Source organism: Anopheles marshallii, chromosome 3 (genome assembly GCF_943734725.1).
Source record: "Anopheles marshallii chromosome 3, idAnoMarsDA_429_01, whole genome shotgun sequence".
Classification (NCBI taxonomy): domain Eukaryota; kingdom Metazoa; phylum Arthropoda; class Insecta; order Diptera; family Culicidae; genus Anopheles; species Anopheles marshallii.
The window spans coordinates 47,288,180-47,360,268 of NC_071327.1; the positions used below are offsets into that span (position 1 = coordinate 47,288,180).

The 72,089-nt window shown below is 42.3% G+C and overlaps 2 protein-coding genes across 2 annotated transcripts; both read right to left on the reverse strand.

The window, feature by feature from the left end:
* Positions 1 to 1,058: 1,058 nt before the first annotated feature.
* On the reverse strand, positions 1,059 to 59,282 carry LOC128713966 (uncharacterized). Its single transcript, XM_053808841.1, has 6 exons — positions 57,335 to 59,282; positions 56,853 to 56,988; positions 54,773 to 54,886; positions 54,041 to 54,134; positions 53,571 to 53,700; positions 1,059 to 1,165 (listed from the first exon to the last, which is right to left on the reverse strand). The coding sequence occupies exons 1-6, from the start codon at positions 59,280 to 59,282 to the stop codon at positions 1,059 to 1,061; spliced, it is 2,529 nt and encodes an 842-aa protein (XP_053664816.1).
* Positions 9,428 to 11,212, reverse strand: LOC128713967 (uncharacterized). Its single transcript, XM_053808842.1, has one exon. The coding sequence runs from the start codon at positions 11,210 to 11,212 to the stop codon at positions 9,428 to 9,430; it is 1,785 nt and encodes a 594-aa protein (XP_053664817.1).
* Positions 59,283 to 72,089: the final 12,807 nt, after the last annotated feature.

Below are 72,089 nucleotides of genomic sequence, written 5' to 3' on the forward strand. Positions count from 1 at the left end.
TGTTCGCGCAAATTTCGGGGAACCATTACGTGGTTGGTGGCGTGCGCAAGTTCCTGCCCGAAGTTTGTCCCGGGGAAAATGGATGAAATTGAACCTTTTCCACGTTTTATGCGCCCGGGCCCATGGGTGGTGCGTCGCGTAATCGTGGCTCAAATTGCCAACACGGATCTCTAAATTCCTTCGCCTTACTTTTACCCAGGGTCTGTTTCGGTCAGCCGAATTCGTGGAAAACCAGGCGCTCTCTACCTCTGTGAAGGTGAAGGTGGCGAGACGAGTTTTGTAAACAGAGCATCCGCGCCTTGAGCATCTGTATTCGACACTATGGTCCCTACGGGGGTTTTTTTTTCTCGCACCTCTTGTTTGCCCAGCCCCACCCTTTCCTGACAGACGCATTTGAAGTGTGAAAAGTGATGGGATGTATAAAATTAGTCACGATGATATGCAGAAGTTGGAATTGAACCTAGAACCTCGCTTGAAAGTAACTGCTCCGTCATTCTAGTATTGGAAAACATGTTCTACCCAGTGGATGAGCTTTCGTAGAGCTTTCGCCATTGAGCTGAGTGTGTTTGTGTTTTGCTTTTTTGTGCATCTGGAGGCCGACAAACGTGTAGCAAGTGAAGTAACGCTGGTCCATCGAGTTAACCTAGAATTGGTCCGTAGAGATGTGAAGTGAAGTTGGCCTGTTGAATTTCATTACTTTCAGTGGCATCCGGCCGCACCACGTCCACACCAGGCGGGTTTCCCATCGTTTCTGCTTCACCCACCCACCAGTGGATCAATTCCCACCGGTTTCACTCGAAACGATCCATCCAATCCTGTCGTCTACACCGGTCGTCGACGATGATGTTTCTGCGCTGTACGTTCGCTGTACGGTCGTTCAGTAGATTTAGCATGTATGTGGTGTGTGGTGTGCGGTTGCAAACCAACGTCTTTCTGGCGTGCGCCATTGGATGATGTCAACGTGTATCTCGCCGGATCTCTCAGATGTCGGCAGCTAGCAGGAACAGCGAGCAGATCTGTAACGCGGGCGCATCGCCTATCGGACCGAGGATAAATCGTTAAGGAATTTCATCGCCACCAATCATCCGGTTGTACTCGGTGTAGTTTTTAATCATCTTCGCCCTGTCGAGCGACTCTCGCATGAGCCGTTCGTTCTCTTGGCGCACTGCAAAGAAGGAAAAGAATCAAAAGAAGAACAAGATGGCGAGAATGAGAGTCCGGTTACTAGAAGTGCAAGGGATCAGTGGGAGCATGTCTTTAGCTGAACTATGTGTCCTTCCGCGAAATCGAAACGATGACGCATGTTCCGTGCAGAATAGGTGCTGATAACAGCGACCGTAGACCGGTACAAAAAACACACAGAAATCCCCACTCGAAAACAACAATTCTATTGTGCCATTATCAGCTCAGTGTACGACAAATCGCGATAGCTCCCCGGTGCGTTTTCGTTCCCTACGGGACACGCACAGCACGGCAGCGCATTATTCTTATTTCACGGATGAAGGGATAGAAGATAAAGGCAAACCATGGTGAATGCCGGGATGGCACTGGTGTTCTGGTATTTATCAGTTCAACAAACGACTCCCAACCAACCAATCGACGCTTCGTCTCGTCCCTCCCCCGAGGGAGCTCGAGGGAACTGAGTTGGCAATGGTGGTCCGATTGATGACATAAGATAACATCTTCCCTCAGCTCCGGAATTTGTGGCCCGGTAAGTTGTTTGTTGTACCGCATAGTATGAATATCAATCTTTTCCGTTTGCCGCTATCCTTTCATGATTTGATGGTAAAGACCATTGAAAGAAAAAGCGAACAACGACGATAGTAATTTATCGATTGGGTACTCTTTTGCTAATTTGATCCTTTTGCGCTAATCAATGAAGTGCCTGAGTCGTGGACGAACCAGTTTGGCGCAAGTGGGAGTGTTTCAATGGTTTATTGAAATCATAATTGATGAGCTTATTTTTATGAAAAAAAACACGCAGACTGTGACGTACACGAGATCAATGACCTGTGTAGCGCGTGTAAGTTGTTCGAAAATATCACATTGCCATAGCATAGATAGTTTTTGAGGAATTATTAGTAAATGTATCCCACACAAATATATTTAATATGAATATAAAAAAATACAGGAAAAAGTCTTCAAGGTACAGTGTAAATGATTTAAATGTATTTTAAAACATTTTTAGTATAAAAAATACATTCTATACATACATGAAATGATTTCAATGTATTTTTTAGTGTTAAAATAATATCATTTATAAAATGTTAAGTTTTTTCTTACTGTATCTAACTGTCGAAAATAGAAAATAGATACCTGTTCTGTATCTTAAACGTAGTTAGAAGTGAAAGGACAAACAACAACAACTTAAACGTAGCCCAGACTAAAGTTGAAACACGCTCGACTGCAGTGCGAACGCTGCCAAATGCATTGCAAGAAAAACATAAGCGCGACACTGGTTTCGAAACGTTCAATCAACCAATCGGTAATTTACCCTCCAATTTCACTTAATTTTCCGGGTAATTGAATGGAAAATTAAAGGAAAACTAGCAGTCGATAATTTGTTCTGCAGTTTTGACATGTATGCATTACAACTTTGACGCATTCCGATTTTCTCTTGACATACCGTGTAGTTGAACGGTAAATGGAGGAAACATCTTTTAATGAGTATGCACTATAGTAAGAGTCAATGTTGTAAAAGTTCTAAACCCATTTTCAAATGTTTAAACAGGATAAAAACACTGTTCTAACTGATGTATTCAGGGACACTAACACATTGCCTTCAAAACACACGAACGATATGCCACGAATGGTATTGCAAAACTGCTCAAATGGGTAAATAAACAGCGTGGTGTCTGACTGTCGACTGGAAACTTCAGAATAATGTGTAACTTTTCATTTCGCGATCCAATTTGGAAGATATACTCAAGCGAAACTTGGGATAAATATTTAAATTTATTTTCGGAGCGCGTACGGTTTGACAACTTGCGCTCTGCCGTTGCATGCTTTCCAACTTTAGCCCAAACGACGCTTCAGCTTTCACTCCGATTTGCAATACCATAAAGAAGGAACAAGTGTTTCAGAAATTTAAAAGTAGAAGTCCCATGTTACAAATGTAAACAGTTCGACCTAGATCGCTATACCTAGCTGGTTACGGTTAAGGTTACGCTGTTTCACCACAGAGGGCGCTGACGCCTTAACTTATCCTAGCTTATCATGAAACAGCTAAACGCAGCGTTAAACCGGAGAGGCTGGGTTGACGACCAAGTGATGCTCTTTGTTGTAAATATATTTCGAAAGAACAAATAAATAATAGACAAAATACGAAGAAAAGACACTGCAGTCAACCATCTCTTAACGCGAGTTCATTAGACGCCAGTGATTAAGTCGTTGTGAGCTAAAACTCGTTAGGCAGCAGGTTTTTCCAGGTTACCTTTTTTTTTAAATTGAAATAATCCATCCTGAATGATGCTCATTCGGAGTGCGTAAAGTTTCTTTTTAATTTAATAAAATTTATAAAGTTATAAAAAGAAGCTTGCTTCATTCCTTTTTCACCGTTGCAAAGAAATCATTTTCGTGATGATTCAATGGTCAATTTTCTGAAATAATGATCGACATTAAGTAACTGCAGTTGTCTCTTTCACGTCATTCATTCTTGGAGCAAAGGATGGTGTTTGATAGAATATGAGGCAACACGATATCATGTTTTCAACACTTGAAGCATGTCTTCGAGAGATTAAGGGTTGGATCAGGAACCCTGTTGCAGAACCTTTTCCCTTAGCTTAGCAGTTGTTCAAGAAATTCTTAGGGGGAATTGAAGAAGATTCTTCCTTAGAAGCTTTTTTGTTCGTAAAAGTAGGTAATTAGTTCAGCAACATCGTAATACACATTTCTACTTATCGTTCACAGTAGTTATCGAGTACGGTCGCTGCAAAATTGCGAATCAATCTTACCTGTAAGTAAAAGAGAAAACAATTGCAATGATTAGTTTTCCGTTGACTAAAAGGGGGGGGGTTTTGCATAATGATTATTTTAATTATTTTCTCATAAAACCTCGATTAAACGCACACACTGCATTTCAATTTGTGTAAAGTTGGTTCGGTGGAAAACATTAAACTGACATAAAGATATAATCAAAAGTGCCAAACAAAAAGACTCCTACTCGCTTCAGTTGAGGAGGGGAAGTTGTCTCGAAAATTAAGTAAAACCCCCTGGAGGGGCACTCGGACCGATGGGACAACATTTAGACATCAGGGGCAGGCAAAACCACGGACGGCACCAAACAGAACGCCCTTAGAAAAGCTTGTTGAAATAAAATTGATTTACGAGATGAAGAGGTCTCTTTCACGCTGTTGAAGTCACCCGTCGCTCAGTCGCCCGACAGTAAGTTGGTAGTTTAATTTGAATTAAATCAGATTGCTTCGGAGGGTTAATTTTGCAGGCCCGAGCGGAAGCAAACGAACATTGTTGGCTGGTTTGCAAAGGTCCAAGAGGCGTAACTAGAACGGATATACGAAGGCACACAGACACATATCCACACTGGCAAGTAAGCAAACGGCAAGAGTAAATAAAAACGGCAAATACCCACGCCCAGAGGGGCAAACCCCGTTGCGGACCATTTCGGTTTCGGTTTCATCTTTACAGGATCGAACCAGGTCCACCCCGGGACCCTGTCAGTGTCCAACATTTTCCGGCCCAGCCCCGGGATGGCATCGAAATTTAACGTTTCGAGGGAAACATGAAACAATGGAATTACATGGAATTACCATTGCTTGTTTTATGGGCTACGGTACGGGTGCGTACCCGGGTGCGGTGCGTTTTGGAGAATCTTTCGCATAAGTCTATCCTCCTCTGCACTCGGCGGCTCGTAAAATGTCAAAGACAGACGATGGTGCGATATTTGTGCAGTGGGTTTTTTTTTCGTTAATTTTTTGTTTCGTGTTCGGTTTCGTTTGGTTTAGATAGGGGAGTGTTGGGAAGAGCACTTTGGAATGTGTGGGCAGCTGAAGGTTACAGGGTGGATGTGAGCAAAACAACCCAAAACCGAAAAAGGAAAAAAAACCTTCCAAACCAAATGGCAACCGAAACGAAAACAAAAAAAAAAAGGAGGACAAAAAACAGACAAAGGTCCTTTTTCAAGAACGCCTCCGTATTGCGTGGTTCGCCTTTATTTGGACCTGTTTTCCTAGCATTTTTGGCCAGAGAGTGCTCGCACCGCAGCATGATTATTTTATAATTCGTCGACAGAATTTACTGCCCGAGGCGACCTTGAGCAGGACGGGGTGTTGGAAGGACAATATCCAGATTAACTGCCGATGGCGCACTAACGAACTCAATTGGCTAGAAAGAAATTGAAGATACTGGTTTGAAGTAGAGCGCAATACCAATGGCGGCAGGTAAACGGTTCACCCAAGGTACGGCACTTTGTGTCGTCGGTGGAGTGTTCTTCATCTGCTGCCAAGAGGGTGCGAAGCGCTCGTTCCAAATTGCAATAAAAAAAAAATACACAAACGTAGCTGAAGCACTGAACAGGCAGAACAGGATGGTGATAAAGCATAAAACCAAAGCTTCTGGAAATGGGCACAAAAAAAGCTTTTATTTGCGCTGAGATCAATATTGTGTCATGGGCAAAGAAAAAGGATCGAAGTTGAGCTAGTGGCTTGATTTTCACACAACATCAAACGTAGATAACAAAGGACACGAACATATTTGAGTGCTCAGCTCGCGCAGAGCAGCTCGTAAATGGAATGATCAACCCATGGTCAACTCGTGGTGCAACAAATAGAGAATGTTTCGAACACACACGGACACTCCCCCACACAAGAACATTCGAACAATCTAAACACAACGAAGCAATAAACCACGCCAGAAAGTAATTGTCTGTAATAATTTGCTTTGCGTCTTTTTTTTTGGTGTGGCTTTCCTTTAGTTCGTCGTAATGGAAATGTCTTAAAATGTGTGAGAAACGAGACACAGTGTCAAGCGTTCATGGTGATGTATCAGCTTGTTTGTAGCAATGAGATGATGTACTTTAAATTGTGGCAATAACGTTTAGCAGCGCGATTTATTTATTTATCATGAACCACCAGGCGTCTCCATTAAATGAAAGTATAGGTGCTTTAGCACGTATTGGGAATCTTTATAACGATTTAATCATCGTTATAATAATGTTACGGTTAATGTAATAAGCATCTATTTATTGATGACTTCATCCGATTTTTATAACAGTGGAAAACAACAAAAAACTGATTCTTGGAAAATGAATAATAACAATGATTAAGCACATGACAGTTACATAAAACGTGGACTAATAGAATTCAAACAGGCGCATCTCATACAGAACTTGTCACAAGCAATGGGAGATAAACAGTTTGTTATTTAAAGTAATTGCTAAAGTAAATCAAGGCCTTTTTCTTTGTTGAAAGCTTTTATCCAAAGCTTTATCCTTACCAAAAGTTGCTACATGCTCATATTCCATGCGATTTCTCAAGCAATTCGATCAACATTATTTTCTATTTTATATTAAAAAAATCTAATCCTCTGTATAGAAAAGTTTGGAACAGTAGCAAGCTCTAAAGCTGAAAATAAATGACAGCAACTTTGAGTCAATGGTAACTTGCTTGTGCTGTCAAAAAATGTTGCATAGCTGTGAAATAATTAAACGGCCTGTTTTGGCGTAAGCGTAATTTTAGTTGCATTAAGAAAAAATACTTGTCTGCATCGCGTTTAGACCTGCTAAGACCACTGAGATAACTGAAACAAGCGTTTAACAGTTTAAGGTTAACAGGTTAAGCGAAAATTGCGATCGTATAAAAGCACTTTTACGCGTGTTAATGGAAAAATGGGAAGGTAATTGTGAACAGTAACTCGAACATGTAAAATGAATAAGGATTTTGTTTTTTTTTTTGGTTTAAGTGTTTTCGTTGTTGCGTCCATTTGCTACATGTCGTATTCCAAATTACTTTGCTGAATTTGATCGCGGCTTGTACGGTACCAGGCGCCTCCATTTCATTGTAGTTTTCATAAATTCAAAATTTGTTGCTAAAAAGGCCAAAATTATTTTGTAATTTTTGCTATTTTTTTATTTTTCTTCACATTTTTCATGTCAATCAACTATTAGGAAAATTTTAATCGTCATGTTTGTGCTTAATAACATGTTTTCTAACATACCAACACAATTGGTATAAAATCGTATAGTGAATGCAATTGTAGTGCTGTTGTGCATTAAAGTGTTATTTATGGTGATACTATAAATTTTATTTCTATCAATTTCCGCTACTTGCTTTATCGTAAGCTTGGAGAAATGTACTGTTTAAAATAACCATAACTGCACCACCATGAACTTACCTGAGCGATCAAATCCTTCTAACTCCATGTTGAAGTTTGGTTTATCGGGTATAATTCGAATCTCGTACCGGCACGTTCCATAGGCGATAAATGTACTTATCTCCAGATCTCTGTACGAAACTCATTCGCAATGAAACCTTATTCGGCTAAACCAAAATCGCGCAAGCACACCGGTGACTGGTCGGGATGCACTTTACCATTATCCTTGCTTTGGGTTTAAGGCCACTGGCGTTGTAACTGCCATGTTAAATGACGGTCCTGTTGTGACGGGTGTGACGATGAACATGTGTTTTTTTGCGCAACGCGATGTAGTGGTTGAGGTACTGTGCGTTACGCGCAGCGCCGACTTTCGAAACATGCAATTAACATCATTCCAGTACAGTTTGTTTCGCTTTTTTGGTGATAGTTGACGCTTTCCGGTTTTTTTTATTCCAAAACATAAGGCAAAAAACAAAGGAAGAAACACCACCGGAAATATAGGCACTACATAACCAAACGATGTCACCCGAGATCAGTATACTAGCTTCGCTGGTGCGTTGGCTTTGGGTTGGTTCCCTTTTTTGCCCCGCTGTTGCAAACACTCTGAATGACGTACGCTATCGCTTAGAGTTGTTCTGACGTTCCGTCGTAGAACGGGGAGTACAGTCTATGTACCGTGCAGCAAATGCACAATGCAACCCGCGCTACATTTTCTTGTAATATATAAAAAACCAACACATACTACACTGTTTTGTTTCACAATATCATCAGTTGCTACGTTTTTGCATACACGGAGTTTAAATTTATGGGTTATCTTTGTTTACTCGTTTAGTTTTGTTAGTATATGTTTATGTTTACCTGATTTACCGTGATGGTTTCTCTGCCTTTTTGATTAAGATTTTGTTGGGTTGTGATTGTTGGGTTTGGGCTTTGCTTTGCTTTGTTTAACGTTTAATGATTATTTTGGCTGTTTACTTTACTCTTCTTTATTGTTTGACGTGTTTGTGTGTACTTTACGGTTAGATGCTTGCGCTACTGGTCACGCTAGTAAGTATGCGGGTTTCGCTTTCCATTTTTTGCTCAGATTATACTCGTATGCTAAACTGCTTTAGTTTGCTTATTTAAAATGTTTACCCAATAATGCGCCTGTTGCTTCGTATGCCGCTTTGCCTTTGCTTTTAGTTTATCATGTTTGTCTTTTGGTTTAGAGTTATGTTTACGTTTACGTTACTGGTAGTTAGATTTATATGGTTTGTTTTGCGTTTCAAGACGTTCCCGATAATACTGCACTAGAGTTAAATCCACTTATTGTATCGTATATTTATATATAAATAGATTGCGATTGTTCCTTCGTGTGGGCGCGTACGGTGCGCTACCGTTGTATCCTGGCTGCCCGTTCGCAAAACCGCTCGATACACCTGATCACTTTTGCAGTCGATGTTCCGGGAGGGCCCATTCCGCCGTTCGCCGTCCTCTCCGTAACAAACACTTGCCCCCGCAAAACACGCATCCTGTAACGCATCCTGCATTCTACACATTCTACTGGTAAGCTCCGTGGCTCCGTCGGTTCCAAAAACCGGTGCTAGGCTCTGCCACCGCCCGTATCGGCATTGTCTACTATGCTTCGTATCAGTGCTGCCCGAAACCGAGCGAGTTGCTTTCCGGTGACCGATGCCGCCATTCCCCGTCTTCGACGTCCGATGAGATTGTTTCTAAAAAAATTTGGCCGCCCGCGTGCGTAACGGTGCTGTTGCGCCGGGGTCGTCCTTGGCACTTCGTTGGATATTGTTATGTTCGCGCTCGGTTCACCGCCCTTGCCACCACGGATGCTGCGATCTGCTCCCCTCCCGACTACCTCACGATGGGCGGTAACGTCCCCGCTGGTACTGTTGCTGCTATTAACGCTCGTTCCATTATGGCTAACCGCTACAACACTACGCCGGCGACGACGACGTCGCCCGAGACGCTACTAACTGTGCTGCTCCACCAGACAGATGATGGCGTCGGACGTAACCGCTCCGCCGCCGCCGCCACCGCTGCCCCGCGCCTGCCAGCGCGACACCGGTGCGTTCAGCGGGCGGGAGCGGCTAAAGTTGCCGCATCAATTGGCACCGTTGTAGTGTTTCGGCGAGTCCTTCGACACCATGTACGTTGGGATGGCGTGGATTGGTGTGTCGCGCGCGAACGTGTACTGTGTCTTGGTTTGCGTGGACGTGCCGGAACTGCCGGAGCTGGTATGGGTGAGCGTTACCAGCACCGCCAGCACGCTGAACAGTGCCAGCACAAGGAAGACGGTCATAACGATGCAGACGATGCGTTTGCGCTTTTTCGACGACTCCGTATCGTCGTCGAAGCTGCTGCCCGCCAGCTTCTTGTCGGCAAACTTTCGCCGACCCTTGCGCGACGCACCGAGCGACTTTTGGCGATTCATCTGGTACGTTTTCATGATCACGCCATAGTTGATGTCCATGATGTCCATCGGGATGGGCGATATCTCCGTCCGGCCAATGTCGTCCAGCATCAGGTTGGAGGAAAGCTTCCGGGACGCTTTGTAAATCTTGTCCGCCTCCTCGGGCGTGAACGCCATACTGTCCTTGCGGTACGGGCTACCGGTCGCGCTGATAATCGCCGGCGGCGGTGGTTCCAGATCCACGATGAAGCTTTTCGACTTTTTCGCTTTAAAGTTTTCGCGCGCATCTTGGCGCCCGTTCTTGTACCGCAGCGAGTACGACTTCTTCTGGTCGAAGATGGGCGACTTCTGGGGCTTAAAGTCGTCCAGAAACGGTGGGTTCGGGCTGAGCAGGTGTGCGTTCGAATGTTGGATCAGCGACCTTCGGAAGCTACCGCCCCCACTGCCCCCCACGTACGGTAGCGCCTGATCGAGGCTGGTGGTACTGTTCTTCTGGTTGTACTTCTTGCTGTTCTGTCGGCTCACGAACTCCGAGAACGATTCGCCCTTCTTGTCCGTGCGGCTATTGCTGCGCGATCGATAGATTTCGTTCTCGAGCGACGCATTGGCCGAGCTGAACTTTTTCGCCTCGCGCGGACTCCGATCCACCACCTCCGCCGGCATGTCCTCGCCGAGCGAATGGAACTTGACCGAGTCCCTCCGGAGGAAGGCCGCGTTTCGCTTCTGCTGGTCGTTGAACGAACGATGCATATGACAGTTCCGCCGGTTGGCGTTCACGTTCGGCGAATGCTGACGGTAGTTGGCCGCTGCTGCTGCGGCCGCCGCGGCCGCCACCGTCAGCCCCTCATCCTCGTCCTCACCGCCGCCGCTACTGACGCCTCCCCCGCTGTCCTGCTTCACCAGATACTCGCGCGGATAGATATGTGTGTGCCGGACGCTGCTGTGCCGTATGATCGGGGCGGCCACTATCTCGTCCGGGTTCGACCCACCGCTGTTGCTGCGCGAATGAAACGAGGTGGCCTTGCGCAGCTGATGCATCGAGGGCGAGTACACGTGCAGCGTGTCCGACCGGCGAAACTGCTTCCGGGCGATGCTCCACGGATCTTCCACCTTCAGCGACGTCGGCGATGCTTCACTACGGAAGAATATCTTCGGATCGGGTGAATGCTTTGCCAACGGTATTGGGGACAGCCGCTCGACCGGACTATGGTGCAGGATCAAACTGCTGTCCAGCATGATTGGACTGCTGCCACCCGTAGCACTCCCGCTACCCTCCCGACTGCCGCCACCACCAACACCACCACCCCCGGACGATCCTCCACCACCCGCAACACCACCACTGCCGGGTGAGTAGTTGTCGATGCGGACCGACACGGTCCGGTCGGCAGACTTTAGCTTCGGCGGGCGCTTCTTGCTGATCTCCATCATGTCTAGGATGGCCGGGTCCTGGTGCGTGCTGGCCGACACCTTCGCCATGATCGCCGGTCTGCGTTGCGCCCACGTACCGCTGGCTGTTCGCACCGGTGCGTTCTGGCCCCGGGGATATCTGCGTGTCGATGCTATTGCGGTCCCTGGCTAGGCGCTGCTAGTACTGTTCCCAGTACTAGCGCGACCCACTGATTAGACGTGAATGTGTTCGCCCTGCCGCAGACGGTTTGCAATTCGTTCCGTGCCGAACACGAACCTGGCGTAAGCTGCCCGGATACTGCCCCACCCTCTTCAAACTGACACCGAAAGTACACCGAAACAGCAAAAAAAAAACAACAAACCCACCAACCCGTCCTCAACAGCGCAAGCTATGGGCTACGCGTGGTGATGCTCACGATCGGATCGATTGTCTAGCGCACGGCAGCAGTGTAACACGTGCACCGGTGCACCCCAGCCGACCTGTACCGTAGCAGCACGGTGCGCAACAACATCGGAGTACGAGCACCGTTGCACAGGTGGGATGGACGATCATTTGGGTGGTTCACCGGTGCGCTTGCCCGCTTTTCCCTACAGTATTACCAGCAGTGTTACGAACACGACGATCACTACGTAGATGGGTATGATTATTGTCACCATACGGACGCACTTTACGCTCACTTTTTGCGGCACGAGAGGAAGCAGCGGCAGGTGTCCGAACGAACACTCTCGTGAGGCGTGTTGCGTGTTGGGTTGTGGTAGCGAAATGATGGCACTGTTTTGAATTTGGATAGCAGCCTGGACTGGACTGGAGTGCGCTTCAAGCGTGCATGTGTTGTGGTGGGAGGGATGAAATATGTAATTGAAACCACTGACTTAAAAACACTGTGTGCAGAATACCCGAAGTGAAGCACTGAAACGAAATATTAATAATCAAGTCTACTTCTCCGCGATCCACTACGTACACGATGGTGTCCGCTGATGAACTGATGATGATGCTGGTGTTTTTTGTTTTACTTTCTTTTTAATAAAGTTACACTTTGTCGACGTGGCGAGTAATAAAACAGTACGAAAACGAGATTTTAATGTGAATAGAACCGGATTGTTATTTGAATGGACACTTGCACGCTTGGTTTGGTATGGTTGTACGGTAGCAAGAAATACACTGTAGTTTATAAAGCAATTTAAAACTTACGAATAAAGTGGGAACTATACACAATTATTGTAGTTCCAGCTCTCGAGCATAATAGCTGGCCGCCTTCGGGAAGAAGATGCTCAGAGAGATTTTTGACTTGTATGAATGGAAGGATAACAGAGGAGCCGTTACAATGACGAGCTCTACGAGCTGTACGACGAACTTTCTGTCGTACAGCGGAATAGATTCGGCAGGTCTTTTCTGAAAATGTTCTGGAAATTCATCATGATCTCCCCCCACGGTTAACATGGCCACGTTAACGTACAATTAAGCAAATTGTTCCCTTTGGTTTTTGTGTGGCGAATGTGAGTACGCCATCATTTTCGATTAATAGTTACGGTTTAACCGTTTACGCGGTATATTGTGAACGTTATTCAGCACAAAGCACACATTTTAAGTGTTGCCGACATCCTGCTGCGCCTAACAACACTATTTTGGGGCCATCAGTCAACAAATAACGACACTATCTTTGCTTGAGTTCTGTCTGCTTGATATGTGTCATATTAACTGGGTAGAAACATGCTGATTGATTGGTAATGGTAATGTTTGGATTAGACCATTTAATTTTTCTTATTTTGTACATTTTTAATTAGTAATTATGATTACTATCTAGTCAACGTTAGTTTTATCTTCCAAGAAGGCAAAAATAGACTACGCCGTAGAAAATATTCATATTTCGGTCGTCTTTTTGGGTGATACTTCAAGATTTTCATCCACGTTTTGAGGTTTACTTTTAAGTTTTAAGTGTAAAAAAGTTAGTTTTCTTTTATACGACATAATTTATAAATTTTTCAAGGTATTTTGAACATTGCTTTGAGTATGAGTAGAAATACTCAGTTCATTTTTGTGATAATAGTCCAATATTGGCCGGAATCATACTCTAGCCAGTTTTTTTAATGCGTTTTGACGTTTCCAGGCTTATCCGTTTATAGCTCGTCATACAAATGGCAAGCCAAGTTAAGCCTAGGAAAGAAGAATTAGATTGGTTTCCTAATGAAAGCAGCTAAGCCAAGCTGGACAGATGTTGAGGCCATTGAGGCCAGTTGAGGCTGAGCCAGGTTAGGCCATATTTCCAGTGTGCAAAATATGTAAACAAAATTTTTTTAACGAAAAGAACTGAAAAAGGATTATTTTAATTATCAGACTTATGTGTTGTTTCAAATGAATTGATTTTTTTTTTCGTTAGAACGGCTTGGCCATATCGACTTATTTTACCACGTAGCCGGATAGTCAGTCCTTGCTACGGGGGATTGGCGCGGATGGGGTTTTGGTCCGGTCCGCTCGTGTGAAGACCGGCGCCGCTACCATCATGCCACCGGGCCGCCCCAAATGAATTGAATTAAAAGTTAAATTTTTATACTTTAATCGATATATGTCAAATTTTAGTTTACAAAAGTGATCCCTTGTGTCATTCTATATGTCAAAATGCCATGTCCGTCACGAATATGCACATATGATGATGATACATGATGATACAGATGATGAGAATGATACAGCCTGGTACCTGGATTATTTGACAGGTACAGGCTAAAAGCTTAATCTTTCTAAAAGCTAAAAGCTTAATCATATTTAACTTTTGGTATGATTTGCCTCATTAATAGTTTTTAGGGTAAATCTGGCATTTTCAAGATTTGAAGACCTAATAAAACGTTATACACAAGAAATCATTGATTGAATGTGGGGCCTAATTTGCAGTTAACACTGCTATTATAATGAACAACAACTAAAAACGGATCATTTTTTGTTTTCAAGCATATAAGTAAAGAAAGAAGCAGGATATCAGTAACAGTAATACCGCATTTTAAAAACGAAACAATTTCCTACTTTCCCAAATCAAAGGATAGAAAAAAAACAGAAACATGTAGAAACAGAAATTGACTAGAAAATGAAAATGCTTAAGCCACTCCTTTTTATTGAATTCAATTGTAATTTAAAGCGTACTTGATAACAAAATATGGGTAAATCAACATATTGTCAATAACGCTGTCAACTCAACACATTAAATTCATATTATGTTCGATTATGTATTCCACAACGCGCACAGGTGTTTCGAAATTATACGTCTATTACAATCAAATTAAATCAAGCAAAACTTTATCCGTCGTATCACACCTTGTCAGCAAAAAAATCGTCTGGTACGGTTTAGCTTATGTTCAGTGATCGATTCACGATAATCAATCATCGGTACATACTGTTAGGGATTGCATAAGGCAATAAAACGTTTGGCGCATGTATCGTTTGTACGACAGGTATGCTAACACGGCAATACATTACAGCCTTTAAGATTATCGAAACGCATGATAGAAATTGGAATACTGGTAATTTTACTTACGCCTGTTCTAAGTATCTAACAAACATGACCGTTTCTTGAGGCAATTTCAACGATCAGTCAAACTGTTTGAAAAAGGCAGTAGAAAATGTTTAAAAATGGATCGTTTCTTCCTGGAGCCGCACAATACACGATGTGATGGTTAATGCTATGAATGATTAAATTTGTTAATCACATGTGACTTATCACGAGCAGCCAAACAAAATGGTTTTAAAGGGAAATTTGTCGAACCCAAATAGAAAGCCCATTGATGTTCTGTCGTTGTGTGACTAGCTAAAAGCTTCTGTCGAAGAGAATTGGCTAACAAGTCTTCCCAATACGTAAAATATGGTTGTTTGATTACTTTTGTTGCTATGTTGGCTTCAAAATTTAGCATAAAAAATATTTCCCTCAGATAATATTCATGGTGAACATTCCGATTAGACCTAAAGCTCTCAAGTGAAAGTTGAATGCTTTTAAGCCTGCCTAACAAACGAATAAAATGGTCTGATTTTTTATCAAACGTTTTTCAAACGTTATTCTCATCCTATAAGAATCGAGCTAATAAATATACTGTAATCGTTGCACTTAATGGCTTTACTATAGCTTTAAACAGGGTTGTTTTGTTAAAGCCAAATGGTTCAACAAACGGGGACGGGAAAATTGCACTTGCATACAAACTCCCGAAACCAAGAAAGCAAAAAAGTTTTCACTAAAGGAAACGATATCTTTCGGGAAAAGCATGATGTTGCATAAATCAACAAACGCTGATGGCAATGTGCACCAGAAGCAGGACAAACTGAAACGGAAGCAGCAGAACGGGTACGAAAAGATTCCGGAAACCGTGAACCAACAGGAAACGGAAAAATCCAAAACCGTAGCTTTTTAACGTTCCCACCAGTGCTTGACGCTGGTTTGACAGGGATTATCATGTTCGGGTTTTGCTTTTGCTTCCCCAATTCCGTCTTCTTTGCCCCATTCATTTACTGTCATCGTGCGGATCAGGTACAAGAGTGGTGTCTTTCTGGGACAAGATGTTATCGATAAAATGTGGGATTTACCATTTCATCACGATATGATGCGATATAGGAACCGGCTTTGCCGTTTCGCTATCTGGCGCTGGTTGTCGGGGAATTTACTGAATCTGTGTCGTAAGAGATGTGTCGAGGTGGGTGATGACGTTTTGGGAGAAGGCATTATTTATGAATATGATTTTGTGGACTGGCATTCAAAGTGGCATGTAGCGCTCATAAGTCAATTAGTTATGATGCTAATGACGAGTTATGTAGTGCGTAAAAGGTATGACATAATAAAGGAGCTTGTAAGCAGCCTTAAATCAACCTTAATGTCTGATTGCGTTGCTAGTAGGTTTCTTAACATTATGAAAATTAGTATTTTTTCTGAATGTAGGTGAAAACTCATTATTAATATAATGGTAGGGTGGGTGGGATAATGGCATAGGGTGGAAAAGAAATTATGTGATAGAGTTTGCCAAAATCCTATGTTTTATAATCCTTCAAAACAAAATGTCTCGAGATCTTATTGGATTTGCTAAGAAGGAATCTAAGCACGAAGAGCCACTCACATCATATATGGTAGCTTTCACTTAGCTTTCAGGAACCCTGAAGATCAACTGTCAATCGGGTATGGCCTCAACACTATTAGTTGAGATCCTCTGTTTACGGTTCGTCCATGAAAGTTTAAGTGGCCGCATCCTTCGACGGTTGGGAGCGTTTGTGCTCTACGGTGAAATGTTTATCTCTAAACAGTGATCCTCGTCTAATGACTTTTTCTTATCAGACGTTGTTCAGCTCAGTCAAAAAGATTCAAAAGAACGTTAAGCTTGTTGGTGGAAGACTTAAAATATACGACAATAACTCAATTTATAGTCATTCTGTATCAAATAAGTCTCATTATCCATTAAGATCCTGACATTGCGCTTTGTTGGAGAGATTTTTTTTCATTAACACAGTCAGCCTCTCGTTGTAGGAATAGATGTGGCAGGTTACGAATGACTCTTTTGCACAACAGTCTGCATTTTGTCCAAGTATTTCTTCATCGTTTGACTTGTTGCATCGAGAGGAAAAGTCTTAAAAAAAATTATCCCTTGATCTTCATTTTTACTCGCTGCAACACTTTATGACCACTTGATGTTGAATTTATAAATTTCACTGTTGAATTGTGGGTAATCATTAGTAGGGGGTTTAAATATAAGCTCTCAATTAGTTTGTGGAGGTAAATAATAAAAATTGATTGTATCGAATATTTCAGTAAATTTCAGTCGTGTGTACGGAGATTTGGTCCGGTTGGGGTTTTTGACCGGTCCTATCGTGTGATGGCCGGCGCTGCTACCAATACACCATTGGGCCGCCCCAAACAATTACCAAACCAAACCAAACACCATTATCCCTCATAAATTGTTCTTCGGGAGCTCAATTTCCAAATACTATTATTGTCTCATTTTTCGCTCTCTGATTCGAGGTCTTCGCGTAGTGTGGCAATAAATGAATATTACTCTATTATGTTCTAATACCAAGGCGTTCCGGATGTGTTTTCAATAGAGGCGCCACATAGCAGAACCGGTCCAAAATCCCATCCAGACCAATCCCTCACTAGGCTCGGGTTAATAAAGTCAAAAGAAATCCAAAAATGGCAGGCCTAGTCTTCTTGACGTTGTTGTGTTGATAAAGAAGAAGAAGAAGTCGTAAGTATTCGTAAAATAGCAGTCATATAAGCCTGTTAAAAATATGGTTGCTCTTGTGTGGAACAATAAGCATATTTGATGTAAGAGAGCTTTTTCTTCGGTATCTATTTCGGTCTCCTGAATAGCAGCAGCACAATTTAAAAGTCTCATTGCACCTGCCAACCTTCTTGCGTCACAGATTCAGTTTGTAAAGCAGGAACAAAATATGCACCGCAAGCTTATGCACATAATCGCCCTCCTTGAGCGTGCAGCACATGAGTGCTTTCAATAAGTAATGGACTATCCAAGCACATATTAATACAACCCGTACCGGCTGCAGTGTGTGCATTCGAGGTTACGATCTTTGACAATGCAGCGGTGGTCTTTGCTCAGTATTGCGCTATTTCCCAACGCGCTGCAGGTTACCGTCTCCGTGTGTCTAACGTGTCTTACGCGAGTGTTTGTAGTGTGCAATCAGACAGCCACAATTACCGAAGCCCACGCCAGGGGTGCGCTTGGTGCGGTTTGCGGCATTTGTGGTTTTCCCTCTCGGCGCCATTTCCATCTGCTCGTCAGTGCCACTTTTATGCACGAGCGTAAAGAAACAATGAAGCATTTTCAGGCACCGACAATGACGAACCGGGGACCCCCGTTTATTGATATTACGTAAACCACATAGTTCAACCTAAATTCAATTTGAGGCTGATAAAGTTCAACAAAAGCTATTTCCCTCTAGTCGCAAGTTTCGGTGTTGCCGAGCAGAGCGTCGTCATGCCCATACATGAACCATGGCCGAGCTGCATAGTTCCGGCCACCGTGGCGAACGAAGTGGAGTGGCATATCGTTGGAGGCTATAAAACGAACGAGATCGTTGTGTGGAACGTTTTCTTCGTCGTCGCCGGGAAAAGGAAAGCATTGTGCGTTCAGTGTGAGTTTGTCTAAGAAGGGATGATTTGCGTTTGTGAACAATCTGTTACTCGGCACTTGTTGGCTTCTGGTTGCCGGAATCGATAGCGTCATGTGGTAGGACATTGTAATGCTGGATGAAAGGCAATGTAAAATATTGTATGAAACAAAAAATAATAAAAAAAGTTAATATTTCAGTGCTCATAATAGTTAAATCGAGGGTGATGGATGTAGATGAAAGGAAGTTGTGAAACATATTTATGTTTCATCCGCAATGCATGTGTACGCACTAGTGTAAAATAGTTTTATGGCGATGGAAGCTAGCCTAGACTATATGGCTAACGCCACCATCCTAAAAAAACTATTTTATTTATTAAAAAGCACTATTTATCGTGTATTAATTTCAACCTTTTTTATGTGCTTTGAAAAGTACATTGTTAAACTATTGTAGAGTGTCTATTTAAAATTGAATAAATTCTAACTCCAGTTGTCAGTTGTAGCTACTAGTTTTTGATAAACGGTGTGTCAGTTCATGATTCTGTACGAGAACTGTAACAAATAATTTTATTTACAACCTCGGACGGAGCAATAATTTTATTTTATTTTTTATTTTTTTTTTTGTTTATAACAAAGTATTGATGAAGTATACTAAGAATGTTGGAAAAACAAAATAAATAGTAAATAAATAAATTAATAAAAATTAAATACCAATAACAATTACTTCCTATGTCAGAATAAATAATAAAGAGAAGCGTTCATACCGATTGTAGCAAATATTCACCAAATAATCGGAACGGTGATGAAAAATCATTAATTGCCAATTAATTAACCACAAACACAAATGTTGGCAACACTATCAACAGCGCAAAAACTAATCATGGAAACACTCTGGGATGATGTACTAACAACAGCTAATGGATACTCGTTAGTGGATACGCGAGTTAAACGAAAGAGTTTTCTATTTTGAGGAGTAAAGTTGGAAGTTTAAGTTCACCTCGAAGTGAAATATGTGGTGGTGATGTGAAACCCTTCCCAATTTCTGGATCTTGTTCTTGTTAAATAATCCAGAAAAGTCACCATATATGCGCTCGAACTCGTTAAATCTGATTGTTTCTAGTCAGAAGTCATTAGTAGTGTCGTACGAAGCTATAATTATACTGCACTGCTGCGTACTCACAAACACCTCTGAGGCAAGAATTATTTCTAAAGCTGACAAGGCATCCCACTATCGACAAGCTCCGAAGAATTTAAAGTCTCCCAATTAACGAGAATACCTTGGCGCATCCGGTACAACGTCTTGTATTATGTGGAGTACATTGAATTTGACATGCACCGACGAGTTGCAGAAGTTATTAAATTGATAGAGAATGACCCAATTCGGGCAGGAATTTTAGAGTATTTACTATACTAAGAAGTGTCTCCCATCATAAAATGCTGAAGAATTTCATAACAGTCCCACACTTCTAGATAGTAATAAGTAAGGAGCAGTTAGTAGGTGAGAGCAACAGTAAAATGTGACTAAAAATGCGTTTTGAGTGAAAACTAAACCCAGTCACTAAGAATTTGAAAGAAAGGTAAAAATCAAACTGGTTGATTATACGTAACATTTACTGCAAGTGGAAATTAAATGAACGAGTGTTTATAATTAACCCTATGTTTTGTTAACATGATCGATATTACTTTTCAAGAACGAAACACGCTTTTTGTATGAATGGTTATGGTTTTTTTGGTATGGTTATGGTATGGTATGGATGGGAAATGGTATGGTTTTTTTGTTTTGGCACCTACGGGCTATAAACACCATCACCAAGAATAGTCGACTTGGAAACGTGATTCAGGAAAGTTGTATTAAACACAGCATACATACAAAAAATCCACGCCAAAAGTTATGGGTCACTGGACCTATAATAAAAATCCTAATTGATGTGTTCACGTACATCATTTACGGAATGGACGCCTAATGGTAGTGATAATTGTTGGCAAAGGCCAATTGAAGTTAGTGGCATACTTTATGCAGCCCACTGAAAAGGGAAATATGAATCCCAGAAATATTTTCCGTTTGCCACATATTGCAGTACATTATTTCCACCTTTCATTCGCAGGTAAGCTGCTTGTTGCCTGTAACCAACTCCGCACCATTACCAGAAATTACTTCAAAGACGTTGGAACCGTAATCACGAGCACTAACAACCACCCGGGGAAAGTAAGGTGGAAAAAAATCGTAATGAATGGCATATCCGGCGGGTTGGACGTACCGGAAGCTTGAGGCAAAAGTTTTAATGTAAAAAGTTAAATGAAATGATGGGAACGAATTAATAAAATCTCTCACAGCACAAATAAGAGCCAGAAGCCAACACCCGCGTCCATGTGTTGCAAAGCGCCTGTAAAAACGATTCGGCAAACCATCCCCACGGCCCGTCCGAAACGGATGTGTTGACCAACGTCTGAACCGTCCAGCATTTGTGACGATATTTTTCCATTGCCGCAACACACCGCCATGGGTCGGAAAACAATTTGAATCTTTGGACGAGATTTGTTTACCAGCAGCCTACGGGTAGAACAGAGGTGTCTTCGGTTACGGTGCGCACCGCTGCTGCTTAAGGTTTGAATTGATGAATGGATTTTTGATTGAATTTAATTGAGAACAGGGTTCTCACTCTGTGTGGAGATCCATTGTTGACAAATGGAGTTGGTTAGGATAATGGTCGGAGTAATCGCAGCTGTATAAAGGCGATGATAAATATCTTCGCTGATAGTGGGTGTGTCAAGGTCTCCGTTTTTTCTTTTTGTTCAGACAATCAGAAAATAGCTCCAATTTGTTGTTCTTTCTTTTTATCTCTGGAAGATAGGGTTTGAGCTTTTCACAGCTACAAAGTGGATGTTTTTTAGCTATGGCTCACACGAGCGAACGATGCCCGGATGTGTTAAATCAAGCTTGCCCATCGAATGCTTGGCATCGTTCTGGCGGGTTGGCCCATTAGTTGTCATTTAATATTTAAGTGTAAATAAATGGATTTAGTCAGAAGTTCCCAGCTCAAATTGTGTAAGCACTTTACCTGGGTAGCAACTGGATAGCAAAATAGCAAAACAGCTGACAATCGTAGATACATCATTATTAAACCCTAGCAGTCGTTCGCTCTGGCACGCTTGAAGGGACCCGATAAAACAACGACACTGGTGGCGTACGGGAGCTCAGCTAATGGACCGGTAGTCACTGGTGAAAACCCACGTCAACAAACGATGCCAAAAGCTGATGATGATGGTCTTAAATTGTGGTCCAGAGTGTTATCGTGTCAGCGCGCGATCCCATTTCCGGGATGGTACGGCCTCCGGACTGACATGACTGATGGTTTCCCATCGAATCGGCCCACGTGAGCGTTTGTTTGTAGTTCATTTATCTTTAAATTGAATCCAATCCGTGTAGGAAGCGAATCGTTTTGGGCAGGTGCGAGGAAGACAACATTTGCCGCTTTCGCAGCGGCCCGTGGTGGCTCCGTAAAGGAAACGGATCGACGCACGAAGGACATGCGAACCTCAACATTACAGGGTTTGTGTTTTGTTAATGACGTCCGGTTGTGTCGATTTGTGCGAGACACCTTTGGCGGGATGGATTGCCAGTGGTAAGTGGCAAGTGAATCGCATTAGCAAATGGTTTTTGAAGTTGGTTTCTATCTAAAGAATCGCGCATTAGATTAACGATGGGAGTGGTCAACGCATTAAGGGTTTTGAAATTTTAGTTTACAGATAGTTTTGAAGCTGTTTTAAGAGTACCCTTGTTACGCTGATTGCAAACAGTGCTTTAAACTCTTGACGATGGCAAAAGCTACGCTAAGCAATTAAGCTTATCGCTCAAGCAAAATGAACAATCCATTTTGTAGCAGCGAATGAAGGGCATTTAAATACTTGCTCCGAGTTTCCGGTCGTGCTGCATCCTCTCAATCGAACAGCTATTAGCTCTACGGTTGAAGTGTTAAGCAGTGTTCGAACAGTTTAGCAATTGCATCGCAACGAAAGCGATCAATGCCAACGAAAAGAGCAAAAATGCTTCAACAGGAAAAAACCAAGTAATTTGTCCGTATGTTTCAATGCCCGCTTTCGGCCAACGACCGAAATGTGTGTTAGTGAAGCGATGGTAGTAGTGTGCTGCTTACACACAAACACACGTGAACACACACCGTGAATGTAAGAGGCACTTGAAAGCTAGACGGAAGTCGTTCTGTAGACTGCAACTGTTAGCCAAACGGAACGATAAATATCTGCCAGATTCATTTGCTTCCTACGGGCAAATGGATTTTCTGTTTGTTATATGAGCAATATTTCTTTCCCGGTTCCGGTGAAATCCGACCAGCAGGGTGTACCCTCACCACCCATCCCATTCGTAATGCTGTCTAACCGTACAGCCGCACTTATCAATAACAGCACTTTCTGTTTCATTAATGGCTCATGAATGGTGCTGGAGCTGGAGCTAGCAGTGTAGTGAGTGTACTTTTAAACTTTCTACAAATAGTTTGAGTACTTTTATAGACGAATTGACACTCGATTCCATTTTCGCATCTTATTTACTCGTCCTGAAGCTGCAATTATGTTAAACCTTAATAATTTAGTTCTCTAAAGATTTGAATTTTAGCAAACAATAGCAAACTATCGAATGGTGCGAAGTGTACCATAATGATACAACTCTTTGACGTCATCAATAAAGAAAAGAAAAGGGATAACAAAAAGAGGGAAATATAGAAAGTCTTCAGGAGTTTTATTGAAGATTCAACTCTTCGAAAAGTCACACAACATGAAGGATAAGTGAAGCGTAAGAATCGGTTTAGGAGATAGAAGAATTGGTTATACTTCTAATAATTAAGTACTTCGAAACAAATTTTTCAGAAGAGTGGTATTTATAGGATGAATTTGGTCAATGAGAAATATTGCAAAATTAATCGAATTCCTGCCCTTTGTTCAGTCAGTCTTGGCTTTCAAAGATAGAATAAATCAATTTTGAACAAATCGGAGTTTGTTGGGGAGATGAATCACTCACTAATTTAAATAACACCATCCATTGATTCTACGCTAATTTTTATACCCCGCACAGTACAATTAACCGTTAAAAATGTGTAAGATTGATTTATGTTTTCAAGTTCCTCGCTAATAAAAGCTGAAGAATTAAATAAATAAAAGAACTATGCTCTTTTCCTCTCTAAAACTAATGCGCCAGCACAGGTTCTATCGTCACTCAAACAGTCTACTGGAAGACTCCTGTTCATTGCCTGTAACAAGAGCACGTTCGTTGAATGGTGTTTAATTTGTGACAATAAATTTGAAACCAAAGTCTTAAACGATCAGCATGTCACTGTGACAGTCAAGCGTGAATTGCACGTAAAAGCTATCGCTTCAAGTGGTCCAACAAACTTGCGCAGGTATGCAGAAAATATAGGATGAAATTGTACCCATTTTTGCACGTTTTGCTTCGGAAATTATAGAGAAGTGACGCGCAAAACAACTCGTCCGCTATCGTGTTGTGCAAGTAACTTTCGTGTCGGTTTTTGGTAAATTTGGGATGATGGTGAAAGGTGCTGGCACGTGACGGAGCGGTACAAGATAGATCAAATGAAAAGAACTTTCAAGACGGTGCTCTTTTCAACAGAATGGAAAACTTTTCCCCGAAGGTAATTATTAGATAAAGTAAGTGCTGACATTGGGAATAGGCAGCGGAATGACAATCTGGTAAGGAAGGTAAACAGAAAGTAACCGATAAAAAAGGAAAGATATGATGACGAAGGGATGCTAGTGCGTCAATGCGGGAAAGCAAAAGGGGTTGAAGTTTGTTTCGAAGAAAATGGAGCTGTAATTAAATTATTTCTTGGAACCCTTTCGAGGAGGCACGACACTGGCTGTGGAGGCGTTAGCATATTTTTAGCACAATTAAATTGCAATCATCCGTAGTATAAAGTGACAATTAGAAGCAACATAATCACCGATAATTGCACATGGTGCGCAGAAGTAACCGTAACGTGTCATAAAACGGTGGACAATGATTATTCTGGCACTGGCTCCTGTGAATGTGGCCACACAAATTGGAAACGCACGCAGGCACCTCATGAAAGACAAATTCCTGACAAATTATTATTGATGAGCGACAACTGTGCAGAGTCGTCACTGTGTCATCATTTTCATCATTCAACATCCATTCACACATCATTAAGCATCCTGTAAGGATTGATCAAAAGTACACGAGGAAAGAAAGCAAGACTCATCATCCACCACACGTCAAAAAGGGACTCATGACATGGTTCCGTTCCATCCCAAATCCCAACGCAACGTCAACAAAATCCTGTCCCTAACCCTCCTCTCCCCCACCCCTTCCAACACGGCACTCAGCGTGGATGCACGTGGCATATGGAGAAAGATATAAATTGGATGGTTTCACTGCGTTGCTGGGCCACCGTTACGGTCTTGAGGGGTTTCCGCCTTTCGTATTGTAACTTGTGATCAAACATAATCCGCACAAAGAAAAAAAAAGGGAAAGGAAATAGTAAAAAAACAAACCTCAGCCTTCGAACGAAAGACATACAACCGATCGCATGGAACGATTGGAAAATTATTTACTTTGAATTCTCTGCGGGTTATTGTTTCGACGTGATGCTCGCGTTGCCGACAGGATCTAAGGGTACAGTATGTGATCATTTGTTGTTCTTGCACTGGGTCCCTAGTTTTTGTTAGGGTAGGTTTAACGTATGGTATAACATCTTTATAGGCTTATCATGCTCTTTTCTGTTTGAGTTAGTTTAGATTGGTATGAAGAGAATAGTCAGGATTTTGCTTCAGAATTCTTGGGTTTCTCAAATACATCCGGCAGTATTTTTTTCCTAGTTAAGAGTCAGTTCGACTGATGGTGTATTTCTATGTTTTATTAAACTCATAACACCATTGAAAGTAGTCGTTCATTTGGTGGCTGTTCTAAACTTAGCCAAGAACCATCTGCTCTGTATGGGTGTGGGTCTGACGTTGATTAGGATACCTTAGTCGGGCACGCTTAGATCAAACGATACTCAAATCCGAATTTGATACAAATCTATCTTGCATCAACATGAATGTTGGGTTACTGTGCGACGAAAGACAGAACCTCACAACAGTCACTCCATTCTATTCTTCATTCGAAAAGACAGGGGTTTCATCTTATTGAAAGATGGCATAATATTTCCAAAAATATGAAAAGCACAATATTTTCTGTTATAAGATTACCAAATTTTCGAATGGATTTTATCAAATTTAAACCAAAATAAAACAACTACATTCAACGACCGACTATAGAGTAATTATTTCGTAGTACACTGTCCGCAAGAAAGATAACTTTCCAAACAACCCATCAAACGTGGTGTTGCACTGTTACAGAGGGATCTCGTATATAATGCAACCATTGCCACAACGATGCTATCAAGAGAAGGCGAGAAAGGGAGAGAAAGAGCGAATATGATTGGCATGTGAGTGGTACCGATCTGCAAGTGTTTGTAAGTTTGTATAAACACTAATCAGGCGCAAGCGGATGTGGGCAGGGGCCACTGCTTGCTGCTTTCCACTCTGTCGGATGCGACTTTGCGAGTGTAGAGGTTACGGTGCTATTAATAGCATTAATATCTACCAGCAGTGGTTTTACTTTTACCATTCTACCGTAGCCCCACAGCAGCTACTAACGCGACACGGTACGAGGCATGGAGAAACGATGCTCCCCGGTCAACTCTGTCCTTGCAACCGACAGTGATCCAGCAAACGCTGGTGCACTTACCAACCCCAAACACACCCTTGCGTTTTGTGATTACGACTCGACTGATGCTGACGTATATGTACCAGTAGGCCCTAACGTTCTCGAACCAGTGCGCCGTTCGTTCGAAGCGCATCGCAAAAGAGTTTGCTGGAAGAAAGCACCGGATGACGTCCAGCATTCGGTTGGAAAATGATGGCTGTTTGGTTTGGGGTGTGTTTTCACAATTTTCGTCGATTACAGCCTGTCACTGGATGCGATGCTGTGTGTGTGCCAAAGTCCCTACCACAGGCCACGCGTCGGACGGGGTGTGCTTGTGTACACGTCATGTTTCGTTTTAAAGCTCCCTTCCATTCTTCCCGCTGCGTTTTATTTTGCCTAATCCTACCCGTATCACGCCAGCACGGGCACATGATGGGAATGGTGCATCTCATGGTCAATGCTTATGCAAAACCGGGCCGTAGAGGATGGGCCTTGGCGTGCAATACCTTCCGTACAAACGGTGCAGAAAAGTGTGTCAGATGTAGATCAATAAACGATCCCACACACTGTACCGGAGCGGAAACCGAGAAGTCAGCATGGTATGTTCGCCGACTAGCTAGATAGTGCTAGATTCTAGCAGAATGGGATATAATGCGAAACGAGGCGGAAGAGAGCAACGAAAAAATACGGCAAACAAGAACGATATCCTGACGAGTCCTTGGATGAGCCTTTCCCTATGACAGCACCCTTTAGAAAACGGGGCTGTGCCCCGGGGGAGATCTGTCAATGGCCGCTTCCGAAATTGCCTCGGATTTGGATGGGAGGGTTGCAGCTACTAGCTGTCAGTACGCTATGTTGCACCTTGGATGGTAAGATCATGGTGTAAATGTGTGGTTAGCTGGAAAAGTTTGAAATGTGCTGCAACATGTTCAAATGATAATGTTTTGCTATTGTCAAGCAGATGATAGAGCATCTAGATGGGTAGAGAGTTGTTTGTACATTATGTAATAAATCAGAAAGAAACATTTAGAAGAACAAAGCTATTGCAGAGCGAACACGAAGTAACAGCAGCACAACGATTGAACGGAACGTCTTGTGTTGCTGATGCGGTAATATGCGATGGTACCTTTTCAATTCAGCCAGCAAAGCGGCACAAGACGGACGGATTGAAGTAGACGTTGCGATATTCGTTATTACCGCAATGCTTCAATGCCTACTACGGAATAGCGAAAAATCTGGCAACGGCAGCACTAGCCGACGATGATGATTATGAAATCCTTTGCTGTAGCATCGCTAAATAACTCCACCCTTCGTTCGGCCCCGATACCCTCTTCTGCCTTGATTCCGCCAGTCCGATTCTCCACCATTCGCAACACCGCGGAACGATGACGATGATTGAATGAAATTGCATTTTTACTAATGGAAATGTTTTTGCTTGACTAGCAATAGGTTTCGCGTATAGCCCCCCGAAGGGGTGGCCAGAGGCAGCTGCATCATGTGGTGTAAGTATGTGAACTTTTTGTTGTAAAAAGACATCCTGACGTTCTCTCGCATGCGCCACGCGCCGTGTCAGCATGGGGCCTGCAACAGTCAGCACGAATATTTGCCAGCGCAAAGGCAATGGACGAAGTTTCATTGTTGGCACTGGGAGAACCCAAAACAAAACGAAAGTGGAAAGCGAACAAACGTCTCGGATAAATGGTTTTGATGTGATTGCTGGGAGGGTTTTATTTTTGCGCGCGTGGTGTTGAGTGGGTGGATGGAGTTGGGCAAGGATAGGTAATACCCGCATACGACGGGAACCGTGAAAGATTGTACTTTCCTGAGGTATTATTTCAAGGTAACCGAGCACGTGCTCGTGTTTCACATATTAAAACGGTGTGTCTGATCATCACGCTCAACGGCAAAGGTGAAAGAATTATTTTCTTTACGCTAATTGAACACATTTGAACATTGGAGTTGGTCTACTGGTAAGAAGTTTTTTGTAGGAATGAGAGTTTCTAGTGTATAATATATCAATGTTGAACAGAACAAATACAAATATTGAACTTCATATAGAAGAGTCTTTCACTGTTGAACATACACCCTCCAAAAGGACTTTATTCGTAGGACTTAATATTTGCTTCTTCTTATAAAGTACCTAACCATTTCGTCTACCATTTGCTCTCCAAGCCACTCGGTAAAGATACGATTGATTTTTCCATCCGGAAATACGTTCTTCTGATAATAATCGCATGTGGTTGGGTTGGTCTGCAGCTGACAGACAGTAAGCAGGATATACTCGGGGTATAAGTCTGTGTGAGACTACTTATGTCATTGTGAAGGATTTTCCTCCTCCGGGCAAGATTTGAGTCCGAGTCATTTCCAAAACGGACTGGCAAAAAAATCCCTCGCCCAAGCAGCACTACAGGATAGCTAATTTCAAAAGAAAGGCTACATTGTGTGGACGTGCGAGAGGGTTTTTGCGGCTGTGATGCAAATTCTTCGACCGGAAGGTGTTTGCTGTGGGGCAAACAACACAATGCCGAAGATGAACACATTTACCAAACAGGGACCCGAGGAAGATGGGAGTAAAGGTTGCGAAAAATAGTGTACACATGCCGGGAAGGTAGCTTTTATCACCTGTATCGTGTAGATGGGACCGTGCACTGTGCTTGACACATGCCGTAGAAAGTGAAGTGAAGAAGCATTAGAGCAGCTTTTCGATACACAAGATGTTGTTTACAGTGAATTCGTTAGATGAGAAGTAAATAAAGCTCTTTGAAATATTCACAATAGAAAAAGGATTGTTGAGTCCGAAATCACTATAAAAGGGCCAGAGAGTCATAGTTTCATCGAATGTTCTCATCTAACAGATTGTAAGAATGTTTACAATTAATACACTTTACATGATTCTAACTTTTTTTTGTACTACTTTGTAAATAATAATTTTATATTTTGCTACCCATATTGTTTACAAGTAATCTCATCGCTCAGAGAAAGAAGAAGCGACAATAAACCCAATAAACGCAATTCAACAAACCAAAAAGGGATGTTTTACGGTTGAATGAGATAAAAAATTGAAAACAAGCGAAAACATTACCCTACGATTATTGCTCGATTCTCGATTCAATTTGAAAAGGGTTTTCTTTGATTTCAAAGCATATCCAACATGAAAGGGTTTAACATCCTTACAGCATGAAGCATACAGTTTAACCGGTACGAAAAATGATCTTGAGTGTATAGTATCAGCGTTTGTTACAGAATTTGTTGGGTTTTGTTAATTTTGTGATAAATTATATGAGGACGATTCAACGACGACAGGACGATTCAACGATGGATATATAAAAATTGTGGAATGTGCAATCAGAAATAGGGAAATAGGCTAGCCACCATTGTAACAGTGTTTAAAACATTAAAATTGTTACCAAACACCAGGTCCAACCCTGTTTGTTTTTCAATGAATTCTGTTTGAAGTAGTAAAATTGTATGAGCCGTATTGAACAACACTAAAAATGATATAAAATGGGAAGAAAAATGTGTATGCGAGTACAAAACCAAATTCCTTTTCTGAGAAATTTCATCGAAATGCTATTTCAGCAACATGAACCTCGTGTTGTTTTTTTACTGCTCAATGGACATCATCATTTTAAGCTTATCAATTATTAGAAAGCCCTTCTGCTCCGTTGTCTAGCTTTTTGGGTGCAAGAGTAATTACAGGCGACTTAAAAAATAAATAGAACAGTTGCGACGAAGGTTAAGCTTGGGTGAGAAAGCAATAATCTCACAGGCGCAGGTACAGATGGGACGAACAAATGCGAAAGCTTATAATCCAATGTTACAGAATGTATTTAATTCCAGCGTTTTATCTTTTCAAATTTTCCTTTCAGCTTCGCCCGATGCGAACGACGGAGCGGCATAATCGTTTGGTGTTTTGCTGTTTTATTCCATTTTGTCAGCATGATCTCAGCCAAGCTGGGGCATCCCTGCTTGTTTTAAAACAATCCCATAAAGCTTTCTAAGCTTTTCATCGTCATGAAATTACCTCTTCACGGTACGGCACATTCACTAGATAAAGATGAATGGTGTGTTAGGCGCGACAAAACGTGCACCCTGTCACTGTAGAACTAGCTTTTCTTACGGGAATCTTTCGCGGAAGAGAAAAACAAAACTATTCACCCTGAAGCACCGACAAGCTTTCACGTCACAAAATTAAAAAATTCCTCCATCAATTGCGCAAAACAAACAGAACGCTGGGGCGGTTGCTAATGTGTCGCGGTTTGTACGCGCCGCACGAACATGGCATACCCAATGATGGTGAACCTGGTTGCGCTGATGGCTGTGCGGAGTGCGAATTTCGTGGAAATCAATCAACCTGAAGCTGTCGCTGGGCAAATAAAACAAATATCATTCGTGTGTCTTTTTCGACGTTTTTTTTCCCCTTTTCTTTTGGCCCTTCATCCGATCGCTTCTTGTGCTTTAACCTTTGCTGGCTCCCGGTGTACCGTATCCAGGGGCAGCGGTAGATCGAGGGCATTGAGTTTCGTGCAGTAGCACAGGCCTTGTCGGCAAGTGCCGAATCATTCTAACTCATTCAGCACCGCGCCCCGTTCCCGCAAGCTCGTGCGGGCGAAAGCGGGGCTTTGTGTGCGGTTTGCGACACATTCCATCAGTGCTTCAGCCATGTGAAAGTGTATTTGATTACCGCACGTTTCTGCTGATGCCAGGAAGACGTTAAATCAATTTAGACAAGGTGTGGCCGAAGCAATGGCGTAGAAAAGACACCATTTCGGTGACGGTGTGCGTAATGATAGCAAATATTTTCAGTGCTGATCTGTGCTATAAATGTAAAACCATTTAAATGGTACGGTGCTCGGAAGGACTTTGATCAACTTTTTCGCATGAAGTAGGTGTGTGTGTGTGTGTGTAAATGAGTTTCTAGAAATAATACTTCATGCGTGGTACCGGCTCCAGAATGATATGTCTTTTGAGCTTTTCTTAGATTCGGTAGGATTTAATTATTTATTTTCCTGCAAGTACTTTATGATGTTTTGTACCAGAAACTGTAAAATATTTAATTTTATTTGAAAATTGTGTGAAGTAAAGCTAATAAACCATTGGCATTCCAGATGACTTTACAAATTTTTCGTGTTTTCGTATCGCTTTTAAGGCCATCTCATATTTCAGGCAAGTTGGATCAAGATAAAAAGTGGGAACAACTCAAAGTACAAGTTTCCCTACAGAATAATATTTGTGTTAACTTTCTAGCAAACCATGATGATGTGGGGTTGGTCGGGCTTCCCGCGAGGTTAAACTTTGCGTTTTAAAGATAAGATAAAAGGCAAAGCACATCTGCAAAGTGTACGATGTGAGATGAATTTAGTGAACCACACGAAAGCAAAAAAAAGTTTAGCTAGTTGCTTTAAGTGCCGGAACTGTACGCCACCGCCACAAAATATCTTATCAAACGTTGGGTGGAAATTATGTAGCAAAACCCAGTGACTGTTCGTGGTTAAATCGTACGCCTCGCATGTAAGTATAGTCGTTTGATATGGTGGATTGGAAAGTAAAGGCAACACAAACACACACATACACACACATCTCACACCCACTCGTGGTGCTTCCCGCACAAGTGCACAATCAAATTGTGTTTGCAAAATTATGTGCTCCATTACTGCCACCTCGTGGAACTGCAGGGCGTTGCCTCGCTCTTTGCTGACCGGCTCGTTCCGATTTAAGCTCAGTTTCTCTTTAGCTACGCGCTCTGCGTATATATCGCTCTCCATCTATGTTTCCCGCTGTCCTTCATGCCGCTTCTTCGTTGCTGCTCGACCGATGTCCTTAACCCGTGCGGTGTAGGATTATGGCGGCAATTTACCGGCATTTCGCGTTAGAACCGAAAGGACGTAGGTCACCGTGTTTGCCCAATCTTCGCCCCGTGTATACATAGGATAATGTATCCTACCCACTCGCGCAAAACCATTCGGGTGAGCATTCCCAGTACAGTCGGGGAAGTTGCCGGTACAAGAACGATGCCAAACCTACCGGAACGTCATACCGGGAATGGGTATCCTCCCGGTGGTCCGGTTTAATGTTACACTTTGCTCCACCGCAGCCCACAGTTGGGTGGTGTTAGTGCACGATTGCTTCACTGTTGTGATAAGAAAACTTGAAACAAAAGCCGATTAGATTGTTTCATATTTATTTTGGCCCTTGGAAGAAGTATATGCCCGGCACGGTGCACACACGCTCGCCAACTGGATATCAACTGGGAAAAGCGGATTAGAACAGAAATGGCCTTGTGTCCATTAGAGCTGCGGCAGATGAGGGGCTGAGTGAACAGGGACAGCCTTCGGTGAAAGTTTTGCTGCTCCACTTTCCAAAGGGTCAATCATGGCTGGTCCGGGGGGTGTATAGAGAATGGGTAAATAAGCTGAAGCAAGGAAATGATAACCTAATGTAGTATGGTTCTTATGCTCGAGTTACCCTGCCAGGAAAGCGACTGGCACGAAAATCAGCCGATGATAATTAGTGGAACATAATGCGAAGGTTCGTCCCAGGTTAGTGGCATATGACGAATCGTACCGTTTGCTAGCTTTTTCTCGGAAAAGAGCAGTAATCTAATAGGTATTCTAGAGAACGCCAGCAGCATCTGGGAAATTTTGGACTCCACCTGTTGCCAGCTCCTGTGAAAGGCATATGCCATGCGTGCTTGTCAGGAAACAAGATTATATGGCTGTTATAGTTAACGAACATAACTAATTATGCTCTTTGTGCTTAAAATAATGCTAGTTCTGATTTTATGGTCTGGTAGTGTAATTGAACCTTGAGATGTGGTTTGTGATCTTTCTGTTTACGTTAAAGTTATCAAAATATATTTTTGTCTCGTATGAGGTAGATGTATTCTTGTGGGTACAGGCTGGGAACAGTTTCGATTTATTTCGAAATTTTGATTGTTTTAGGTAAATTAGACACCTTTTATGGAGCATACTGGAAGCGGTGTTTCCCAACGAATTCATGTGGTTTGTTTTGTGATGTGGTATAGTATGTGGAATGTTGTCGAAATAAAACAGTGATTTGATAAGAAATTCTATACATCATACCCCGGGGAGAGTAGAGTCTTTGTTATCTGATATAGTGTGCACAATCCCGCAGATAATTCATTGATGAAGTTAAGTGAAATGATGAGCTAGTTTCAATTTCAACAAAACCAAAATACAAAACAATGTTCATTTGAAATATTTTTTGAACGAACAATCAACTAAATCAGAACGGACATAAAAAAATATCAAGTTTTAACCAGAAATACCAACAAAATCAAAGTACTTGTTATTTAAACAATTACGTTTAATTGTTAATCACATTTCTACTTAGTAATTAATACTTTCGAAAATACTTTCCTCTGGCATATAAAACTTTTGTATTTTTAAAGTATCGCCATGTTTTCTTTCGAAAACGTCGCGTGAAGTGCTGAATAAATAAAGTTCAGATGAAGAAGTCAACTATGTAACTTTGAAGAATAAACAATTTTGCATCAGGATTCGACATACGCGGAAATTCGAATTATGTGAATTTTTCCCGGAGTATATCACGAGCGCTGTAATAGAGTATCTCGGGGTCTGCCGGTAGTATGAAATACGAAGAATAAGAAATCAAATGCCTCTTCGGAAAGTGAATCCCACGGAATTCGGCATTGAGCGTGGATTTTACGAAGATATTGAATATCTCTTTCCATAAGTTTGGCTAACCAATGAAGTAGCTTTTGTGCAAACAATTTCGGGCTATGTGTAGCATCCCTGGGTCATATGAGAATCGATCCACGAATAATAGGACTGTAGGGTACCAACTGAACGCTCAACACTTCGAAATCGGATGCATTGAGTTGAAGGTCTCTTTGAAGGTTACCATCCATTACTGCTGATGTAGTTAAATTATTTCCTTTGCAAAGCTTCACTTTTCCAGCGGTACTGCTGATGCAACTGTGTATCTCCCAAGGATCAAGCACATAATTACGTAAGCTGCTGTAAGTGTAAATTCCATCCACACTCCTTTGTAAAGCAGGTAGTTAAACAGAGTGCCACTATTAGCTGGGATTGAGCACAACTTTGTTGCTGCACTGGCTGTTTGGTTTCTTTTTGTTTTGTTTCCTCACTTGTGTGTTTGTGTTTTTGTTTTCCTATCACCAGATAGTACACCCGAATGCCATGCACGAGTGTGCAGAAGTAATGAGAAAATCAAGCAATCCGTGGCATTAGACAGAAGTCGTCAGATAGATATTCATCATCGTCTCTTGAGCAAGGGCGAAATCTGGGACAATGAACAAAAAATAAGAAAAGAATGAAGCATTAGCGAAAAGACTGTACCGGAGAAGAAGGGGCTACAAGCAAAACCGGATTGGTGAAGGCATAAACACGACAGAACTGGAAAAACGGCATCAGATGAAAAATAATCTCCTTCCTAGCGTCGTCCTTATTCGTCAGGGCACAAGAGCGCACCGGGTACGGACGAATGGGAGCCAGCGAGCGCAGGAACGTCGAAAAAATTCAACTTATTCTTCTCCGGCAGAACAATGTTGGGTTCGGTTGTGTTATATTTCATTTTCGTGTTGCTTTTGTCTCCCGGAACGCCCGCACTTGGTATTACCCATGCGAGTTCCCCGTTTGTGATTTTTCCCTTTTTTTCCGGGTCATGTTTTCCAGCGCTGGCTCTGATGACGACAGATCCCGCGTCCGTGTTGCCACACAAAATGGGCTTCCAATTCGAAGGCAGGGGAGCGTGAGCGTTTGCTAATGCTAAGGGAACACACTTTGCCCTGTCGCTCGGCCGCACGGGCTCCATCGGAACCCCCCTGCCCACGCAGATGTGACGTCTGTGGGCGAGTTATGAAAATTCTTTGATGTGTGTGTGTGTTTTTGTTGCCCAAGCCGAAGCAAACGGTTCATCGCTCGGTAAGAAGATGGTCGACGTTATTGAGGATGATGAACGGAAAAAGAATGCTTAAAAGAGTCACCCCGAAAGGCGGGTGGCCGTTACCACACGTGCCAGCAAGTACGACAGACTGTGGAGCGGATTTCTTACACCGTTTCGATGTTTTTTCTCGATTGTTCCGTTCCTATTGCGGGAGATGCTTATCCGGTTCCATATGGTTTTGTCTTGCAAGTTGCTTCACGCCAGGGAAAGTTGTAAATGGATCCAGCGCTTATTGCCGCTTCTTGCTTAGTTCATTGTTTCTAGTTATCGGTAAGCCGTAAAATTACTTTCTCGACGCGTTGCGCCACGCGATCGTTTGTGATCGGTGCAAATTCGGCACTATACGTTATAGATTGAGTTTCGAAAAGCTAAAACCATCCAAAAAACGGAAGTAAAACTGTCGCTTAATCGCATTCTGTTGGGGGAACTGTTTCTACAATCGTTGTGTAAACAGGCTCACATTGCCCGGAGTAATTCGTGAATTCTATCTCGCAAAAAGCGCAGTAATATGTGGGACAACGAGGAAGAGGCATCGAAAAGGGGCATATTTCCACCGCCATGGGAATGTTTAATTTTCTCGCAGAACGAGCAACTTCCACCGACACGGGCCGACATCGCTCAATCTCTCGGTTCCGTTCTGGGCGGGAAAGTTTCTGCAACAGTTTCCCAACCTACTGTGAAGCTCTCTGTGTATGTGTAAGCAAGGATGTGGCAGCGAATAGAAAAAGTTGATGAAAAATACTTACATACTCCCGACCTGGTCGGTAGAACCAGCGATTAGTCGACCCACGTGTCGGACGTATGCTGGAACACGTTCTCGGTAAGGTTTTGTGCCTCGTGCGGTACGTGTGCATGAATGATGAACAGCACCGGGCAGGGAGAGGGTTGCCGGGAGTTAGATAAAGTGGTAGTTGCACTATACCTGCTCGGTCAGGTGGTCACACCATAACCGGTGATCTAGTTCCAATGGTGGCAATTTAATGTGTCGGTCAGCCCTTCCGTTACTAAAAGGTTCGGCTCGGATCGGGGTAGATTGGCGGTGGTTTATGGCATCACTTTGGAAAGGTTATCGTTGTAATAGGCAACAGTTGCATCTGGGTTTCTGGATTCCGCTCAAATGCAGGCTATGCGTACTTCCCGGAATTGTTTACTGGGACATAGTGGTCCGTTTTTCTCCATAACTCCATTTTATACACAGCAAAAAAGGATTAATCGATGTTTTTTCATTGGTTTGCATATTTTATAAACAGATTATCCAGAGTTGTAAAGTTTCATTTAGCATTTATACAACAACAAAAGAATGAAATGCTTTTCTTTTCCAAATAATGTAAAAAAAAGGCGTCATTGCGTGTTATCATCTATTATTGCACGGCAAACGTGTAGCGCCCTGCGCGGTGAAATGGGAAGTTGGAATGAATATTCATTAGAGGATCTTTTACTCAAATCTAAGCTAGGGATAAAACGGTTTCCTTCCCAACCGATCCGAACGATCTCCATTTGCACGAACGAAGCGTCGGGTCAACCGAACCCATGTTTGACCAATCAACATGGCCGTGGCGTCGGGCTCAGGATATCGTGTCGGATGGCAATTTCGTAAAACACTGTGTCCGTTGGTGCTTGCAGTCGGGGTGAAATATTCATCCTCAACGTGAAGCTTTTATCTAGACCGTATCATATGATTAATGTATTTTTTTTTAATAATACAGCTGGATGTATGCAAGCAACTGTTCGACCACATGGTAGGATTTTGTCCTATCAAGTTACAGTATTGTGGTGTCAATTCAAGCTTCTAAAAGATGTTGAAGTATATCGTAACGTGAACCAAAAAAAAAGAGGAATTATTATTCAGACAATGATTTTAATGAGGCTTGCTTTTCAGCACCTTTCCCTGCGAGGATACTCGAGAACTAGAGGTGTTTTGCTCGTTAATCACCACAAATCCTTTTAAATTTCGATCAAATACAAAAGGCGAACCGAACACATGGCGAACGAGCGAAAACATGAATCAATATGAAGGTGACAGCCGTGGGGTTCTAGGAACGACTAATCACCACCACTTGGCTTATGCCGTCTTGTATGGCTGGCAACACACACACTCGTTTGCTCAGTGACCAGATGATGCTTGTTTAGCACTGGCACATTTACCAGCGCCAGTGGATTTGCTTGATGGATTTCCAATTATTTCGTAGCAGGATTACAGCACATGAAAGTGCAGCTGGTATTCAATTATCAGGCCGGTCGGAGTTGTACCGATGCACGATGGTTGCATAGCGGACACATTGTGCAGGCGCATGTATTGTGCATTGAGATGGGTGCCTACTGCGCGTTAGGCCTGATCATAGTGGCATGTGTGTGTATGTGTATGTGTGAGAGTAAGGGTGGTCCCCACAGCTATTTATTACACCGGATTATATTGGAACGGCAAGAGGATCGCGAGTGGCAGCAGACTGTCGCAAACAAAACCATACACGACCTTCGTTTAGTAAATCAATCATTTTCAGGGCCAAGAATGCATTTTATGTTGTGTGCATTATTAAGAGTGGTTATAACATTATGCGTGAAACTGTGACACATTTTCTCTGTATTATCCTATTTTTTAAAATTTTTAAATAGTTAATTAACAGGTCTTTTCTTCATCGGTACAACAACCTCAAGAGGTCTAGGCCTGCTATCCGTCTAGTCTGCAGTATCAATATTCAAAGCTATATCAAACTTTTCAGATCCCAAAATGAAAAAGCTTATTAAATCTTTAGCTAAAATATTGTTATTTATTGATAATTTCACCATTTACTGCTGCTAGATATCACACGTACTGACACTGAAAGGGCAAAAATTTGTTTAGTGCCATTTTTCTAACGTTTTAGGTTTTGTTTAATGGAAACTTGAAAGAGAGGTTGAGAAGCTTAAATTTGTTATTTTTGTGCTGCCATGTTTATGAAAGTAGATAAAGATCAATCATCAATTATTAACCAATTTGGATTGAAATTGAAATTAGTTTAAATTGTATATCGAAGCTGCATAAAGTACATTCTGGTTGTTTTTGAAATGCTACCCTCAAACCTGAAAACTAGATATATCAATAATTCACTTAACTAATGTTGGTTAGTAGTTGTATCACAAGTTTCATTGCGTTTTCATCATTCAAATGAACAATTAAAGTATGTGCAATATCTTGGATTGAAAAAGACCAGTATAACATAGAAAAAAACGGGATTAAATTGTACGATAATGACGTATTTGAATAATATAATTGAGGTTTCGAGAAGTATCTTCAATTTCATGAATATTTAAATGGAATTCAAATGTTCTCCACGATGAAAGCGAACCCATTTGCGTCGGGTGATGATAAAAATGTATGTTACGTAGAACAAATATAGCGGTGCAGAGTAATTTCTCGTTATAAAGGTTACAACTAGCTCTAAAAACACGAACCATTTTTTTTTTCATTTAACTTATTAATTTCTTGCTACTCGTACAGCTACACCCCTTCCGTTGCACTCGTCGTTAAAGACCATTACCGATAGCTTAAAATCTCGGTCATTGGCAACTGCATTCGACTGCCATTCGTGAAAATGGCGCTCATTATGTAACGGTAAACGGGATGTGTTCTCGGTTCGTCCATCATTTTCAACCACCAATTGATACCACGTTCCCGTCACTCACGTCGTTCCATTCGCTCGGCGCGGCAGGCACGAAGGGGAAAGGACTGATTTTGCAAAATTGAAACTAATCCGACAAGTGTCACCGTCGCTTGGAGACGGATCGGTTTAAAATCATTGTGTTTCATCCACTGTATCCACGCCCCATGGCCAGCGGTCTGAGGCCATCATTTCATTTTGCGTTTTCACACGAATTCACACTTATCTTGCAATCGCGGCTACCAAGGCGTTCTGCACGGTGTATATTTTTCCCGCGGTACGGTAAAGTCGACCGTTTTCGTCACTACATTAACCACGCCCGCCGTCGATCATCACCAGCATCATCAGCATCATCATCATCGCCATCATCAACCGTACCGCCACTACCACCAGCATCTGCACAAAGCTGTGGTCACCACCACAAACCACCGCACTGCCAGAAGGGGTGTGGGATTTTTCTCCGCTTCGAAGATTTATTTCTTTCGCACTGTTCTGTCGTTCTGTGATAAATCATATCCACACGGGTGGATTGTTTGATCTATCGGCAGCAAAACTCCCACAGTTACACAGAGATAGGCACACACTCGCAGACACAGACACACGCATCCGTACAGCACTAGAACGCGGTTGAACCTCGATGGTGTTGTGACTTTTCTTGACACTGCTCCATAACCGTCGTTTTGTCTTAAGCGATTGCACAGAGAGTAAGTTTAGCCCTGGCACGCAATAGAATCAAGATATATCTATCAGCCCTTTGGCAGGAAAATGTGGTCTACCTCCAGCAAATCGGCCTATTCACTCACATTTTCCCTTTCACTTCAACCCTTAGCGCCAGCTTTTCCACCCTGTGCACTTTCTCGCTCGCGCTCACTGCTCGGTCGGCGCTATACTTCAACAAACTGTTCTAGCTAACTGTCGCTTACAAATCCTGCTTATCTTATCTAGGGGTTTGTTTTCGTTTGTGATTAAAATAACTACCCCCACACGCCCCAGCCAGGCGAAATACAACATCCCCGTAAGCTTTTCGATGAAAAACAATGGAAAACTTTTGCCAGGATTTTCCGTGCCATTTCGTAGGTGATGCCGTCGCTTTTCGCATTGTTGATGCTGCCCGTCTTGCGTTACCACCGTTGTGACCACTAACGCGGGCACGACATTACACACTCACGCGCGATACTGTGACCGCACCCATACCCTTCCTGTTGGCGCAAAACTCATCCTCGGTTTACTGGAATCCACGGATATCCGGTTGAAGTTTGTGCAGTGTTATGCACAGTATGCAAGCGGGTATTGAACGTGTAAAATAAACTACAACCATCCTGCACGCAGTGCAACCATGCACACTCACAGAAACACATTAGCACATTTTATTAGTTGCAGGCAAAGAAACATGGTATGCACTCGAGAGAAAGTTAGTAAATAATTGCGTTGTTTGTAAGCTGACTTTCTTTCGCTTCCTGCCATGCCCATAAACTACAGTCGGCGTCAAATTCGTTGCCCAAATTGGGCAGATTATGCGAGGCGCAATTTGAAAATCATAGAAAACGGTTTACACACCCATCGAAGTTCGTTTGTAATGACATGTGTTTTAAACGAATAAAAGCGTTTGAATGCAGCGTGAAGAAGTAAATGTTGCTATTTTAATATTACTAATCTTGAATTAGGCGAAATTCATTTATCACACATTTCTTTTGAAAATCACCAAAAAGAATGAAAAAAAAAACCGTTACGTTCAACCGCACATAGTCGCTCGATGCTTGTAACACGCCTTTTTCTTTGTGGAAAAAAGTATTAAATTTTCCACTCGATCTTGCGATACACTTCGATCACTTGTACGATCGGCGACGGTGCTATGTAATCAGCATGAAAAGTAAGCCATTAAATGCTGGATATTCTCCTTTTGGCACGCATCGGTTTCGGATGTGGTTCGATCACAATCATCGCTTGGTTTGGCGTAACGTCCAATGGTCTATTTGTAGCGCGGCGAATAGCGTTTTAACGTGCAAAGAAATGGTCGTTAAACCATGGGTCAGTTATAGTTTTCTTTGCATTTGTTTTTTTTTCCTTTCTTTTCCTTGGGTCTGTTTGTTGCCAAATATTTTTTTTCACACAGAAAGAAACGGGTGTGGAAGCAAGAAAAAAAATACACACACACACAGTGGCGGTGACGATGTTGGTGGCAAAAGTAGTCGGACCGAGCAAGACCCTCCACCTGCTTACGTGTACACCGATCGCGTTGGAGGCGTTATCCGTACGCTGACGATATTGAGCTAGTACTGAGGAGACGCAACCATTGGGCCGCTTGGCAAAGCAACAAGCAACATGTTGAATTCAGGTGAGTGCCGCTCGGAAAACTGCGCGCGCGCCCGTGAGCGCCACCGTGGAATATATACGCCCTCCCGTGCCCGTATTGGTTTCGCTTCCAGTGAGCGGTCTTTGTTAGGGTTTTTTGGGGCGCTGGAAACAAACACCCGCTGGCCAAGCGGTTGGTGAGTGATCGGCCATGTGACCTGTTGACCGGCGACGGTTTGTTGGCTTCGAAAGCAATCTAGCAGAAGCGTTCGGCCGGTAGGGTTGATGAAGCGACACGTTCGTGGGTAGACAAATGCAGTTCCCGATGACAGCAAGTGGCCCATCAGATGTCAACCAAGTGGAGCTTCTTCAAAAGAAGCAGCTGGAGAAAATGTCTATTATTGGAACATCTTTACTGAATTAGTGTTTGGCAGTGGTGTTTTCGGTTCCAGTGCAGCTTCAAAGCTATGTACACTCCATAGCCGCCCAATTTTTTGGAACTCAGGGTGGAAGAGAACGAACTAGAACTAAAAACTGATAACATTGTGTCCATCTATCAGACGCGAAAGTACTCAACTCGTCCGCACTGAAAGGATAGTTTGAAGGATTGCTTCAAACAAGGGAACATCAATCTGACGGGCACCTGTGTTTTGAAAGCAATATTTGTCAAAACCTTTCAGCAACTGGTGCGTCGGCAAATGTCGTGCTCGATCAGGATACACGCTCGTCATACTTTGTAAAAAGGTTATTATTTTCGTTCCCTTTTGCCTTCCTTTCCTGCCCTGAATACAAAACCACACGACGCGTTTGGTGTGCCTGTGGGTGGAGGCGCCCAGTACTTAGTACACATTACTTCAGTGTTGCTCCGCAAATTACCGTGGGATGCCTCCATGGTGAGTGAAGCTGAAGGAGAATTTTTTGAGGATAGCAAAAAAAAAAGGTCACCATGTTTTATTCCAAACTGCTTACGCAAAAGTGGGTGTGTTCCGAAGACAAATGTTTTGTGGCGTGGTCATTTTTAATGTTCGCCCAGGATCATTTCGGTCAGGGTGCATCATTCCTCTCCAAGGCACGGTTCGGGTGACCTTTTCAGGCAATTACAAGTGATTGCTGGTAATAATTGATAACAATGCATGAAGCGCTCAGCTTTTACGATCGTTATCACAATAAAGATTCAAATGATGGTGTGTTAAGGACAGCCATTTCTCGGTATTCAGTTAAACGGATTGTAAAACATATGAACACAATGCGGAATTCAGCGAAACGTTCGACGCAGAAAATGTGATACGAGTAGCAGGTTGAAGGTTTTTACAAAGAACTTCAAATGAAATTCGGTTTATTTGCGGGAGCATGTCTGAAATGTTTTATGTTTGATTAAAAAAAAATCTGAGGTTTTTTGAGAAACGCATATTTGGCACACATTCTTAATTGTAGCAAATTGCTTCGGTCTATCGCCTAGAGCAACAGACCTGTAAGACTTTGCACAACTTACAAGGCAGTATATTTAACTAAAAGCATAAATTAAGCTTAACAATACAGCATGACTGTCCTTGAACGATAAAATAAAATCCATTTTGTATGTTTTGTTTTGGTGTTAATTGTACAAAACTTTGTAATTGTCGTCACTCAATGTAAAACCTTCATTCCATCAATATACCTCAAATTTTACAGTATTCTGTCCCACAGTTCTTGGAAAATGAAGCTATGCTGATACAATCGCTATTGCAGATTGGCATTTTGATTTACAAATTCGTTCTATTCCGCACCATCCCAAAGGCGAAAGGACGGTTCGTGGTTGCGCGAAAAATCGTAACCCCTCATACAATACCCGTACCACAAAGGAATGCTAGGAACAATGTTTGAATGGAATACAATTTTGAAGTTCCACCGTTTAAATGGTATTAGCAGTCGTTATAAAGTGGCTTCATCTGTCCCACAACAGCTGGCGGGGGGTTTTTCCCGGTTTGGGGACACCGGTGGAGGAGGGAGCATTGGGAGCAAGTGAGAGAAAAGGTGAGAGCATTTCCAACCGCTCGCAATGAGTGGCTAAGCTGTTGTTTTCGGTCCGCCAGCCCGGATCGTCCGTTGAACACAGCGAGGATGTTGGAGTAGCAGGGGCGTGGGCCTGATACAGAGGTGAATGCAACAATTTGCCATTTGTTCAAAAACCGCCGGAGCAGGCAGAAGGTTCCGGAGCTCGTTGCTCACTGGTCCAGCGGCCAAAACGGAACGCGGCACTCAACACACACCCAGTTCGTGGTGTAGTGGACGGTGAGTGGCTTCTCACGTGACTGGCTCTTTGCCATCGCACTACCGGTGAAAATCCTTGGCTGGCTGGCCGAATTTCACTGGAAGCCATGGGTGGCCGGCCGTTGTACGAACCGGCTCGTAGTGCTGAGTGCCGAACCGGCAGCGTGAGTGTCGAATTGTGATTACATAAACTGTGCGCGCCCGATCCGATTCCCAACGGTGTTGCTTGGGTTGGTCGATGTGTTTTTTTTTTTCCTGGCAAGGGAAGCGACTGAAACGGACAGGCAACGCTGCTTCGGTTGTCGAGCCGAACTGGGAACCTGGGTCGGGAACGATACTGCCGAGTGCGACCGAACAGCCGAACTGCGTAAGGTTTCCCCGATGAACTTGACACGTGGGTCAATCAGTTGAAAATCAGTGCATTTTACCGCCCTTCGAAATGATTTCCCTGCATTGCTGCTCCCGAGCGGCGCGGTTCGAATACGGACCCATCTTCATCGCAGAGCGGTTTTTTATTGTTTTAAATTTCCCAGGACAGCGATTTGCACCTCACCGAGGTACTTAAGCAACGATTATCAGCGAAACTGCTGCGCGGTGGTATTTTTTTTTTTTACCTTGAAGCCGTTTACACGAAGGATACATTCTGATGGCTAGTAAAAGTCAGTATCAGGTTTCTACTTAACGATGATTTTCGGCCAGCCAGCTGGACGAAGCAACTCGTGCGAAAAACTTGCCGACAGGAGAGACGGTCGCAAATATTTGCCCAAAAGATTCGGTATGCGAGACCTGTAGGATGGAATTATGTAAATTTGATTCGTTCTCGATGATTAATGGTCCCACGGCACCTGTGGCTGCCGACTGCCGAGAGACGAAGGTCTCTCTGCGCGTGATTGGAGCGGAGTGGGGATTTGGGACTTGAGTTTCTCCGTACGTGGAACAGTAATTATAAGTTCCCGTTGTTCTATCCGTTGCTAGACTGGTTAGGAATGGGAGTTAAGGCGAACCAGACACGGTCTATCCTCGATGCGGATTCACACATTGTACAAGGATGCAAGAATTCCTTTGTATATAACATTAAATATAGAAGCTTAGAAATAAATCAACATCACCTATCTGACCAAGAAACAAAAAAAAAAGTCTTTAGTTCCAAATTTCCACACGAATAACATTGCACTTTTAGTGCTTTTTTCCGCACATCAGGTTTGGGTTGAATCAACTTTTGAATAGAAACGTCCGACATGCCATGTTACGACAATCTTCGGCGAAGATTTCCGTCTTGGATTCTTTCCGCACGAGTTCCGTTACGCCCCAAAACTGAATCGTCCCGCACCGGCCTTCAGTTCGCAGTCCGCCGCTGTTTAAACTTTACATTTGCCCACGTGGTGCGAAAAACGCGCGCGCTTCCAAAACCTTCAGCACACGTACGAACCGGATACCGTGCCGAGTGAACCCAAGCCCGCGCGGAGAAGAATTTCGGGAGCAACGGTACAAAAGTCACGATTTCCTCCGGTGTCCCCGTTCTAGGATGGGTTTTCTTTGTGCGTTGTACCGGCTACCAACCGATGCTTTCCGCTTCATTTCCGCCCCACTCGTACGTGAGGGAGCGGTTCTGTTAGATAACTCGGAGTGAAACGTAGAGCGAACACAAAGCAAAGGGCAATACGGTTGTCTGCATGCCATTCCGGTTTCAGTTCGTGTTGCAAATTCACCTGGTGGTCGGGTTTTGAAAAGTTTCCACACAGCTGAAGCACCGAACGGGGACAGGATGGTGAGAGTTGGTTCGTGGAGCGGGTTTAAGGCTGTAAGACTGGCCGGATGGATGCAACACTTTTCAGTCTCCGAAAAATGTAGGAAGCATCGTAACACTTATCATAGGTTAAGTTATCCGTCGTGGCATTAGACAGATGGTAGATGTGTCCTCTTTTTTCGTTCAACTGTAGTGCTGAAAGTTGCTGTATTGCATCTTGGTGGTAAAGGAAAATGTGCTTAGCATTCCATATTTTGCAAAACCATCTCCGATAACCGATCGCAGCTAGTTTGGAAACTATGTGGCGTTCCCAAGGATTTTTTTTTCGATTTGTACATTCTTTTCAATACCTGCAGCAATATCGATTGCGGAAGATGCAACTTATAAGCCGGTACATTGTGCAGGGGATTGAAAATTTTGATTAAATACCAAGAACATTTTGGAGGAGGAATATATCGTACCATATGCGGACAAGGAGACAAAAAATAAGTTCTGACATAAAGCTCCCATAAAATAATGTTTAAATCAGCTTTCAGGCAGCTCAGAGCAGTATGCAGAGCCATGCTTCACAAGACGCTTCATATTTCACATCCAACCCCCTGCACGGTAGTGATCGTCCAAGCACATCAGCTTCATTTGCTCGTATCTCTGTTACTCTCAGTCGGTCGAGCGTCAGACCGCGTCAAAAAATAAACTAGCCCCAACAGTCGAAAAGGATTATCTCTTCAGGAGACACGGTGCACGAATAAACAGAATTAAATTCATTAAACTGTACTTTTATCTTCATTAGGTGCTCGACCGGATACGGCGTTAGGTATGTGCGAGTGGTACGGGCGAAGTTACTTAACTTTTGGGAGTTTCAGCAGAACTTCGCTTGTGGGAGGTAACGGTGGTATTTTTCCGACCAGCCTTGGCTGGCTGCAATCATGCTTGTCTGGTCGTCATCCATTGCTTCCTACAGTAGCAACAGCTGGATGTCGCTCGTTCGTCGCATTTTTGGGGGCAAAGTAAGCGACTTAACGCGGTGGTAAACTCAAAAGTTAGGTTAGAGCTAAATTTAATTTATCAACTATTTGCCACTGCCTGCCAGTTGCATGCTGCTGTTGGATAAGTTTGGAACCCCTTCTTTTGGACGTTTCCCATTGAAGTTTGTAAGAGATTTTCGTGAAGAAACGTTTCACACTCAAAACTGTGGCTTTCGTGTCTGGAGAGTCATTCACAATATTCATTAAAGTTTTGGTTCGAAATGATTGTGCTAGTTTCATTAGTTTTTCTCTTCAAAACAGTCTAATGATGGCGCGAATGGAATGCGAATTTGTTATGTTTATTGTGGCAATGCAGAAAATAGTTCTGTGGTTGCCGTTTGCACTAAATTTCATGTTTTCTTGTGTAAAAACTCCGCTCTAGAAGTGTAAGTACGCAATCCAAAGAAGAAATAGTTTAAAAACTATTTAACAGCATTTTGATACTTAAATTTGTTTCTATTTTCTGCCTTAAACGATTGCAATACAAATAATGTCGCACAACTATGAAGCTATCGTTTTAAAATTAGCATGTTGCTTGTGGCTTATGAGGAAAGTTTTGTTATTCTTTTCTTTGAGTAGAACGCTCTTCGATTCTTTGCATGATCATGAGATCTCATCATGTATGCGATACCGATCACTATGTCATCGATACCTTCGGCCTGACGTCTCATCAGCATGCATGAATGTATTTTGTGGCACGCGTTGTTGCCAATGTCCTGTCTTCTGTATAACCGCTCAGAACCCGGATAATGCAAATGTGACAACATGTTAGACTTTCGTAGTCTTAGTCTACGGATCCCACGTGACTCATTGTTTGGAGCTCGGAAGGTTTGTTGTACAATTGAGAATCATTCCCTTGTAGCAAGGGAAATCTCACTAGTACGATGTGGCAGCTCTGGCAGATATGCGACTGTGTCGATGGCTTTTTTGTTGCTGACGTACGTTATCAGCATTGGATACGTTGTAACTCGATGCCAAAAAAAAAGCTATTAGCAAGGAGAAACAACTGGGATGAATGCAAAATAGGTTTCGTTCAGAGTTGGGTGGGAAAACGTAAACGCAGTGCGTTACATGTGTATTGTTGTGATTTGGGTAGCTACACTTAACTGATAACAAATGACTAAGCAAACTTTTCATTTTGTTGTGCGGAACTTTCTTTTGAGACCAAGCTTGGGTTGGAATCATTTGAAAATGTGTATATTTTTAGTACATGACCTTAAAATAGATTATTTGTCATGAATGATGACAAATGCTACAAATGAACAAGAGCGAATCCGCGAATTACTCTTCTTATACTCTTCTGTGGCTAATCTAAAATTATCTTGCTTTATGGTTCATTTTCAAAATAGTAGACCAACAATTTATCAGCTGATCTCCTCATTCTGTCTAAATTCATCTTACAATAATGTTCTCCGCCATATTTAATCAATCAATTTTGATTGTAAGAAACAAGGAAACTAATATATTTGAAGTTTAATTTTAGAATATTACTACACTTTAGTTTTTTCAACCGAGCATGCCCGGGATAAGGCAATAGACAAGGAAGAAATGCCTTGAATAATTTGTACTCTTTGCAGTCAATTTATGACTGAAAAAAAAAATACGACAGAGAGCCGTTATAATTGTAATAAATAAATAATAATAAAAACACTTTAGTTTTTTTGTTTGGTTCATCAACATATAGCTGATTCCCAGAGTGTTTTCCCCAAACCAGATAAAGTTGTTTCTAGGACATTACGAACCATCGAGGGGCACACAAGGCACATTAATATGTTTGAGAAATAGATATATTCACATATATTTTTAGCAGAGTTGGATCGATCCTTTATCATCACGGCCTAGGGTTATTAAGTGGAACTTCTGCGAATGTAGCCCAGGTAGTATAGCGTCAAGGGGTAGGCACGTTTCTATGATCTGTTTTTGTTCGATGCTTTCGGTCATGCATGAGCTTTGGCGAACCTTTTTGGAACAGACAGCGTTTCTTCCCATTGCGTGATCCTTCCTGCCCACGCCCACGGTGATGTACAGGCTAGGCACAGTGTACACCCGAAAGGCATCATGTGTATCGTATAGCTTTTGCTGCTGCTGGTAATGAGTGTGTGGTCGAACAGGTGCAACTTGTTGCTTCATTATGTTTTAATCAACACAAAACCTTGGGCCGCACGAACGGTAGCACGAGGGTAAAGGCGTAAAATCAGAAAGCCATCCATGCGCACCGAAATGTTTGATGTTTGAAGTTATAGCACCCGTCCAATGCCTGGACCAAGCCAAGTTGCCGGCATTCCATCATGGGCAAGCTTGAGTGAACTAGTGTTTGAAGGTCAAACGAAGCCCAACTCATTGAACATGGCAGGGTGAATAATCAATGTTCCCTGTAACAGGCGATACATGTTGCCTCAAAGCGATAGTTTTGACAAGATATTTGAAGAAAGATACGCGTTATGTTATAAATGATATAATCAATACGCATAATTTAACTTGTTCGAATTTCATACAAATGCGATTTGAACGAATTACTGTATCACACTTACCAAACGGAATAGCAAAATCATCTGTCGGTTGATTTAAATGTTGTGTACACTTACCTGTGAAAGAAATAGAGTAAAAGAAACCATGAGATGAAGGTAAAAATGATTGAACACAAAATACAATTAAAAACGGACAGAAATGCCGGCAGCAGGAAGTAAAAACGGTTGTGATCCAAATTAAGTTACATTCGCGCTCTACCGTTTCGTGAACTTTTCGTTGTAGGGAATTCTCTTGAAATCCATCTACCAAGATGTCCAAACGATAACTCTGAAGTCGTTTGTCGTTTTTTTTTTGCATCTCGCATATTTGAGTAAAACAAGCCAAGTTTATTCATACGACGTCGTCAGTTTATCCCCACGAAAAAAAAGAAGTATCGTAATTGGGAAGTCTCACGATGCTTTTCGCTCCGTTACACAATAATATGATTATTAGGTTTATTAGGGGTCTCTGCATGCTAAGAGTTCGCTCTTGCAACCTCTTGGGTGGTGGAAGAACGTTGTGATTGATGCGATACCGTTGTTGAGCTGGACAGCGACCGAGAGGTAAATTAAATTGAGGTATTAATGTAAAATTGAAGAAGTTTAAATGTGAATATTTCGTTATTAATCTGGACAATTGACAGCGTAATGGAAAGCTGTCCTCAGTCTTCGTTGAGTTGTTTCAATTGTGATGTTGCATTAGTTTTTATGTTCAATAAGTTTAGTATTATTTCTTAAATTCCGCTTTAAACATAAATAACCTGATGATATAGTTGAACCATCAATAAGCAATATTAATTTTAAGAATATGCATAATTCAATATGTTTCGCTATTTGTAAGATAATGTTGTTACTTTACGAACTGTCACGGGTTTTTAACAAAAGCGATGATTTCGCATTTGAATGGCCATTTTGGTGGTACAAAAGCGTAAGCAACTGGTGAGCTTTGGTTTTACAGTTGGTTGTACCACTGAGGATCTTCAAGAATTTCACATTCTTTCTTCGCCAGGTATGCAAAAATTCTTGCTGCTTCTTGGATGATGGCGAGGCACAGAATATTCAGGGACGCATTCAGTAGCCTCCCTTTGTTGGAGGTATTCCGGTTGGGTAGTTCCTCTTGTGCGGAGCTTTTTTGGGAGAATATTTTCTTGGCGTTTGATTTTCCGTCGAGCATTTTTTTTCCTTCGTTGCGTTGCTCAATGTCTGGTCTGGAATATTTGTGTGCAAACCGTTCGCGTGGCCTGCGTTGAAAAGGTTGACATTTTTGTTTCTGCTCCGTTACTAAGTATTTAATGTCGAGAACAAAATGAAACAGCTTTGAGCTATTCGACAATTGCTTACAAATTGTTGACCAGCTGCTAGACGGTGATTTTATGTTCAGTTTACGCTTGTATGTTAGTGCGCATGACATAGAAAGTCTTAATGTAAATGTTACTCTCTAATTGTAAATAAAATAAAATAAATAAAATTGATGAAAAATTGCTCGCAATCAGATTTAAAATCACAGGATTGTGAGTATGAGAATCTTTTGAATATCCTGAAGTATGAGGTATGTAAAAAGGCTGCTGAATTTAAGAACAAACGATGGAACGGTTAGAAGAAGCTACTAAATAAGCTTCTAATTTCGATGATTTATACATTTTTTTACTCATACTCATAGCAAGTAGCAATTGATCGCTCTTAATTTATTGGTGTTTTTAAAATGTTTGGTTACGTGAAGGTAGTACATTTGAAAGTGTATTATGATCTTCCCAAATTAGCAATTCATTAGAAATCGAAAAATTCTTCAAGACATTTTACGGAGTGTGTTTTTTTCTTGGCGAATGGCCGCAAGATGTCGCTAAAAGCAAAGATAATTTAATCATTCTAGCGCATAAACTGTTGTTGATTGTTAACCGCACAAAAGCCCCTCCAAACTGTGGTACAGTCAACAAGTTTATGTTTGCCCGTATACAAATGGCTGGCACTTTATTCGCACTCTTGGTAACGATCTGCCACTCGAACTCTTCCGACGCAATGGCTTTCTTCCATGGTACATTTTTCCTTATAAAGGCTTCAAACCACCATCATTTGTGGGGTGCTTGCGTAAAACGAGATAGAAAGCAAAACAAAAAATCTAAACTCTAACAGGTGGTCGATCAAGTATAGGACCGCTACACTGCCATTTCTTCCACCGTAGGAGTTTTTATTTCAGTTTTTTTTTTGCAACCCTCCAAGTTGTTCCTTGCTCCAATACACCAGGGATCGTGGGGAGGGAAATCACGGCACTCTACGTTGAGATACGTCCCAGGGCCGAGGGGTTTCTAAGGGATAGGGTAGATTTGATGGTCCCGGCTGGAGAGCTGACTTGCCGAACCGGCAATCCGATAAGGCCGTGAGACCCCGCGTGGCATTGTTTTTTCTGCACTACCACACCTACTTCTGGTGCTTACTGTGTCTTGTTATTTCCTTTCCACATAAGCCACTTGCTGAAGAAAACCAACAAACGATAATGGATAACCAGTGGGTGAATAGCAGTTCACGCGGCGCAGCAAATGCCTTTTCCAGTGGTTTTTGCTCTGTTTTCTACCTTCCGCGTACCGGCTGCGAAGAAAGTGGTTCGAGTGCAGTCCAATCGAACACAACCAAACTGTGGATGGTGAATATTTATTCCGGTGCCAGTTGAAAGCACTGGCCAAGGTAGTGGACGATGAAGCCGTTTGGTTGTTGAGATGTAGCATCTCGGACACCTCGTTGTTGGACGGGAGTATGTGTACCAATCGTATCACCATCAGTTGGCACACACTCAACTTACTTCCACGGAGCAGGTATGGGAAAAAGTTTGGCTGGTTTTTATGATGGTTTCAGAGCATTTCTCTTAATTTTGTGCCGTATGCCTGAAAACTCCTCGAACCCCCAGTTGGAGATGGATGAACGTTTGAGCTGTTAAGTGGGCGGAAGACCCGTTATACGGATGTTATGCTGGTGGGCGCATAAAGTGTAATATGATTGTGTGCGCACAAAAAGCATGTGTGTATCGCCTAATGAAGATAGATCTGGGATGACGGTTCTGTCTGTCGTTTTGAGATGGTCAACAAAGCTCGCTCGCTTGAGTACGACGAATTCCCCAAAAGGCGACATTTTCCCTATTCCTACGCAGGGCAGCTTTTGGGATGGACACCGTGGTGAGCCACTGTTCTGTGGCGTGTAAGCACTGGGGAGGTTTTAGCACCGACATGGAGAACAAAGTGCCATTAAATTGCTTTTATTTGCTAGCGTCTACATCCGATGAATTAATGTAGGAAAGATGAAAGCATTATTCACCCAGACTCGGACGACCGTCGCGCCTGAAATGAACACAAGGATGGGTATCCTTCCCAGGGCTTTCTGCCGGTGCTGCCTAACACACTGACGACTGTTGGACGTGATGCTGTCTTTCAGCCGCTAACGTCACCGATATGTGTGGTAGCATTTCTATGCTAGCGAGTTCCCTGCGTGTTACGGTGCCGAACTGGGGACCCATGAGTTACGAAGAGGAAAAGGATAAACGAGAAACGAATGGCAAGATGTTCAGGATCAACAGGAAATTGGAAAAGTGGTTTCTCGGATGTACGGTGCCAGTGTCGCTGGTTTTTTGTTATTAATATTTACTTTAGCTATTTGCCTCCCGGGGATAGAATTCGAAGATTAAACGGTACCGAAATTCCGTTTCTGCTCCTTGCTTTCGATTATTGCGATGACGCCGGGTCGTATTTTATGTTCGTACAATATTTCAAATTACCTTCCAAGGGTGAACGTTGGGTGGAACGAAACCCTGAAAGACAGCAGCTAAGTTGTCTGCGACAGTGGGGGCGCTGTAAGGGTGCATGCACGGGCACTATGCAATAGCAGAGGCACAGTGGTTGTCAATTTGAAGCCACCAAGCTACTGATGCGAATGATAGGAACGTTTCAAACTGTGAAGTATGATCGACATCTCGTGGTTGAATGATAACAGATTGAAAGCTATACTTTTTGCTGTTCGATGTGTGTCAACGCAACATTAAATTTGGGAGGAGTGTACTGATGTTTTGTGGCATTATTGATTTCGTATCAAATAAAACTCTGTAGATACAAATGTTTCTAAACGTTTGATTTTGTAAATGGATATTTTTTGTCTCATTCTCAGTAAATAACTTTTCTGAAATATGAAATATTAACACCATTCGATTTGATGTGTGTCAAATATAAACGTTAATGGACAGACTTTTGGTGAAAGTTTGTGTCAAATAAATTAAATTATCATTAGCTTTGAATAATTTCAAAAGCAACGATTAGATTGTACTGTGCATTGATAATTTAGAGCTCGATCAAGAACGCAAGTTAAATACTATAATTCGCATGCTTTATCACGCTAGGATGGCTATCAATTATGTAATTAACTTCAGTGCTTCATTCAATTTAGTGCAATCAGCCCAAATGATCTATTTGCAAATGTAAATTCGTACCGGAAGAGATTACAGCATAACAAATTACGCTACGGTACAAAAGACCAGACTGCTCCGTCAGCTAGCAGTGAAACACCACGCGTCTCCATTGTTCAGTATTAAAACACCAAGCACCTCCATCAGCTAGTGCGTTCAAGATGATACTGAAGTTCCACCTGCAAATTCCTCTTACCGTGGACCATAATTGACCTGTTTAGCAAAAGATTTGTGACGACGTATGCGGGAGCGAATTACTCTTATTCACTCAGCCGATGAACGTTTTTCTAGCTGGTGAACTCAAAATTCTCGCGAATGATCCGATAACCGTTGTGAGCAAAAGAGTTTGAGGGAATGATATTTTCCCCTCCATGAATGTGAGAGCGGTGAGAATGTAAAGCTCTTAAAATAACATGCAATGAGTGGGCACGAGAGCGAAATATTTGGGCATGCGCATAACAACACCAAAATTTTCGAGCTTTACTCTCGTGCCCATTCTGGCAAGCGTTTTGCTCAGAGATGAGAATGAAATTTATTCCGAGAAAATAGTAACGTGAGATTGCTTTGAAATTGGCTTCATGTTGGAAAAGCTTTACGGTCAGTTGGAGTACAGAGCGATCATGGTGAAGGGCAACCATCGCGCAGTGACTGATTTGTTAACAAAAGAAACGAATCCAGATCACAATAATTACGCCCTGCAATTATCGCTTTGATCGGTAACGTCACATTTGCGGACCATCCCCACAGCTAAACTTACCCATATCGTCGATGATGGGAGCCATCCGCAGTGTGATTCCAACTAATAGTAGGCACATAATCAGTAATAGGCATGCGGTCGCAATGATTGTCCATCTGGCACGTTGCGGCAGATCGTCCGGGTCTATCACCTGGAAGCGGACGAAGGAAATAAAATGAGTCCCCCCGAGAGAAACAAACAAAATGTCAGCGTTGGTAATCGCGGGCTGGAGCCACTGTATTCGATGGAAACAGCACGTCCGTGTGCGTTGACTTGACGTGACCGTGACGCGGCTGATGATGGGCCATTAGGATTAGGCTCGTGCTACAACAGGTACCGGACCGGTGTGTGGAGAACGTGTAAAATCCGCTTCCGCACGTGCAGCACCGTGAAGGGTGCGCATTACTTCCATAAAGCGAATAAAAAAACACCCCTTCTAAGCCCCTGGTGATGGCGGTGGTAACGATAAAACATCCCGCCGGTCGGCTTACCTTTACGCTTTGGTCGTCCAGGTCGTGCACCAGAATTTTGCGCTTCTTGTGTCTTTTCTTCTTACAGTGTCGATGGTGATGATGATGATGTCTGCTTCCGGGATTTTCGTCAGTCGTACGGCAGGACCGGCGCAGGTGAACGAGGATCGCAGCCGAGGTGAAAAGAAAAGAATGAACCGTGAGATAAAAGTTAATTGATTTTGCTTGTTTCTTTTTCCCGGTGCGCCTGGCGGATGGCCGGCATGGCGGAGGGGACGGGTAATTCGCTGGGCTATGCTTATGCCATTTTTATTAGTTCATCTTGCGATCGGGTTTGCAAACGGTGCCGGTCGTTTGGCGCTTGCAGGCAAGAGTTTTCCACCGGCGCGCAGTACAATATGGCGGTTGAAACAGTAGCACTTCGGGGACAACCATCGCCACAGTGTGCTGCTTGGCATCCGAGCCACCGGGGAGTCCTTGTTTGCCGACACGACCCGAGATTCGGTCTCTTGAGTCAAGTACCGTGAAGGGTAGGTCTTAAACCACACCAGACTTCAGCTCGCTACCGCTGTCTTCGTCTCGAATCGATCGTTCGTGTGTTTCGGTGTATTGGTGCATACGGAGTGGCCTTCTTGAAGCAGGGTGGCCGTGTCGTAATCGGCCAACAGTCACCACATCCATTCCGGACGTTGAGGTCCAGGTAACCGGTACCGAGGCACTTTATGTTGCTCGTTATCCCGAGCCAATTCTTACCTGTGTTTATGCTTCCTCCTATGCTCAGGCACTATTGAATCCAGCTCCCCGTGACGTTCGGATTCAATTTGCAGTGAAACATCGTACATGAAGTCTTCGTCGTAGGGGAATTGACTACGTTGTGCCAGTTGCGGGACGGATGCGTTTGATGGGTTTGGTCGGTGTGCGGCAAGCAGGAAGGCAGACAAGGCAGGTGTGTACATGCGAGGAACATTGAGAGAAACAGATAACAAGGTGGTACGATGAGAGACGATCAGAAACACCCATGAACGCAGCTGGTGGGTGGAAATGAAGGGCAAAACAAGAGAACACGGTGTACGGTTTGCAACGTGCTACATGGGTTTCTTCGAGGCTAACACCATAATAATATCTCATGCGTATGGAACCAGTTGTGCACACATATACCCACACGCGCGTTCGCGGTTACTCTTACTTTGAGTAAATCCATCCATCTTGATTCCAATCGAAAAGGACGAACCATTGCTAAGGTGTTCTCGTCCGAAAAGGTAATTGAAGAAGTTCACAGATTTGTGGAATCGTTACTACCCGGCAGTGCGCCGTGACCGGAATATGGAGGTTACTGTCGAGTAACGCTCGAGATCTTATTGATGGCTCTTGGGGGGTTTTCCGGAGGTTCCTTCAAGTACAATCTGTATTCATCCTAATGAAAGGATGTACACAAATTAATCTGGTTCTGATTGTAATTAGCGACCAAGTGCGTGAATCAGCACATTTCTAGATCAAGCTTGATGGTCGTTCGAGCTCTTGCGGTTGAATTCCTTTCAGAGGCGTGATGTAAAGATATTTATTACCTTGAGCTTCTGATGTATGTTCTCATGTGGGGAAGGAAATGAAGGGAACTATATGTCTTCGACACAAGTCGTGGTTATGTTAATATCTTTAAATTGAATGAACGTAACAGCCTTTGAATGCCTATGAATCTTTATTCTAACAGCATTGTTTCAATATTTAATTACCAATAATTACCTAAATTAATATATTACTAAAGTTACCATACTTGCCAAGTTGATTGACTATTAAATGAAGACGTGTTATTTACAGTGTAATCTGTAGTAATTGAAAATATAAAATAGTGATAATTTACTGAAATATCAGTACCGAACAGTACTTAATGTTAATGTTTATGATGTTCTAAATATCGGAATCGATAAAATTAAAAACTCGATATAAAATACAAATGCCATGTTCATGATACTTAAAAGATTGCTTAATTTAAGCATGTTATATTTTTTATATGACTCGTTAGTGTTGCGTACTTAAAAAGAGCTTTTGAACAGGAATTTAATAATTGCTAAGCTATACGAAAAATCATTTACTAGGATCGCGAAACGTGTGACATAATGTGCAAAGCATCAAAATGTTGAAAGGTCAAATTTGTTTGTATTCTACAAAGAAAGCTCTACATGAAGAACTAATTAAAAATTTGGATATTGCTAGAAGGCATAAGACCAGACGGCAAAATGCTTTGCTTTTGACATCTTATTAAATTAAACTTAAGCTATTCTTAGACGAAAAACTTTACCTTACAAAAAAAGAAGACAGAAAGGCCGAGAAAAACTTATTACAAGCAAGAGCAGAGCGATGAAACGCCAGAAGCTGTGAAATGTTTAATTGAATGTGATACACAGTAATAAATTATTGTTTTTTGTGATTTATCCGAAGGGCTATCTGAATTTCCTTCTAAAACTATTAATAAATAATAACATAATGAATTGAAAAAAAATTAAACGTACATATGAATGACTATTTTAGATTTATAATGATAATAATGATGAATTATGCTACCAAACAAATACCAAAATACTGGCCATACTACGCGCATCAAATCATCAGTCAAAACAGTGCAAGTTGAACTGGAGTGTGAACTGAGAGTTACAATATTTCCTTGTGTAGTGCAGCACTTATGGTGTGCCTAAAGACTAGAAGCACTACTTCGTACAACCACACACGAGACACGCATAAGTGCTTTTTCCTGAAAGTTTGCCAGTTACTGTTCGATTGACAAACCATTACGTGCTTCTTCGTTTTCGGCACACAAGTGTCTCACCGTCATACTTACAGTGGTTGATTCGGAGGACGGCTGAGGATGCAATGCTGGAGGCCACTGCCACCGACGGTACTGCCCCCTACCGCCCCAGTGCCGCTGCTCGTCGACGGGAACACTATGACCGGGTCCGAGCATCGCTTCAAATATTCTAGAACAGGAGGATGAGTAGAAAAGTTACTTTGAGAACATCGACCGTTCCAGTGACATCGACTTATTTGCTGGTGGTGGTGGTGGTGGTGATGATGGATGCGAACACGTTCGTGCAAAACGTGAAGTGAGTGCTGCTGGAGGAGCATGGTGCTGCATACAGAGGAGAACCAACGAAGAAAATGATGGCAACGAGATGATTGATCGGTGGATCTTCAACTTCAACTTGAGCTACTTCAACTTGGGACCTCTTTAACGTGACGTACTGGAGGAATTGGGGTTAGAGTACTACACACTCACACACAGACACGTTACTGCCATTGAACACACTTTACTGTCATACTTACTGTACTTCCGTTTGTTAAGTTTCTCCTCGTCACTCTCGTTGATGTCGTACCCCATGATGTAGGAGGAGTAATCGTCTCCATGGCCATACGCGCTGCTCTTACGGTGATGATGGTGTTCCTTGGCGCTCGATCGCCTGGTACCGGTTGTGGTTGGCCGATAGTGCAGCTCAACGTCGCAGCTGGATTGTCTAAGGAAGCTACGCGACTTACGTTGGGTCTGTGGCTGATTCGGTTGTACGGTGCCGGTTGACAAAGGCTGCTGTGAGGCTCCCGTCGACACCGTTGCAGAGATACCTTCGGCTATAACGGGTGTAGGTGCCGATCCTTTGCTAGCTCGCCTGGAAGGGATAGGCGAGTGAGCGTCGGCCGATGGATTTTGCTCAACGCGACAGAATGGGTCCAGAAGAATCGACGGTGATGAGGGCCGATGGTGCTGCTGGCGAGTACTGGGAAGATGGTGCTGCTGCAGCTTGACCAGATCACTAACCGGCGGTGAATGTCGTGCGGTAGATGCTATCACAGGTAGATTGGATGCCGTCAGCTGGTTAAAGCTTTCGATGAGTCCCAGTGGAGGCGATGACGGCGCCTCTTGTTGTTGCTGCGGTTGCTGCTGCTGTTGCTGTGCCGATGCGGCCCGACCGATGGACACCGCACTGGCTGAATGGTTGCTGCTATGGGGTTGCGTTAATTTGTTTCTCTTACTAGCGCTACTACTACTGCTATTATCGCCTAGAACTAGTGCTGACTTCTTGCTGCCGCTAGCCACCTGGCTGGCCGGCTTGTCCTTCACTATCACAGTGGAGTTGTTGTGTTGTTGCTGCTGCTGCTGCTGCTGCTGCTGATCCCGATCCGACTGGCTGAGGTCCACCACGAACGAAGTATCACAGTCGATGGCGCTCGCTTTGGTCGATGACTTCGTCTGCTGGTAGGTGGCCGTGCTGAACGTGAGGTGACGTCCCTCGGTCGTAGGCTTCTGACGGGGCAGTATTGGACTGTTCTGGGCGCTGATGGATTTCGCTTCCAGCACCCGTAGCCGGCTGGCAACGGCATTGCCTGCGGAAAGATAGGAACCCATTCCATACCGCGACCGAGTCGAATTCTTGATGATAGATATTGGTTCCGAAGCGATACTGCGCCGCATATCGGATACATCGCTAACGCCGTCCAACTCGATCGATACGTTCGTCGCACTATCCTCCATGTCGTAGTGTGCGCTGAGCGGGTCCGATTCCGGCTCGATCTCGATTGAAACCGGCTCCAGCAGGGAGGACTTCCTTGGTGCGCTAGCCGATGTACGGCCACTGCTTTTGCGGTTTTCCAGCGATTCGGGACTTTTCGTTGAAATGGATTCGGCACCGGACATCCTGGACGCTCCAGTGGCCCGGCTACCGGCTGCTAGCGACTCACTCAACGGACCATTTCCTGCGTCCACAAATGTTCCGGGTTCCACATTCGTTGTCGTCACAACCACATTCCCATCGGCATCGACCAGCGACGAAAGGTCACCGATCTCGACAATAACCTCATCGACGCCATCGCTAATGGTGGAGTTTTCCACGCCAGCGTTGGCTTCCGGCACCGAAGCCCCATAACTATAGCAGCTCGCATCGGTCCCCTCTCGGAGCTGATGGTGCACGCTTCCTGCCGTTCCATTGTGACCCGGACACAATGGTTCACCGGCGGCGTTAGCATCGTTGCTGCTGTTACTATTACTTGCGGAAACCTCCCGATGGCAACAGCTGCCTCCCGCACCACCCGACGATACCTTACGACCGAAAAGGATACGCCGCAGGAGCCGCGATTTTTTGTGCCGCTTCTTTAGCTCGCACTCACGCTTGATTGCCAGTATCTTGTTTTCGACGAGCGTCGAAAAGACGGCCTCGAATTGGATGGCCCGATTCAGGTCCTCCAAGGTGCCGTTGGTACACACACCCTTGTCTACCTTCATCGTTGCAGGACCGGGGGCCGTCCGGCCGCTACCTCGCCGAGGGCGGATGAAGGTCACAAACGGACGATTGACTTTGCCAGATTTGTTACCAATGCGCTACGAACGGTGGCACCGTATGCAATGCGGCCGTATCGCAGCGAAACTAAACGCCCTTGACGCTTGCTTTGGTTATCTGCGGTGTGTGACTTTTCGTTTGTATTTTGTCCACAGTTCCTTGCGCCACATCTGAACTTGATGAGGGGGGGAAGATGGGCTTTGTAGTTTTAGTTCTTCATTGTGTCCGGGACAGTTGCTCTTGTTATGATGCGTGTTGTTCTAGTGAAACCTATGATAATTTGCATATCAATGTAGTGGAGCAACATCGCCACGAAGTGTTCCGTTTACCAAATTTTCGAGAATTTGTGCCAACTAATTGGTCGAAAATTTGCGCGTAGCCTTAGATTGTAAGTAAACTGCATCCTGAAAAAAGAGAAAATAAAAGAAAGATGTAAGAAAACCGTACAAGTGATTCAGAAGAGAAAGATTACATTATTAATGAAATTGAGAAATTATCCAACGTTGCCATCTTCGGCTAGGCAAAGCAAACAAACAAAAAGAGACTTTAAAGTTTAGTTCTCTTTGCACAGGTACTGTAACGAAGATGAATCATGTAAATGTAAAAAATGCCGGTGATTGTAGACGATGATTTTTACATTCGTACAGGGGTAACTGCGCATTGAATGAAGTTTTCCGATCTATTCAACGTTCATTGAAAAACTTTCTCTATCGCTGAGTAGCATCATGAATCAGTTTTTTATGGGACAAGCATACGAAAAGAATGCAGAAGTAATTGATATATTTTTGCCACTAGCACTGTTGTAATCAAAACAAACAATGCGAATAAATGTATGTAATGTTCGATGCTAATTTGTACCACTTGGGCGAATACTTCGATTACTGTTTGCAACTTGAGAAGAATCTAACAAACTATTATGTGTCGCTAAATCAACTCAATGCTATGTAGTTACAAACCCCGATTAACCGACGTGACACTTAGAACAAAATGAGCATTAAAAGTTGTATTCATATATCAATTCAAAATACAGACTGTCCCCAAGATACGCTAATATAGTGGACCGCCATAACCCGGACAAAATCCGGAAAAGAAAAAAAAATAGATTATGTGCTATAAACTAACCCAGCTGTCAAATTTCCAAAAACCGCGTATCTCCGAAACCGCGTATAAGAGGAACCGCGTATCTCGGGAACAGCCTGTACGTTGAACACTAGCGCCATCTCTATAATGAATCACTTACTATTCTACTTTAGTACAGACTGACTTTACAGACGATACTGCCAGGCCTTTTGATACGACAGTTAACTGTATGCCATGACAGTCAACTGTATGTCCAGCGACTCGCAATATTTTATCCACTTCTAACATCTTTATTTTCGGTTTGGAAACGAATGAAAACATTTGCTTGCGCGTTTTGCATTTTTTTTCGTTACAACGACCTGGCCCGTATCGACTTATTTTACCACGTAGCCGGATAGTCAGTCCTTGCTACGGAGGATTGGTGCGGATGGGATTTTGGTCCAATCCGTTTGTGTGAAGACCGGCGCCGCTACCATCATGCCACCGTGCCGCCCAAAGCGTTTTCGTACAGAAACTAGCCTCACACTTCCTTCCCATTTTAAGGGATCGTATTAAGCCCTTATTAAAGGATCGAATACTTATTTGTACATTACGCTGCACATTAAAAATAAAACGTTTATAATAAAATACAATTTGCAAGGAGTATTTCTAATCGATTATTCCAAAAGTCTGTTGCGTTAACGCAACAAATATGAATAAGTTTATTGCAAGAATTATAATAAAATTCTATGAAAAATATTTTTTTATTAATGCGCAAACGGTTGGGAATTGATTTTTCATATCTCCGATTTGTTCATCCTTACCGATGATCTACATGATGTGCTTCTGCAACGCTGGGCTTTCTGCTTCAATTGCACAGTGCATAAGTATGTTAGCAGTACGGTTTGAATGAGTATCTAAATATAACATTATAATTTAAACGTACGAATATATTATCTAAGCTTCTTAACATTAATTATGTATAATGACAAATTTATAAAAGTGTTTCCAATTAATTACATTCTATCATAGTATTTTATCAATATTGTAATATAAACAACGTTATAAATACTGACCATCATGATCGATTTCCATTGTGCAACTGCTATCAAAATATAAGCACGAGCGCATAAACGCGATCAAAATCGCGTCCTGTAGATCGTCGGTGACGATCACACAAGAGTCCGTAACTGGTACCGATTTTGTGACACCAAATTTTTCTCCCTTGGTCAAGATTAGTACGGCATTTTCTAACACTGAAGATCAATTACTTCTTCCACCTACCAGGTCTGATTGCACCAGGGCAGTTCAAAATTCAATTCACCTTCCTTTCATCGACAGCTCACGTCGGCATTGTTCAAAACAAACTGTTCGTACCTTGTTTCCCTCCTTCTCAACCAAACCCAGTATCACATACAGAAGCTTCGCTGCACGCAATGTAATAATAGTGATTTTACATACTTAAAAATTGCTTGAACATTTTTTTATTAGCCAGGGTAAATTGCTTAAAAATGTTTGGCATTACAATCACAAATTTGGTCAAAGAGACAGAAAACAACACCTGGAGAATAAATAGATGTTGTACAAGTAGAATTGAGGGTAAATATCTAAACACAGAGACAGGAAGTTTGTGTATCTGGATAGTGTAATGTATAATAACAAACGAAATAGGCATCAGCTAAACTATCTAAACATGCCTGTCCTTCCTGTTACGCTTATTCAGCTTAAGATGTTTGTTTGCACAGCGGGCACTCACACTCACAACGAATCACATCACTAGCTCAGTAAGGAAATTTGTAGTACCGCTTGAATGGAAACACGCGTTTTTTTCCCATGTCACACGCGAACACACTTTAAAAGCTATACAAATGTTGATCAATGTGAGTCCTCTGAAAAAGAGTTTGTGTACATTAATGAATACAAATGAGGTGCCAGCACAAAATGTCTTATAATCGAACGAACAATTTGATAAACATTGCGAAGTGATTGATTTAAGGTGATTCTTATTCAGCTCCTTTCTCAGTCGCTTCTTCGCCTCCTCGCCGAACTGGGCCTTCGTATCTGCGGTGGAGAATTTGATCACGATTAATGATATCTCGTTTAGGGTAAAGGATCACTACTCGGTTCGTGTTCGCTTTTCTGTGTGATGCGAATGCGATGCTTTATTATTCGCACAATCAATTTATTTTGATTGTTGACCAGCATGTAACAAATAATTGGGCAACTTGTGTTTTGGCATAGAGTGTACTTTAAAAAACTTCGAAAAAATATCTTAAGCTATTCATTCATGCGGGGGCACCGAACCACCGATACGCAGGACTGACTATCCGGCTACAGATAAATAAAGTCAAAGAAAGTCCGGAAATGGCTTTCGTTCGGTTATTCACAAAAATACGAAAAGGTTCGTAGACGTTGTTGCTCCTATAAAAAAAGAAGATAAATTCATTCATATGAATTTAGAATATGAAATATTATTACGACATAATTTGAGTATATTAATAAGTTTGTCGTAAATAACAATTTAGAATAAAACGTAGTCTGCACTTTAAAAAAAAAAAAAGTAAAAGAGTTTTCACGAAAGAAAATTACATAGTGTCAAAGTATAAGACATTAACAGTATATTGCGAATTAATCTTTTCATATTATAATCGCGTTAGCCACCATTCCCTAAGTAATATAATACGTACAATCATACAAACAAAGGAACCATAGTGACAACATGTTTGCGCCAGCATGAACGATGGTATACGTCAACAGCGACGATTTGAAGGAGCACTATGAACAACTTAACACACCGAAGTATCGAGTGTCAAGATAAGACACCGTCCTAGCACTTAAATCGAATCATCAATTATGCACTTTGTATGCATTGCATCAACGTTCGATGCTCTCAGAGTGTTGGCATGGAGAGTGTGCGGAACAAAGATTTGGTGTGTGCATTTCAAAGTGTAAGTGTGTCTAAAGCGTATTCACACGTCGAACTAATTAACGTTTCGCTAGTGGAGCTTATATTACAAAGTACGTACACAGCAATCATGATGAGAGTAAGTGTGTGTGTTCTTGTAAACACTCTGCAACAGTATATACAGCGGTACAAATTCTATCCATTTATTTTAGTAAACTTATAACTTATAAGCTTATTTCATTTACCGGAAAAAACATCTACATTCAACAAGCCTTTGCTAACAGATGCATACTTCAGATATATTTTAGAACTAAATTATTCTTTATTAAATATAAATGTCACTAGTTTTGTACTACTCATTTTCCACGTAGTGCTTAAAGAAAACCACGTAGAGTTTATAAAATAAACACACACTGTCATGTAGAATGTATCAAAAATCTTTAACAGTGACACCGTTCATGTTTCAATGCTACTCGGTAGAACGTTCTTGTCTCGTACCGTACGGTAAGCAAATGGCGAAAATGCTACCAGCACTGTCAGTGAGCAAAGTGTGAAAACAGCAACCGTTAAAAATTCATTCTCTGCTTTCGGTTTCTGGCACGGATGCGTCTGTTCGGTGGGAATTGAATACGTTTCGTTGTCCTCGCATGGTGCCACTTCTTGTGCGAGTGCTTATCACTCGTTCACGAGTGCCTCTGGGGCGCGATGCCGGCTTCTTTTATGATCAATTCCCTTTTTACATCCTTTCATCCCCATCACGGCCAACTGCTGCTGGGTTTCTGCAACACCGCTGTAAGGAGATTGTTATATCTCCAGACCGTGTGTGTGTGTGAGTGTGTGTGCGGGCGCGAAAAATGCGCGCACGTGTTTGTGTGTCTGTATGCAGTGCAATTAAGTTGTGATTGTGTTGGATGTTGTTTTATTTTCCATTCGCAAATCAGATCCTGTGCCATCCTTTTTTCCTTCCGAAAACAAAGCCAAGGGAGTGAGTGAAATAAAGAGAGAGATCCTTCGTCCTGCCTGAAGCCACCACAACTTGGGGAATAAACATGTGCTCATAAATTTGTTATGAACAAATAAATTTGACAGGCAAATGATTCCGACTTGCGGGGAAATAGCGAGAACGTGCTCGTGACGGCAATGTATCTCGTGTACAGTTGTGGCACCGATTGTAACTTTTAAACAGTACGTAAATACTGCGTTTGTTATCGATTTTGCACACGCTTACGAGATGGTTGATACGGTGTAGCTTTGTTGCCGATCTGAGAACGCAAAAAGCAATGAAGCAAAATCTGAAATGGTTTGAACGGCAAACAAAAGCAATGAAGGCGAAACAAAAAACCCCGAATGATGGTTTGTTGCGATAGCGAAATAGTGCGAAAATGATTAATGGCCATCGGGTAAAGATTAAAGAATGATTTTATAAAATGAAACCAAGGAAAAAGTGCTGCTTAAGCTGCTTGGCAGATTTATGCCCGCCAGTAACAAGCGTTATATATTGTGCTAGCCATACATCTTCCCGGGGCCGGCTACCCGTTGACAGACCGGGCTTATACGTATTATGTGTGATTTTTCGGGTTTTCCATTTGCCGTTTGCCTTTTTGTAGCAGTTTCGTTTGGCAAGCGGTTAAAATATGATTTCATTCCTGGATTACCACAAATTTAGGGGTTTGTTGAAAGGGGTTAAATTGTGCGCATTGCGGATTTTTGATTACTGAGTTTAAAACGGTACGTCAATAAAAGGGGGAACGAAATGGGAGTAGCGTGTAGTATGCGTCACTGGTTTGTAAATATATTACAAAGCATTTTGATGGACGAGTATTTTTGTTCAGTCCTGTCATTTTTTAAAAATGGTGTAATAATTATTATTCCATCATCATATTTTTCACACTAAATTTCACGGGCTCTCAAGGGTGTTTGTAGGTCATTGTAAAAAAAGCTTCGTTTGTTTGGTTTTTCTGAAATGGTTTCTCATAAATTGTATCTTGTAATTAACAGTATGATTAACTGGAGGTAAGTCTGACATTAACTGGAGTACAGTCGGTTTATTATAAATGTCTTGCTTTTTTATTATGTTTTATCGCAGTGAAAGGTTTCGGAAATACTTGGCAACAACTACAATTCAATGTACTTACAAATAATATAGACTTAAGTAGGGTTGGGCAAATCATTACTTTGCAATACCGGTTAATTTTTTGTGAATAAGTGTAAAAATCTTTTTAAATAACACATAACCTCTTGCTTTATTTATTTATTTATTATTATTTATTTATTTATTTATTTATTTTAATTGCATAGTACTACATAGTACAAATTCCTCAAGGCATTTCCTCCTGGTTTAGTCCGGGTCCGGTCATGCTCGGTTGCACATAGTCTCTTACTTATTCACATTTTTGAACTTTTAGATTGCGGTGATAGTTGAAGAAAAGTCTGATACCAGAGAAGCATCTGTAGAAATATATGGTTTTGCGATTATGAAGTAGGTTTGTTTTGAAAAAAACTCTTTGATATTAACACTACCACGTGGAAACATTCTTTAACCTATAAAAAAATGTTTTACCTTAATTTAAATTGTTTTGGCCAGAAAACACATTTTCCAACAACAGTTTAGAGTTGCTTAAGAAACATTATGTGTAGATGTGCACACATTCGGATTCGTGCTGATGCGGGTACATTGCACACCACAAAGTTTCTGCTAATGAATCTTGCCCCTGAAAGTTTCACCTTTACCTCGAACCGAAGATTATCAAACGACGATAATGGAACTACTGCATGGACCAGCGCACCATTAAGTATCGGAGAGTTTGTGTGTTTGTGTCCGATCCTGTGTTTGGATTTCACAGACATCAGCAGCTAACAGGTGGTAATTGATTTAACTTTTCGGTTTCGTGCTAGGTAGTTTGTTTGTGCCGTCACCACTTCGCAACATACCAGCCACATCACAACCACTTGTCTTATTGTCTTCGTACGGGCATTCTTTGTTTTCTTGGTTTCATTTTTACTCTTTGTTTTTGTTTGGCTCTCACATGATCTTGCATTGCGCCAGCTTGTTAATGGAAGTTACACCTGGCTTCGGAATGAACGCCGGATGATGATTATTTCTTTTCCGCCACCACCGTAAAGAAACAACCTTTTCCCAAATGCTCCTGTAAGGTATGTGGCTGTGCGTATGTGTGATTTGGTGCGGCATGCATACCGCGTGACCTATATAAATTTCTACCGGCACAGTCTTGCGGTCGTTTGATGGTATTGGAAAATTTGGCACTTGGCCATAGGCATTGGGAATTGTTTACATTAGCAGGCGGGGGAAATTATGCCGGATCTTGGGAAAATCAAAAACACAAGCATTCGAAGCGCACCATGTGCAAGAGGTCAGCGGCACGGATGTACTCGGTACTTTTCAAGAATCTACCGCAAACCGAAAGCATCTTTGGTGTGGAATCGCTTGCATCAGGTTCAGTAAACGAACGCGTCACTCATATGACAAGTTTGAAAGGGTGTAGACTGTAATGATATTGAAGGGAAAGTTTATATTTTTATTGTGGCAACTGGGTTTCAATTATTGCATAAACAAGAAGCTTTTTTGAAGTTATGTTTTATTTAAAGGGGATTTATTTGACTATTTCTGCGCGAACAACCCACTCCATTAAACAAGCAAAACGAATTGTTTTCTAAACAAATAAAAACATTAGAGAAGTGCTTCCCATGTAAGACATTATCAGGTTCATAAGTGTTATGTACACTTACATCAGATCATATTACATGACATGTGTTTCAATCAAAATTGCATTTTATCTTAGCTCTCAATCTACTCACTACTAGTGGACGTCTTAACCATCGGCTCCACTCGGTACGTGAGGGAATATAAACGTGTTTAACATAATCCAGCCCATATGTGGCAGGGACATGAAGTAAATTTTGTATGCTCCGTCTTGGGTTACACCACCCAACGAGTACCCGTGAAGTAGAATTCCTAAGACGGCCATGTAATGGGGTTCCTCGGAAGGGACGTCAGTAAGAACACGGAACGAAGCTTATTGGCATTTTTATGCATTCGATAATCCTTTCCTCCTTCGGTTTTCGGTGTAGGGTGTACCACTTTCGTAATAACATTATAGCTTCGGCTGGAGTACGTTCTGGTGCTTGCCATAATATGGAGCGATGGCGAATACGTAAAAAAGGAGAAAGGCCATACAGGATATGATGATGATTGGCAGTGATGATAATGGCAACGATCGTTTAACAGCACCAGCCGATGTTTAGTTCGGCAGCCCATGGAACCCATTGCTCGATTGTCTCTGACTCGGCACGACACCCGGACAGGGGAAGGAATTTTGTTTTCTTCTCTCCCATATTGTTTGCTTCCCATGCTCTGGGAGTGCGCTGCTGAAAACGCGATAGAATAAAATTTGATTTATGCAGGATTTCTGTCCCGGCGGTACATTTACGATATCGAACCAAGGGGCAAGATAGGTGGGAGCCCCAGGCGTAACATGTGTGTATGGGAATAGCAGCTGGAAATGATTAAATTGCCCCAATAATATTTCGGTACTACTCCGGAGGTTTCTGTCAAGCCGTCTCCCGGGAAAATCAATCAGCCTGGCAGCCCCGACGGCAACACGTGTGCACCAGATATCGTGAACCGGTGAACGGAACGATCCCAGTCGCCGGGTTGGCTGGACCTGGCATGGGCCTCGGAATGATTGACGCGTATTTGGTGCGTCTGCAAATGAAGTAGTTGTGGTCTAATGGTATTGATCACGCACAGTTTGATCGTAATTTTCTAGGAATTTACATTAATCCCACCGTTTGTTTACGGTACCTTTAACGCATGACTTGCGAGCGTGATGACGCCAGCGTGATCATGTTTAAATTAATCTTTATGCCACATAGTTCATTGCACAATGTTCGTGAGCATGGCATGGTGTATGAAGGAATGCGATTTTGTGTAGGGGCTGTGTTGTTTGACCTTGCTTTAGATTCTTCAAACATTATTCGCAAAATATTTACAGCTGTGTTATTATTTTCATGAGACGTTTTAAATGAGTAATGGAAAACGGAAAGTTGATTAAATTTCACAATAAAATTAATGCATGACTTTACTGAAACTCAGTGGTCCTTTAATCTTGGTCTTTGTTTTTCAATTTCACGCAGTAGTGGTAAGAAATAATTTCTTATTTTAAGCGATTCAATTAGATTTAATGAAATTTAATGAAATAGATTTTTTTGCAATTTGCCATTTGCCATTTGCTTGAATTTCTTTCCATGCTTCATAAAAATATCAACCTCGACCGTGAGCGTAATGTAGTTCTTTTTGAAAAAAAATCTCCTTGCCTGGCCAGTTCTGGCAGTTATTCTTGAAATAAAATCCTCAATCGTGAACTATTTGGAGAACACCTGCTGCAGGCCCAAGGCACGAAGCAGTTTAAGCTTCAGACAAGTAAGTAAGTATTTATAATTACTCAACAATCGTCTTTTTTCAATAGAATTTATTTCACTTTTTAATTTTAATTATACTAACAAATAACCAATCAAATACTTACTTAAAAAACAAATCGATTTATTTTAACTATTATAAATACCATCACCAATAGCAATTTTATTACAACGACAGAAAAAATAACTCAACCTAATAATTAATAATTTAAAACATAATTTAACTAACTTTACTTTACTACCTCATAATATGTGACCTAAGTTGTAATTTGATGATTTTTGACATTTCAGCACTTTGTCATTCGTTTTTGCGAATAAATTCAGTTTGTTCTTGAGAATTCGAATAGAAAATAGTGTCATTTTTCTAACAGTATCAAAATGCCAATGCTATTTGAAATTTAAGCATCAAAATAAAATAGTAGATGCATAATATAAAAGTGTAACGTACCCAACTTTGCAATGGCTTTGCAATGACCTCTAATACTAATGGCAGTAATCAAAATATTGTTAATATGCACTCTCCTTTCATACAAAATTGATACTGATTTTGTGCTTTATCAGGAAAAAATCCGCCACAAGAACATTCCAGCGGTAAGTAATACTGCGCGTGGAATTCTATCCAGCGACATAATAAACCTAAGCTTCTCTAACCTATCCTATAAAAGAGGACAAAAACCAACAAACTTTATCATCTCGTTAGAACAAAAGCTGCTGAGTGTCATACTCATTCGCTCGCTAACCGTGTTCCGTCGAATCATCACTAAGCGCCGAGGAAGCTTATAAAGGACATAATAGGGATTTATGGGAAGATGGTTTTATGATGAGAATAAACAATACGATAGCGCTTCCCCTATTGGACAACATAGTGTCGGTAACGGGCTCGTACGACTGTAAGTCATCTGAACGCTGGCCGTCAACATGGCGATGAATCGCGCTGAAGCACAGAGTCCTTTAATGTTTCCTGCGCTAGATGCTTATTGACGGATGCTTTTGCCGGCGAATGGCAACGCCCGTCTGTTTTGTTGTTTCTGGTGCTGGCACCCAAGGCACTCTGGTAGGAGGAGTTTCGCTCATGACGATATCTAAATCATGATTATCTGGGTTGTTTTGTTGTGTTGACATGGTGATAGTTGATATGGTGAATGGAACTATGAGTGGTGATAAAGCTGGACGAGACACTGCAATCAAATTTGTTGTTGTTGGAAGGACATTGAAAGGTTTGATGAGACGTATAATGCACAATAGATGTGGAAGAGAATTTGGAGGAAATATGACTATGGTAGAGTATTTTAACATCTCTTTTAGTATAATAAATAGAAAAATGTACAAGAAATTTTCAATCAAAAACAAAACACAAAAATGGGTTGTCATCTTTTGCTGAGGCTCGCCCATAGCCTTAGTCAAACATAAGGACGCCGTTAGCAATCATTCTTGTCACACGATTGTTTACTTTGGGCTCAGCAAGCCATGGCCAGAAACGAGCAGCGTTAGCAAACACATCATGGTAAAACATTGATTTTAGACCCCTGACACAGCTATTCACGGGCAAAAGGTCAATTTGTCTAAAGTTGTCAAAGCTCCCCACACTCCGTCCTATCCCAACAATCTATTTGCAGCGTAAGTGCCGACGGGCGGGCCACGGTTAGCTATTTTATGTTGTTGTCGTACGACAACAAGCACCCTGCTGCATTTGGCATACTGTAAACGTAATATGCGCATGTTGTGAAAGGTCTACCGGGTTTTGTTTTATTTCAACTATTCCGAAAGAGCAACTGCTTCCGCCCACCTTAACATCCATTGCGCGGGCGAATAGTTCGACAACACGGTTCTAAGCGCATCCGGCGAGGATGAGTGCGTCGTAAAAAATTGATCTCCAGTACGGGGGAAGGTAAAAACACATCGTTAATCTAATTTTAGGCACGTATGCCACTGGCGGGTGAACTGAACTGGCTGGTTCGGTCGAGCACATCTGCTTCGTTTGGCCACAGGGGCACAGATCGGTAGTAAGATGAAGAGATCGATTATATTTACCGGTGAGTGAAAAATTTATTTTCCTCCCGTATACACACACACACATACAGGCATCGTGAGTTTGACCGAGTAGAAGCAAAGCAGCGTTACGATGCTGTTTTCCCTTAGATCCCGATCCTGTGAATGCAAAATGGCACATATACACATATACACACACCAGTTCGTGGCTGGTTAAAGAAGGAGCATGCAGAATGCGGTGCGGGTCTCAGATGTTTTCAGTGTAAATATTATGCCACAACGAAGTTTGCCTACGGTCCATTCTGGTCCGTGGCTGGCAGTGGAAGATCATGCACGTTTCGTTTGCTGCAGCATCGTTGCGAGAAAGATAGAGGGAAGGAGAGAAAACTCGAGAGAAAGATCGTTGCAGGAAAAGCAAAGATTTATACTCTTCCGCAGGCAACAACAATGGAACTGCTCTGACGTGCTAAAACAGCAGTGACCCTGTTAAATGTACTATCGATGTCCAACTTTTCCGGTGATTCGGAATTGTGTTCTAATTGAAGAATATAGTGCATTGTTCTGCGTTGTTTTTGTGCTACTGTATTAAATTAATAATATTAAATCCCTTAAATTTAAACCAATAAGATGTTTTTATTGGAATGTTTTATTTTATCAATGAAATGTTTTGATTTGGAAAAAATAATTTTGTGTTTAAGTTTAGACAAGATTTCGTTTGGTGTATCTGATTTTATTAATTAATAGTTAAGGATTACGTCTTTTTGTATTGACTGTATAGTGTACGATTTATATATTTTTCCAATAAAATTGTTCAATAGAAGATTATATTGCATGGCTGGTCAATCTTGCTGTATATTTTAATTTTGTTTCAGATCTGTGGAAAAATACAGTTGGAAAACAATTAAAGTTTTTTTTTTATCTTACTGGATATATTAAATAATTCTATAAAGAATAAAATTTTACGGTCTAATAGTCGTATGCTATTGAATGAGGAAATTGGATACGTTTTAACTTTTCCCTTTTTGGAGTGGCCCGGTGGCATAATGTTAGCGGCGCCGGTTCTCACACGAACGAACCCGTAGCCGGAAAGTCAGTCCTGCGTACGGGTCGAACTGGTCCGGATGGGATTTTGGACCGGCGTCGCTACTAATACACCACCTCCGCCGCCAGCCGCCAGAAATATAACTGATTTACTGGATTTAATTTTATTACTTCACCGAATACTTAATACATTGTTCGGAAGTGCGTTTCGGTTGGGATTGTGTTCCTGCTTTGTCATGTGAAGTACCTGCGCCTCAATGACCACTTGGATGGAAAAATGGAGCCGTTCATATCATACAACATAAACGACATTAAAAACGAA

Bases quoted from the DNA above. Each gene is read 5' to 3' on its own strand.
- LOC128713967 (XM_053808842.1), bottom strand. From the start codon at position 11,212: ATGGCGAAGGTGTCGGCCAGCACGCACCAGGACCCGGCCATCCTAGAC.
- LOC128713966 (XM_053808841.1), bottom strand. From the start codon at position 59,282: ATGAAGGTAGACAAGGGTGTGTGTACCAACGGCACCTTGGAGGACCTG. The intron at 56,989-57,334 runs GTAAGTATGACA...CTCCTGTTCTAG, and splicing joins ACTTAACAAACGGAAGTACA to AATATTTGAAGCGATGCTCG. The intron at 53,701-54,040 runs GTAAGCCGACCG...GTCCGCTTCCAG, and splicing joins TGGACGACCAAAGCGTAAAG to GTGATAGACCCGGACGATCT.